Genomic DNA, 72,089 nt, shown 5'->3' with positions numbered 1-72,089 from the left:
TGGCTCTGTCAGGAGGTCCCTGAAAGGCTGGGGCTCTGGGCCAGAGCCCACTTTGACCATGCCTCAAAACATCTCTGGAAGGTTTGGCAATCTGTTGAGAAGACGCTGCTCTCTGCATGTTTTTTTTTTTCACTGTGCCGCCTAATTTCCCTTTGTTGTAGAAGCTTGGCTGAGGCCTTGATATTCCCGGCAGTGATGCTCCGAAAGCTGAGTGAGCGTTTGACATTTCAGCTGACCTACACTATCTGTGCCCCCGGACTCCCTCCCCTGGCCCCAGGCATTTGCATTTGAATCGGCCCATAGTCCCAGATGAGATTGTAAAGGCAGCAGGAGGCAGGGGCCCCCTTGAAAGTAACCCGAAAAACAAAAGTTAGTTGTTAGCCGCTTTTCTTCTCTACCTTCCTGCCACCCAACCTCCCCCACCCCTTCATCTCCCTCTCTCTCCCCCCAAGTAAGGCTCGGCTCCCTACAGTAAACAAAAGAAAGGAGTATGTACAGTGCACTGTGTGCTGACCCGTGCATCTGCTCCAGATAGGCGCGAGATGAAAGGCGGTGCAGATGTCCAGCATTTACTGCGGCTTTCACGAGCTGTTTCAAAATGGAGCGAATTATTAGACCTTTAAGTCTTGCTGCTTGTCTGTTTTGCATGACTTTTTTTTTCTTTACCGAGTACGTTCTTCCTGTGTGTGATGTGGGCTTTTGATTTAGGATATATATTTTTTTTTCCCGTTTTTTCCCCTCAAGAATATACATTTGTTTTTACGTGGGGCTATTATTTTAAGGCATATAAACATAACAACTGGGAGGCAGAAACAATTTAAGAAGACCCCATTTACTGGAAACTACAAAGAGCAGCACTTCTCAGTACAACCAGCCGCGTGCACCGCCTGACCCACGGCCTCACCGACTGTCTGTCACCAGTACGCCCGCCCCCGCCCCCTCCCCCAATCCAGAACTCCACCTTCAACCCAGATAGATAGAAACATTCCAGAGAAGCGTTTCAGTCAGGGAACACCGATTGGGTTCACTTTTAGACGTGCAGATCACTGATGTCCTATTTCAAAAGGTTACATAGTATGGCGTGCTATGGCTATTTATATAGTGCCTACTACCCCTTATGAAGGGCTGAAGTGGTTAGCGGACGGGTAGCATGCCACTCCCTCTGCGCCCACAGGCAGGGATTAGTCGAGTAAAAGGGAAGTTGTTGGTCACGTTTTTTTTTCATCTGGTGCCATGGAATTTGGTAATATTAGTTTCATACAGATTATTCAAAGATGCCATTTAGTATGAAATGTAAAGCTGTAATATAGCATTTTACTTGTTGGACCACAAAAACACAATATTCAGGAAAAACCCAGCCCCCCCCCCCCCCCCCCGCATATTTTATAGTACTAGCATATTCGAAGGAATCTTCGTTTTTCAGCTGACATGCTGGGGTCATGCAGGATGTGAAATATGCAATAATATTTAACAATTTTTCAAATAGCTGTAAGACATTTTTAGTGAAATTAGGTAGCAGCGTGCTCCGGATCGAAAATTATACCCTTTTGTTTAGTTAGTTAACATTGTTCTGCTCTGGGCAGTGTGGCCGTCTCTTCCCTCTTGTCTGTTGGATACCGGGGGCTGCCCTGTGGCCTCAGCTATGGGTGGGATGGATTGGCCTTGCACTGAATAGGATTCTGTGGTTTCTGTCTTGCTCATGATGCATCAGAGCAATCACTGGTCCATTGTTTCCACTCGGGCGAGGAAAGGACAGATCGTCACCATCCTCCTGATTTCTAGGTGATTACCAATCACTCATATCCTTGCTGTGAGTTCCATAATGTATCATCTTATACTTCAAAGGACATGCCGCCAATCAGGGGCGCAACTAGACCCTACCATGGGGGTGGGGAAGCTAGCACTACCAGCCAGGGCTGGCCCTAGCACTGGTCGCACGCGGTGCAAGTCTTTTTGTGCGCCCCCTCCCCCATTTCCTCCTTCTCTATGAAGTCCCTCACTACCACTCACCAACAATGCACCTCATCTTTCTATAGCACCTTTCCGGCAAGCATTTAATTTTTTAATAGTGCTACTCATAGTTTACTCACACTCAGTTCTGTGATCTGCATGGTACACGTTCTTTGTAGCAGGCTCATTAACCCTCTGCGCTGTGTGGGTGGCAGGAGTGCCCATGTGAGTGCACGGTGAGCGATGGAACAGTGTGAGAGTAGCGTAAGATGAGTGACTGCAGGGTGAGTGAGGTGAAATATGAATTTGAGTGCAGATTTAAGTGCAGAGTGGGACGAATGAATGCATGGTTAGTGATGGGCTTGTTTGAGTGAGATTGCATATTGAGCAGTGAGGGGGACAGGTGAGTGAAGTGTCAAATGAGTGCAGGGTGAGTAGTGTGCTCGTGTGACGTGATCGCTGTGAGTGCAGGGCAAGGCTTTAAGTGGGATGAAAGAACTAGAGGGTCTCTCAAAGAGGTGTGGCAGGTATAATTAAGGGTGTGGTTTAAAAACACGTATACTAAAAATCTGTGCTTAGTATAGTGTGCCACCCGACTTGTATTTTGCCGTTTATGGCATTGCATCCAGATATATGATACAACAAGTAACATCATACCTACAACAAATCAGGACTATCGGCTTTGTCAATGGTTGTTAGCTGCATAAGATAAATGAGCAGCAACTATGGCTTGCATATAATATTGAAAAAGCTTCCATTTAAAGCCCTGGTTACACCACGACAATGTTGCTGCTCCTGTGGTTCAAAAACAGAAGGGAAATCCAGAGAGAAAATTACTCTCTTTAAAGGATTTCAATTCCCCTACAACACTCACCTGGCATGACATCATGCTGCAACGTCTCCACAAGTGAGAAGTGAGCAGTGTGAGCATGTGTACATCGATGTGCCTGCTGTCACTGCAGTCCGTCAAAAAAATAAAGCGCCTGTGCCAGGGCACAAAACAGAGCCCGATAGAGACCCGTTTCGAGGCCCCCTTTAAAAAACTGCTGGTGCTGAGTACCGGTGAGATCCGGCCCACTTAAAGCACTTGTGCAAGGTGAGTGTGAAAGTGAAGTACGAGAATGAGGATTGTGTTGTTTGAATGCAGGGAGGATGCCCAGACACTTGAAGTAACTTAGTTTGTTATTGACAGCGGCGTAGGGTTTCAGATATAAGTTAAACTATTGCTATTATGGCATTAATCAGGGATCGAGGGTGGAGGAAATAAATAATGTGCTGTTCCTGCCGCAAACATCCAGTCTTATGATTAGGGTTGCCAGCTTATTATTTTGATGTCCCAGACAGTACAAAAATAAGCAGTCACTTAAAGCCCTATTTTCAGCACTTATCTGTGCATGCTTCGAAATATAAATACAAGACACTTTTAATTGTGTTGTAAGGCTGCCTGAATGATCCATGACTGATAATTAAAGGGAACAAGGACAGAAAAGTCACATTACAAATGAATACATACTTAAAAAAAAAATATAACCCTATTTTGTGTTAAGACAAGGTCTTTGCAAGCTCTTTACACAACATATGGCTGGCATTTTTCTTTTGGTAACTCTACTTTAGATTTATTTTTCATTAAATACATTCTCACACTATGGAAGTAAATGTAAAATACAAATGTAAGGAATAGGCAGATTGGGGGCCCAGGGGGTAAAGGAACGAGAAAAAAAACGAAGCCCCGGTAAAGTAACCTGTTAACAAAGGTATGTAAATATGCAAGTAGTCTTTAAAGACCTGTGAAAAACTCGGGCGTGCCGGAGATAATACTCCAGGCCAGCTGAGCCCACAGCAGCTCGAGCTGCAGCAGTCCGGGCTGAGACCCACGACGGGGAGCGGCGGGGGGGAGGGAATGGGGGTGGGGCTGAAACCCCTTTAGCCCCAAGGGCGTTGCACGCCTGACAATTGTTTGTTTTCTTGACAGGATGTAATATTAATTGGGGTTCTAATCGGGCAATGTCTGTTTCTGAGGGTATTTATTAAACATCATCTGCAGGAAATCTGGTACCTTTGGGCCCGCTTCACAAAAGTAATCTGAGACAAAATCCTAACTTTACGACTTTCAGTATTCCCAGAAGGCATTTAGGAGTACTAAAGTTAGGATTTTGTCTCAGTCAAACTTAAGTTTTGGTCTTAAGTTAAATTTAAGACAAACTTAACTTTAACTGAGACAAAATCCTAGTCGTAAAGTTAGGATTTTGTCTCAATTAAACTTAAGTTTTTCTTAAATTTAACTTAAGACCAAAATTTAAGATTAACTGAGACAAAATCCTAACTTTAGTACTCCTAAATGCCTTCTGTGAATACCGAAAGTCATAAAGTTAGGATTCTGTCTCAGATTACTTTTGTGAATCGGGCCCTGAGTTTTTACAGCCTTTAGTGTGAAGCAGACTATTCTTAAAGGAGAGGTTTTATTGAGGTGGGGCAGTTGAAGGCGCATCAGCACAGGGGAGATGTGGTCTTGTTCCCTTACTTTATCCTGCTTCTGCATTCTGGATGCTTTGTAGGAGTCGTATAACTGAAGCTGATAGGTCATGGGACAATCCATTGGAATAATCCAGTCCAGAGATGACAAGGGAAAAGTTTGGCAGCATCTTCTGAGGGAATCCCACATACGGGAAATACATTGGAACATCCATTTGGTTTGAACTGTGGATTTTGTTACTTGGTCAACTTAAGGTTTCATGGAGAGGGGTGACTCTATGATATTTCTTAGGTTTCCTGAAGCTAGATTATAAAATGATCTCATTTGCTCTAGTCTCCATATTTTAGAATTTGAGTTTTGGATGCATTAAGTTTAAGGTGTTTTTTATCATACTTTGCTCAAGGGAGTCAATCATCTAGTTTGGAAAATTCAAGGAAATTAGTTTTGTTCCAAATTAAGGGTCATGTGTGTATCATCATCATAGAGCAAGTGAAGTGAAAAGGTTTGATGAGTTCTGGGAGCGGAGTAATGTAAAGGTTTAAAAAGACTGGTGAGATGAGTCAGCACTTGTAGTGCACCTTCCTTCATGCAGAGCAGTGCAAAGGTAAACTTAGCTCTGGATATGATGCTTGGTCTGTTCATAAAGCAGGAAGAGATCCACACCAAGATGTCCCCAGAATGAGGTGTACTTCACTACAAATTTTCTTGTAATCTATTGGTTTTTCATGTCCCACAATGTCAAAAACCTCCTGTAACGTGAAGGGTAGAGGTGCTGCTAGGCTGTTTCTGTTCACCAATGTTTATAGCTAGGTCAATCCAAGATGGCTGTATTTTGTTGACACAAATGGCACCCACATTAATTAGCAATAGCGTGGGGTTTGCATTTGAGCAAGTGCACGCACAGCAATAACATCAAATATTTCCTAATACTGCATATTCAAACAGCGCATTCATGCAATTTACATGAACAATTTGTGTCAAGACTTCCCTGATGCATATCATGGGTGGCCGCATAGTATTCTGTTTGGCCACATTCAGGGCATCGGTCACCAAGTGAATAGTGTTAAATTTTTCTGAAAACATGACCCCAACAAGTCTGTCATAAGGTGAGCTAGAAGAATCATTGTGCTTTATACATTGTTTAATACATTCATGGGCCATTTCAGATGTAAGTGCCTTGCCTTAGTTTTGGAGTGCAGTCTGCTGCTAAGGTTTTTCAGTAAGAGATTCGAGGAATTGTCAGAGGCATTCCCAACTGTTTACCTGATAGTGATGATATCCGTATCCACAAAGATCCCAGAGGAACATGAGGTGTCTCGTGTACAGATGGGCAGCGTACTTCCGTAAGATGAATCCAATGCTAAGAAAAGGCCAGTATGAGGCTTCTCAAATTCTCTGGAGACATGTTTTTTGAGAGGGCATGCATTCTGATCCAGAGATATGGAAGCCCTCCCTTTAGCAACAATTCCTGACAATGTTTCAGTTCTCATATTGTTCCTGGGAATTGCCAAGTCCCCCACAAGAGCTATATCCAAGACAATGCCTCAATCAGTGCCAAACGAGAGACCTCAGAGAGAAAGGCCAGCTTTGTCAGAGCATTGTCAAGCCGCTTTTGAAGCAATCGAGCTATGAATTACAGAAGTGGATGTCAAGGCATACAGTTATCCTGTTCTGTATAAACAAATTGAAGTACTTTGATGGCCTGTTTGCCCAGATGCAACACTGGCACAGAGAGGAACCTGATGAACATTGATGCTTAATTGTTTATGCCAGCAGTAGTTTGAGAAGACACAGGATTACTTACTCAGAAGCGGAGAATTATAACTTGTTAATGATGAGGTTGTTCAAACTTTTCACTTATTCGTATATCTAAGCACATTTACTTCTGTAACTGACCATTGTGAAGGTGTTTGTACTTTTAAGGCACCAATTTGTCCATAATGCAAATATTAGGCATGCCCAAAGTGTAAACGTCAGTTTCATTTCAAATGTAACAGTTTCAGACTGCAAGATTATCACTTCAAAATCATTCATAAGCCTTGCTAGGACTAGAACCCAGGCAATTCCCTTTCCTGCTTTCATCTGACAAACCAAACCCTTGATTGCTGAGCTCATCAGACAACTCATCAAGCAGTCTCCAGCATGGTTCTGGATAAAGTAGACATTGTGATAGCTTCAGAAAAGGACTCCTCATTTCAGGCCAGAGCTTAACTAAAATGGTACAAAGATCTAAAAGGATAAAGGCTGTGCATCATCCATGCCATCTTTAGGATTTCCGAGCATATCATATGTCAAGGGTTAACATTTATGATTCAAGAAGATCTTATGCCTATAGTCACTTGTTTAGTGATGTCTCAGGCACTTAAAAAGCAAGGCATTGACTTATCCTATGAAGGTCTGAGTGGCAGGAGAACCGGATGCAGAAAGTTTGGTTCTGTCGCTTGATAAACCTGTGGAGAAGACCCTTGGCCAAGTCATGTATGCTAGAGCCTGGAAAAAACACAACCCCCTGTAATAATCCGAGCAACCCAAAAATTGTAGGAGGAGGTGGCTCTTTATTTAAATGGACAACATCATCTGATTGTGATGGATGACATTTCCCAGTTCCCAGGCATTACGGCTGTCCCCACAACATCAGAAGTAGTAATACAGTAATTTAAAAAAGACTTTCTCCACATTAGACATCACAAGTAATGTAATGGACCACCTTTTAAAAGAAAGCCTCCAAGGAACCTGTAGAAATTCTGGAGTCCCGTCATTGCAAGATCACCTTGTTGTTGCTTGAGGCAAATGTATTCATAGAATACTTAAGGCCACACTGAAGAAAACCATGCAGATTGCCAAAGCCACAAACAGCACAACTGGGAAGCCACTGACATAACTACTGCTTGATTAGAAATTCCAGACACAGATTTCAGACAGCACCTGAGCATCGCCCCGATCATCATGATGTGAGAAAACGCGACACTACATTAAATGGAGGATTGAAGAATAGGCAGACTTGAGGAGACAAGAAGAGTGAAAGAGACAAAGTGGTGATCCAGTCTCACAAGGATTATCACTCTTTTAATCCTTGGCAATAAGTGTTCATTGACCTCAAGTGGAATATTCTTAGCATATGGAGGGACAGACATAGCATGCTCACCTGTAATTAATTTATTTCCCTATAATGGAATACAACCCATGTAGAGGTTTATTGGCAGATAAACTGTCAGGATTTTGTTCCAAGCTTGGCTTTAGAACAGTTCTGTAAGCGATTATCCTTTGTTCTTCACCTTCTTTCTCACTCCCGAGATCTCCACCTCATTCTCCCAAATTTGAATTCGAATGATCCCCACTCCTCCGTAACATTTGCCCAGTGTGAGTGTCATTACTATGATGGACTAAAACCTGCAAATTGTTTAATTGAGGGAAGATGTAATGTCACCACGGCCATGTGTTATGCCCATGCACACCTGACAACACCTCTAGTATGTATCTCTAGTGGATGCACAAACAGCTTGTCAGCAGACGGGGAGCTGGAAGTATGTTAGTGGTGGCAGGTGAAGACAGTCAGTTCTCCATTTCAGATTCTGCCTGCAGCTAAGGAACCCTTAGGACGACAAAATGAATGACATAAAGCAAATATATATTTTTTTGTTTTTAGCTGCTATTCCTGTATGAAGTGTAATGAAAATGTTCCCTGCATTTCTGATGACAGTAGTTGTTGGATCAATACAAGTGATGTTTCTTGCCAGGAAATGTGAGGGACAGTGAGGACTATAAGGGACCAATAGCAGCGAATGAGCACTTTAACAGAGTGACAGCCAACATTGGTGATTTACTTACAGAAAACCAAGGGAGCACTGCAAGATTACCTTTATTCTGTTTAAGACAACAAGCTTAGCATCTCAGAGGTATGCAGAGCATGTAACAATGGGACACTTCAACACTAAACCTCAAGTCAATATCTTTTTCAAGGTGGACTTAATTTCTCTACTATGAATCAGTATAGCAAGAGCGAATTTCATTCGTAAACAAAAACGCTTTTTATTATAAATGTGCAAAAACCTATGTTTAAATGGCAGATGTACTAAATACAACACTTTGGAGTGGGTTAACATACCTAAATGTTATAAGTTTGCAAGAAAAGTAAATAAGTACTGATTTATGTTAGTCTACCTGTCGATGCAATGTTAACTGAAATGAATGCATTAATATTGAACTGTCTGTTTTCTACATTGAACCATTATTTTCAACAAGATGTTTTCTTCTCTTTTGCTGCAGATGTAACTTTCCATAAGCCTTTTATGTTTGTTAGTAAATAGGCATTTGCTTTGTATTAGATCACTGATAATGAGGTTCTCACCGGGATGAGAGGAGGCAACAGGATGGATGATTCATGGGAAGAAAGTCTGGACAGCAGAATGTAGATGATGTATCTTTTCAAGGTCTAAAATCTATAGACCATTGTATGAACAAGAGAAAATGGGGAGTTTGCTCAGTCCCAGGAGTTTACTGAAATCCTATTTGGAGGATGAAGAAGATGAGTGAAAACATTTTGCCACATAGAATATTGTGTGTTTATATTAATGTGTGTTCCTAGAGCAAAGCAGGACTTTTTCCTTCAAGCTTTTTACTCAGAAAGTTTTTTTTCCTAGAGCTGCTCTCACGCACACTGGCTGGGGACTCAACACTGAGTTCCTTATTTCTCTCTACATGAGAGGTTGCTTAGCCAAATTCTTGGATGTCTGCCGAGCAATAGCTCTAGATAATTTCCAGCTTGACATACAAAGGCTTTATGTGTATGCATTGATTCTCTCATCAGAACTCTTTACTGAGTATCTGAACTGACAAATTATTCTCTCTTAATCCAATGTAATTTTGTTTAGAGAACTTCCTTTATGGAACATGCTTGCTGCATTATTACATTTTTTACTGTTGTCCTACCTAAAATTGTATTCTTTCCTATACTGAAATATCGATTATTGGATTACATTAACTTTTGATGCTGATACTTAAAAGATTAATTCTTGCTGAATCAAAAGTGAAATCTTAAAAAGAATAAAAAATAATACTCTTTAACTCATACAAATTATCTTTATAGACTGTATTAAAAGCTATTCATGATTTATCATGACCAGTGGCGTAGCTGGGAGGATGGAGGGGGGGGGGGGGGGGGTGCGGGGGCGGTCCGCCCCAGGTGTCACTTTTCTGGGGGCGGCGATGAGCCACAAGCACAAGGTAAGTTTAGTTTTATTTTTTTATTTATTCTCCTTCGCCATCATTCGGCTCTGCTAAACGACCACACACCCCACCCCCACTCGGCGTGGTCATCAATGAGCACCTCCCAACTCTTACTGGCACTGGACAGCGGCAAATTGATGTATCGCCCGATCATCAAAAGCCCTAGCTACGCCACTGATCAGGACATTGGATTCATGTAGATGTTTGCTCCTGCTCATTTCTCCTTGTCAATTAAAAAAGGTCTATATGACCAATAGTTATTTCATGATTACACCCGAAGATTAAGACAAAGAAAACCCGCTCCAGCAAGTGGTAGCCAGAGGATGTTTTTTGTCACAGGAGAAAAAGAGCTGAAATAATTTGCCTAAGGTTAGAATTGCCCATGTCTCTTAAGTCCAAAGCTCAAACTTGAAGGCTAAAGGAGTCCGCAGTTTCAACCGTGGTTGCAGTAGTGGAGGTGTGAGTATTAATAGGGTTATGCATTGCAATTGTTTAATTAAGAGTTTGTCATTGAGCTGAAGTTATGTGTTTGGTATTTTGGTAGCGAATGATAGATTTGTCATGTTTAAGCATTTGATGTTGAGCAGTTGAAGTTGTTATCAAACTCAGAGTAGTCCAAGAATCCGGTATAAAGTTAAGAAATAATAAATTGTGGTGCTATATATCTGCTAAGGTTTTGTGGTGCAGATTCATGAGGTACCATCAACTGCACAATTGAGATAGAAACTGTAACCAACTGTTGCGATTGTACTAATATTGAATGGTGTTTGTAGATCCTATTGCGCAACAGGTAATTATATCAGGGTGATTTCCCACTGGTCGAGATTACATTTATTTGTGTGTGTATGTGTAAGGAAGTTGGAGGGTGTTAAAAACTTGTTTCTTGTGTGAATGGCCTATTTTGAATCCTTTAGCAAAACAGACAAAAGTTATTTGTTTATTGAGCTTACTTAAAGTTGTAGAATTTTGTGTACGAGAAAATTGTAAAGGAGGGTTCACTGCTTCAAGTAGTGAAGAATTATGTCAGTGTGCTTCTAGACTGGGATAGGTCAACTAGTGAAGTGCTACGCTGGGTTTGGTTGACAAGTCAACAAGTACTAAGTTGCAATAGGTTTATAAAAAGAAAATTGTGACAGGATTGGAAAAAGATATTGACGTATACGGAATTGCAAACTGAACAAAAACATTGTAAATTTTTGAATTGATCACTGCTCAGTTATTGATGAATCTTTGCAATCATGAAATGTTTTAAAGCTCTTAGAGATTTGATGAGAGGTGATGTATGAGTACCAGTTTTGGAGGGTGAATGGACTCCACCGGAAGGTATGCCAGGTCATTATATGGTGACAAATGGAGGGCTTCATACAGGATTGTAGCTTTGTCAATGGTACAAGATCACTGAAAATTAATGACCATTTAGATTGCCACAATATGGTACTTTAGAATGAAAAATTATTGAACATTTCAGGGAAAAAAAGTCTATGAAACGAAGCCGCCTCCTAGACCTACACAGTATAAAGCATAACATGCTTGGGAGCGAGAAGCTCATGCCAAAAAGAAAGAAAGGTACCAGAATAAAGCAAAGAGAGCAATGTGAAGTTACACAGATGCTCAGTGGGATGAAGGACAGCAGCGGTAGAGAAAATGTATAGTTGAGGTAGCTAGAATGTATCCAACATTAGCAACAGAAAGGACTAAAAAGAACCGAAAGCACAGAAATGATAATGAGGAAGCTGCAAGTAAAACTGACAATGCTAGCTATGCAGGGGAAGACATTTTAGATGTCTTGCTATCCTCATGTCCACTGCCATATGTGGCTCCAACGACAAGTACAGAGGGTGTTACACCCACTAGTGTTAGAGTGGCTATAGCCCCTGCTGATCAGAATGTACCTCAGACTGAAATACTGCTTCCAGTACTTCTGATTGCAACTGCACCGGTTAAAGCATCCCCTATGGTAGCAGCTCCAGGTGTTGCTGCTTCTGTTGTACTGTTCCGGCACCAATATCACAGGTTGTATCAGCTCAGACATTGGCAGTGCCTGTTGGAACGGCACCAATAAATATTGTTCCAGACCCTACTGTTCAAGGGGCTGTTGGAGAAGTAGCCGCGACAGGGTTTACTCCTTCATTAGGAAAACTCACAAATTGTTGCCTGAACCCTACCACAAAATGATCAATCATTTGGACAAGGGAGATGGATTGTTTTTAGTACACCTATTGCACAGGGAGAGGCAGGACCAATAGATGATGGGATTTTTTCCTCCATGGTATGAAGAAACACTGGAAAATAAAAGGATGGCAGAAACCGGGAGACCATCTAATAGCCTAGCCAGAAAAGGATACGGCCTCTCCCCATGCCAAACTTGAAGGTGGATTTGGAAGATATTATTAGGGGATGTCTCAAAATTTCACATTTGAATCAATATCAGGAAAATGAATAGATATATTTGAGTACAGAAATCACTAAACGAGCAGCTGTCACTCACAAAAAATAATTGAGTTGACAGGAAATTGTGAGGTAAATCTCACTAAGAGTGTTCCCTTTCAGAAACGTTTCAGGGCACAGTTAGATGATGAAAGTATTGTGACAATGCGGTCTTCGGGAACGAGATATTACACATTGCAGAGTTGCTGAAGTGCTTCTACAATTGGAGTGATTTTGATAGGTTAGAGGGTAAGGGTCAAAGAAACAGGGAAAGAAAAAGAAGCAATCAGATGCTACAGAAGCGAATGGCAAACCCCTACCTAGAGCCGCAGATGAAGAGATGACTTTAACTTTCTCTTTGGGGAGATACCAGGTGAAGGCTTTGTTCATGTACAGTGGAGTACAGGGCCTGCTCTAGGGTGGTGCAATCAGTGCCACCGTACTGGGCGCTAACTTTGGGGGAAGGGGCGGCGCCACCTTTTCAAGTGCACTATGGTTTTAAAAGTACCTGCTGCTGCGTTCCTTGCCCTTAGCAATTTTCAGGCAACAATAAAAATGTCAAGATAACTTTGGTGATTGATGGACCTGCTGCAGAGAGATCAGATTTTTATCTAGTGGCTGTTTTGACTCAAAGCACGTGTACCATGCAGATCACAGAGTGTATACAAAGTAAATAGGTCAGTGCGTTACTGCTTCTGTCAGAGAGACCATTCTGTTACTTGCAATGTATAAGTTTGAATCCTAATATAGAACAGTGAACTATTAACTATCATCAAAGAGCGGCATGCAAATTGCAAGGTACAGATTAGAGAGTTATGATTTTCCCCCAGTCTTTCATTATCCTAATGTTGGATAAAGGGTTCACATGGGTAAAAATCTATTCTTTTTAGTAAAGCTAACCCCACAACCATGGTATTACGTTTTAAATTCTGAGTTTGTGTTTCTACAGACCAAGCACTCTTAAACTATACTGTCTACAAGTAGGGATGACTTGTGACTCCTACATCTTGTAGTCCTCTGTCTGAAGTAACAGTTCTTATACACTGATTTCACACTTATGATTAATTGAATGTATGTGATGTAAAGTGATCTAACACCTTACACAGGTATGAGTGGTGCTGTAAAACAAAAGACATATATGAGAGAGTGGTTATGGATATGTGAGGGGTACTTTTAAAGGGAGGAAGACCATGGAGAAGGTCATTGGAGGGTGCCAAACATTGTTGCACCAGCCCTGGTAGAGTATGGGTGATCTTGCGACATTCACAAACAGCTTTCCTAAACTAAGAGAGAATACCACTCAGTGGTTTACACAGGTTGACAGATTTGTAGAAATTTCAAACCTTTGGTGGACAGACTTGAATACTTTCTTTGATATTGTAATACTAAGTGATCTATGGCCTAAATGTAAGCTAGCTATGCAACGGCCACGTACTGAGCATCCAAGAGATGTGCATACTCATGCACCTTCACCTGTAGTGATGACAAAATATGGTGAGGTGATTACCTTTTTGTGAGTAAAGGTTCTGGCAAGGGACATTCATGGCTTAAAGATCAATAGAACTACTTAAGAAGCTGAAGAATCAGTGCTTGCTTATTATGAACAATTGTTACAGGTGTTAGAACATCATAGCGGGCTAGGAGATCCCGAAAAGGGAGATATGGGGTGTTTTGTATCACAGTTCGTTCTTGGGTTGCAATCAGAGTTCAGCATGCACCTATAAAAGAATATGCTTTATTGTCAGAGGAATCCTTTAGATGACATTCTCAGGTATGCAAAATGTTGTGATGAGCAAGAAATGAATCAGACAAGACTAAAAGAAAAATGTATGTTGGCTCAGACTAAGCAGGCTCAAAAGAGATTCCAGAATCAGTTGCATAGATGAAATGTTAGTGGGATGAAAGGTGTTGGTTTTCAGGTTGAAGGTCAAACTGCACAGGGTGGAGCTGGTGTTCCAGAAGGTAGGGGGTCAAGATGTTTCACTTGATCAAAATTCTGGAGTAGACATTCCAATGCTGAAGAAATCCACTCCTTGTCACTATTGTACCAGGCTTGGGCATTGGAAGAGAGTGTACACAGAATCCAATTTGAGTGAGAGTTGATGGAAAAATGCAAGGGGTAAATCACGTCAAATGCAAAGTTTTCTGGTTCAGGTTCCAGTCCAACGAATGCAGATGCCAATGCAGTCACAAGTTCCTATGATGCAGGTCCCACACGCCCCCATGGCCCGCAGATTATGGGTAATCCCAGATTCAATATGAATCAAGTACAAAGAGAAAATTGAAATCCATTACAAAATTAGAACCCATTTTAACATATCTAACTTCTGGGTGTCACAAATAAACAAATAACTAATCCTGTTTCAAAGAATGTTCATTTGAGGAGGGTCACCAATTTGTGGTGTCTGATTTAAGTCCTGTAAATCCGTTAGGAAGGGATCTTTTGTGCAAATCAGATTGCACCATTTAGTGCACACTGGATGGGGTTGAATTTCAAACACACAATGTTGAATTTAAAATGTCCCGACAAGGAAAAGCTGTTGAATTGTATCCTGTAAGCGCTGTAGAGGAGTTAGTTCCTGATTTACAATACACTGTGAAATTTGAAGTGTGGACTTTTGCTGGGAAAGATATTGTACTAATCAAAGGTGTAGAACCAGTCGGAATCCCAATAAAGCCAAACACAGTTTTTCAAAGAACACCACCATATAATTTAACACCTGAGACAGTGGTTGGAATAACTCCAGTAATTAAAATCATGCTAAAACAAGGAGTTTTGAAAGAAACTGTTGTAAGTCCTTGCAATTCGCCTGTCATGGGTATACAGAAGCCCAATGGAAAAAACTGAATTGTACAGGATCTTCAAAAAAATCAATATAGTTGTCCCATGTTGCCCCGTGGTACCAAATCCAGCAACAATACTATTTCATATTCCTTGCACTACAGAGTGGCTTACTGTTGTGGATCTCTGCCAGACCTTTTTCTCTATCCTGTTGCATGAGGACAGTCAATTTTTGTTCTCGTTTGTATTTAGAGATAGAGTTTTGGCATGGTGCCGAGTCCCACAAGGGTATACAGATGGTCCTTCGATCTTAAATTAGTTCTTGAAACAGAATCTTGAGACTCTACAGATGCCTCACAATTAGGTTCTTGTGCAGTACATTGATGACTTGCTTGTGGCATTAAGTACGCAAGAAGTTTGTACACAGGACATAATTGTTCTTTTAAATCATTTGGCCTACAAAGGACAGAAAGGTGTCACCAAGCAAATTACAATATTGTCAGGAAAAGTCGTATGTTTGGGACATCTCATTTAAGAGGGAATGTGAAAAGTATCACAAGAGAATTAAGACATTCCTAACTGAAGATGAATTCACCCAGAACTCATAGAGCAGTCAGGATGTTCCTGGGAATGGTTGGCATGTAGGCAGTGATTCACAAACGTGTCTCTAGTTGCTACACCTTTACTGAGGCTGATGCACAAAGATGTGCCTAATCTGCTTCCATGGGACAACAATTGCTTGAAAGCATTCCTAGAGCTGAGAGAAAGTCTCTGTTGTGCCCCAGCACTGGGAATGCCCGATTGCAGTAAAATGTTCACATTGCTTTGTAGCGGGAGTGCTCATTCGATTACACGGATATTCTCGAAGACCTGTGGCATACTTTTCTACTGCTCTTGACCCTGTTGCTGCAAGACTTTCCAGCTGCATTAAAGCAGTTGCTGCAGTTGGTGTCAGTATTGAGAGATTTGAGAGCATAGTGATGGGATACCCTCCTACAGTGATGGGCCTGTGGAAATTCTGCTCACAAGGACTAAAACACAGTATTTAACAAACAGCAGACTTAGAAAATATGAACAACAAATTCTTGCTGCAGACAATGTCATTCTCAAGAGGTGCCAAACACTCAATCCAGAGATACATTGAACCTGTTACATAAAAATTAAATTGAAGGAGATGAGGTTGAACATGACTGCTTGGATGTTAAAGATTTATGCACCAAACCAAGACCATGCATTAAAGAGGAACCTCTCGATAAGCCTGACTGTGTCATTTTTGTGGATTGCTCAAGTTTGCGAGACAATGAGGGAACTTTGAGAGCAGGTAACGCTGTTTGCACAATTCAGGAAGTGGCAGAAGCCTCCTGGATTCGAGGTATTACCTCTGCACAAGTGGTAGAATCGATTACCCTTACAGGAGCATGCACTCTTTCAGCTCAATTGAGAGTGACAATAGTTATCGATAGTCTGTATGGCTTTGGTGTGGTCCATGACTTTGTGATGCAGTTGTGGTCACAGAGGGAATAAATTATGATGTCATCTGGTTCTCTCATATGTAATGGAACATATGTGATGAAACTGTTAGAAGCTTTGCATCTACCACAAGAGATTGCTGTAGTTAAATGTGAAGCCCACAGTAGTGGCAATAATTATGGCACAGTTGAAAATAGATAAGCTGACCAAATTGCATGATATTGAGCAATTGTGGCATGCAGATTTAACGGAGAATATACAAATGAATCTGATGAGGCCACTACCTTTTCAATGTTGATGTCAGTAGCTGATACATGGGAAGAAAGGAAAAGATTGCTCGAAGAGGTTTCAGGGGCAGAACAGCAAGGGTTGATCAGTGCAGGATGTGTTAAAAATACAAATTACATTTTAGTTTCAGCTGATGGAAGACCAGTGTTGTCAGATAGCCTGTTGTTTCTCATGACATAACATTTTCATGGTTCTACACAGATTGGAAGGGGCTCTATGGTTAGCTTGTTTAGGCAGAACTGATTTAATCCTCAAGTTAGATATCTACCTGAAGAGCTATGCCATAGTAATGTGACATTTTAGTATTAGAACAGTGGTCCTTAAACAGAACAGTTTAGTCAGTAGAATAGATATAGAATTGAATCAGTGCTATATTGTGAGTGTCCAGCCAGACAATCAATTTAATAAATCAAAAATGGCAAAAAACACAAATACAAACACATCAATAACGTGGGACACAATCCTGCATCCTACATGAACAAATGACAAGTACATTTAAGACAAAAACATCCCAGCATTCGAACCTCGGATCCCACAGCATTACGTGCATCGCCACATGCTGCTCCATTGAAATTTCTACCACGTATTCCATAAACGCTAGAATTTCTTAACCAATATATATCCACAGAACCATCCCAATTGTGGCTCATCTTCTTCTGAGTCCGCGTGCGGCCAAACCTTTCCTGCAAGCCTAATCAAGGCAATTTTCATAAATTCAGGCTTGTACTTTAACTGTCCTGATGATGATCCTACTATTGTTCTAAAAGGATCAAAACGTCGTCGACTAATGTAAACAGTTTGCTCGTTAATCGAATATGATAAAAGAAGTGCAGTTACTGTTTCTATAAGCGTGTCAGAAATTGTGTTCAATATTCCACAAGCTACCCCGTCTTGCCTGATATGTTTTTGTCTTAAATGTACTTGTTATGTGTTCATGTAGGATGAAGGATTGTGTCCTACGTTATTGATGTGTTTGTATTTGTGTTCTTTGACATTTTTGATTTATTAAATTGATTGTCCGGCTGGACACTCGCAATACAGCACTGATTCAAGTCTATGACTCTCCTACAGACTAAACTGTTCTGTTTAAGGACCACTGCTCTAATACTAAACTGTTACCCAAGGTCCTTAACTACCTTTTGGGTTACCTTGTGTTTGTAAAAATATAGCAATGTGACATGTCAGTAGATTATTGTAGGGAGGAGAATCTCTGTGGCATTGAGTCACATAGCAAAATCAGGAGGATCCTTCAATAGGATGCAGTTGGAATTCATCCAGACACCTTTTTGTACTGGGCTGAGGTATGTCCTGGTGACAATGTGCATGTTCTCCTGATGAGTGAAACCCTACTCAACACGGAGGAATGACAGTCTTCCTGTAGTTAAAATGCTGTCACTTGAACTTATTCCATGGTTCATATTTCCAGTTTCTCCGGAGTCATATTAAGGGACCCATTTTATTAATGAGGTCCTTGGAATGCTCTGTGTGGAACTTCAAGTGGAACAGAGATTACATTGTAGCTGTTGTTCTGAGGCTTTGGGCATAGCTGACTATTTGAGAAAAGCACTCCAAAATCACGATTGGCCAAAGTCTGTGCATCTATTACTCGGAAATGGCCAGATGCTTTACAACTGTTATAGATGAGTCTTTGGCGTGCCCCTGACAAGAGAACTAGATTATCCCCACATGAGAGTCTCATGAGACATGCTGTGCAACTGACTGCTGTGTCTGAGAATGAGCTTGTAAGCATCACAGACGACATATCACTTGATTACTGCAAAGGATTAGCTGATGTGGTGTGTTCTGTTTCTCACTTTGTAAGGAAAAAGCCCTTCTCCCATTCAGAAAAAAATTGAAGACCCTCCTCTTTACAGAGGCCTGGGCACAACACACGCTTTGACCGGGGACTAATAGTCAGTCACTTGGGGGGGGGGGGTCCATAGCTATTCCTTCTTAGCGCTAAGAGATTATGCGCTCTACAAATCCCAATTAACATTAACATTAACACCAGGTTTGAGTTGTTACTGCCAGTCCACAATAGGAGCAATGCCATGACCTTACCCTTGGTGACTGGGTTTTGGTGAAAACGCATGTGTGAAAATTCTGTCTGGAGTCAAGGTGGAAATGCCCCAACCAGGTTATCCTGATTACCAACACTGCTGTCAAGTGTGTTGGGATACCTAATTGGGTGTATGCTTCACACACCCAGAGTGAGGTGCCTGTATGAAGAAGAAGTGTTCTTTGAGCTAATTCTGAGATTTCCTGTACCTGTAGTCCTGAAGGGCCAAAGGAGGGTGAAGTACATCAAAATCTCTCACTGGTACCAGTTACTGTGAATGCTTTTGTGAATCATCACAAAAGCAACCAAAGGATCCAGATGAAGGGACAAGTGTGAGAAGAGAAAGACCACTATGGAGATTGGAATGACCAAATGGTAGAAGGCAATTGAGATATACCACAAACCATCATCGAAGAGACAGAATCTGGTGATATAAGCTAGACAGAAGAAGATCAACAGACAGCAAGGAAATCCAAGAGAGCAAGAGTACCTTGTCACAGGTATTCTGCATACGAATGGACTTACTCAGAGAATGTGCATAACAAACTGTCCTAACAAACTGAGATCAGACTCATTTGAACTTCCATGATATGCAACACTAAAACAGCATTGATTAAATTACATTCCTGGAACAAATATTGCAACCAAGAACTTGACAAGCACTATTCAGTAAGGTAAATAAAAGAATTAAGAAGAATCCCTAGGGTCAAGGGTGTAGCAGATGAGTAGGGATAACACATTTAAAAAAAGATGGAGTAGGGCTAGGCATGTCTCACAAAGATTTTTGTACATAAGACAAATGAAATAACTGCAAGCAAATCATTGTTTGCACAAGTAGAAGACAACAAAAAAAATTGAATCTGACGGCTGCTAAATTCTACTTAAGTCTGACTGTAGACAAACTTGTGTCCTTACCTGGGCTAAGTGTAGAATAGTGATTGTTGTAGTGATCTCATTTATAGTCATTTTAATTGGAATGTGTTTTACCCTAGAGATATAAATACTTATATAAATACTTATATCTACACCTGCACCCACTTCATCTACACACACAGACAAGGAGTAGAAATTAAAACCTTCATTTATAGATGTTTCAAAGGAAGATTTATCGACTCATGTTTATTCTAAATTAGTTAAAAAATACACTCAAGCTTTAGACACTAAGGATTGTTATGTTTACGCACATTTACCCTCTTCAGCTGCAGATGTGACCTATCATCATATCCCACATTCATTAGCAATTACATGTAGTATTTTACTTTATTCTAAAGACAGGAATGTTTTGAATAATATTTTTCCAATTATGATATGATTCTTTTTAAGGTTCCCCTTCAGAAAGAACGAATCCTCATCCACTCAAAAAATGCATGTTATTTCTTTAGCTCTTCTACAGTTATAGACACGGTCAAGGCATGTGGTCCTCCAGTCTGGATCTTTGAGTCCACACTTTTTTTCCTGAATTTTAGCCTCCCTGTTTAATTAGACCCACAAGAAAAGAAGTTCATTTTAATATTAGAGGAAAGGAAACATCACATTTTTCATACGACAAACAAGTAGGGGTAGGCGATAAACTATGCTCCTCCGGCAGAGTTCGCGGAGTATTGACTACTCCACTAGGAGCGTGAAGTTCAGGAAAAACTCAGAAAACCGCGACGTAGTGGAGTTTTTTTCTCACGAGCGGCTCGTCAATGTTAAGTTAGAAAGAAGCAGTGCCCTCTAGCATGCTGTGTTGTGCTATTTGTACTGATTTTACAGCACAGGACAAGCTCCCGGTGCTAAAAGTCAGCACGAGCAGCGCAGCATACCGAATTCCGTTGCTCGTGTTTCTTGCAGAGTTTTTATGTAACTCAGCGGAATTCCACGGAGTTAAGCTCCATGAGTTCCGCTCACCCATACAAATGAGGAGGATATTTTAAAGAATGTTTGGAAGAAAGAGGAAGACGAGTACAAGAAGAAAATGATATATCCTAAATTAAAATTAGATAGACAACAAAAAGGGAAATTATGTGTTTAAAAGACAAAACCAATTTAGAAAGAGGCACATTTGAATAAGTAGCTGTGGTCACATATTTGAAGTTTTAGAAGGCCCTGTTGAAATATTAACTGGGGAAGAGGCAGTTAGTCCTGGAGTCTATTTTGTTTGAAGACAGGATGCTTATTTTCAGTTGCCTGCTGACTGGGATGGTGTTTGCTATTTAGCTTTATTAGTCCCTAAAATGTATCATGCAAATTGATGCTTTAACCATGACACCACACCATAGACACACCCGTATTACTAGTGATGGGACACAATTAGTGGTATACAATTTTGGAGCACTCATACCGCCAGTAGGAGTAGTTATAAATGACTAGCAAATTAGAACGTTATCTGCAGTAGTAGACAAACTGCCTACTTATACATATGATGCTTTGGTGGCAGTTAGCAATGAATTAATGGCTATTAGACCAATAGTTTTGCAAGATTTATTAGCTTTAGATATTTAGTTGGCAGAGAAAAGCAGAGTTTGTAGGATGTTGAAGGTTCATTGCTGCTCCTACATACCCGACAGGAGTAGAAAGTCAGAAGAATTTGCAAAAACATTTGTGGTCCCAAGTACCTTTAGAAACCACTAGTGTATTAGGGACACTAGGCAAAGGAACTGCTGTACTAAGCAATTGGTTTGAATCAGTAGGGGAAGGACTTTTCAGAATCATACTAAAACCTGTATTAATTTTAGATATTTGTTTGATATGCTTTATATGAAGGATTTATATGCTATTTGACAAGGAAAATTAATAAAGAATGAGAAAGGCATATGAGAGGCGAAATAGAAATGGAAGAGAGAAGAAACAGAGAATACAAAAAGTTGAGACAATTTAAAGATTCATTTCTGAAATAGAATTGTGATGGTTTTTCAATCATCAAAGGGGAGTAAACGGCAAGAGCGAATTTCATTTGCAATCAAAAACTCTTTTTATTATAAATGTGCAAGAGCCTATGTTTAAATAGCACATGATACAAATACAAAAATTAATTGTAGATAATCATACTTAAATGTTATAAGTCTGCAAGTGAAGTACATAAGTACTGATTTAAGTTGGCCAAATTGTCTCTGCCATGTTAACTGAAATGAAGGCATTAATATTGAAAGGACTGTTTTCCACATTGAACTGTTATTTTCCACAAGACGCTTTCTTTTTTTTTTGCTGCAGATTTTATACCTTTCCAGAAGCCTTTTTGTTAGTTAGTGAATAGGCATCTGTTTTGTATTAGACAACCGATAGCGAGGTTCTCACCGGGAGGAGAAGAAGCAAAAGCAAAGATGAATCACAGGAAGAACAGTCTGGACCACAGAATGTGGAGGATGTATTTTTTCAATGTCTAACATCTATATACAATTGTACGAACATGAGAAAATGGGGCATTTGCTTATTCCAAGAGTTTACTGAAATCCTATTGGAGAATGAAGAAGACGAAAGAAAACATGATGCCACCTAGAATATTGTGTGTTTATATTAGTGTATGTTCCTAGAGCAGTACTTTTCCTTTCAGCTTATTTTCCCCTTGAGCTTCTTTCACTTTCACTGGTTGGGGACTCATCTCTAAGTTTCTTATATCTCTCTACATCAAAGGTTGCATAGCCAAATTCTTTGATGTTTGCTGATTTATACCGGCGAGTACTTTCCAGCCAGACATGCAAAGGCATTATGCTTATACATTCATTCTCTCACCAGAACTTTGAGTATCTGAACTTGCACTTTATTCTATCTTATTCCAATTTAATTTAGATTAGGGAACTGCCTATATGAAACACGCTTGCTGCATTAATACAATTTTTACTGTTATTCTAACTAATGTATTTTTTCTTATTTTGAAATATCGATTATTGGATTTCTTTAACTTTTAAAGCGGATACTTAAAAGATTAATGCTAGCAGAATAAAATGTGAAATCTTAAAAATAATCGAAAATAAAACCCTTTAACTCACACACATTCTCTTTATTGACTATATTTAAAGTCAATAATGGTTTATCATGTCATAGGATTGATGTAAATGTGTGCTCCTTTTTATTTCTCCTTTTCGACAAACAAAGGTCCATACCACCAGTGGCAGTGGTTATTTAATGATTACAACGGAGGATGGAGATATAGAAAACCACACTTTGGCAGTACAAATAGCTAACAGGTGTTTCACATGAAGACTACGATCTGCTCTTAAGGGATTACTCAGAGGACTCATCCACCAGTGCCAAAGGAGGACTGGTATGAATGCTTCCCACTGATCACACATGAGTACTCACAAACTCATGCAGCAGGAGTAGTGATGATGGAGGGTGGTATAGGGAGTGGGCAATTAGCAAGAATTATGTGGAGTATTCATTGGCCCACAAACCGAGTGTCAGTAACTGTGCAGCAGTAGGGACGTTTGACCAGAAATGCCAAGAGATCGTCCGGCACCTAGGCAATGCTTGTAGTGCAGTGTTATGTCTTGTAATTTGAAACGGCACCAGATACACAAACATCAGGCAGTCTCTTAAGCCACATTTTTGTCATGTGCACTGTAAGAGGCCATTAGATTAATATTTAAGGCATGTGTGCCAGTAACTCAACCTATCCCGAATATCACAGTCATGTTGAAGTACAAGGCTAAAAAGTTGCTATGTTGGTGTGCTGTCAAGCGGAGCAGCGCTCTCCGGCAGCCAGCTTCAGCAACATAGCTGTAGAGGCAGCTGATCAGGGCTAAAATGTAGTATTTTGCTTCATGGAACTGATTGGTGAGTGTGTGGATGTTGGCATATCAGAGATATTGTACCCTCCTACTTATTTCTTGGAGGCGCGCCACATTTATGCTTCACCATACCACAGAAATGTTTATCCTGGTTTATTCAGGCATTTGGTGAGGGATTTTGCAATGGTTGCTCTTTGCTCATTGGCTTGTTGGGGAAACTACGCCTCTTCTCGCTATTTTGTTTGTTTGGTTATTACGTACACGCATTTACCATTATATTTGCTATTGCTATGCAAAATAATATGGCTCCAGCTTTATTTCTGCAGAAGTATAAGCAACCTGTACAAAAGTTGAAGCAATGGTACAGATCGCTTGAAAATTATCTGATTGCCATAGAGGGAAATACATTTGGCCTTTAGTGCAAGAAACAACTCTTGCTCAATTCGTTGTGTTCTGAAGGAGAAGCTATATTTGAACAATCTACCAAAGTTAATGCCTGATGTTACAAACTCTGGGTGGTGGGATGAACCATTAAGGCAGAGAATAGGTTGAAAAGACATTTCCAAGAAAGAATTTGAATTGTGGTGGAATCGCACACCTTTTTCTTACTTGTTTGTAAGGCATACACGACTACATAAAAGAATATGTGACAGCCACACACTTTCTTGCTGTGGCAGTATAATTGTGACCAACTCATAATACATTTCTATGAAGAAAGACACAAAATACTTGTTAGTTTGGTGTAATTCTACTTTCAAATAAACCACTGCTGTGGCAACAGGGGTTGGGTGGTCCATTGTTTCTTCAAAGACTCTGTTCAGGAGTGAGAATGTTAATACTGCGGAGCAGGTGAATGCCATTGAGGAAAATCTTTTTTTTATTTTAAAGATGGTTTTTATATATTGAAGAACATTTCAGTCACAAATATATTAGCATTTAACACATCACATCAGTTATTCCCCACATTACATATTTAAAAACATTTCACTTCAGTTCAGCCATCTATATTTTATCTGTTCCATCGTTTCTCTTTCATTTCCATTTCACTAGTAGGCGAAATACACAGTTCACCCCGGTACATGTTCCATTTGCCCCATTTTTTATCCTATTTTTTGGGACACCCTCTGGATTTGAATACCTCCTTTTCTACAATCATGCATTTATCTAATTCCTTTGCCCAACTCCCCGAAGATGGCACCTCAGCTGCTCCCCAATGCATTGCTATTGTGCGTTTCACCAACGTATAGCCCAGGGTGACCCATTGTTGTTCCATCCCGTAAGGTCTGTCTTCTCCCATACGTTGAGGAGCCCCAATTGTGGTGTCATTTTAATCTCATTACCTATGGCTCTTTGCATGTGTTCTGTAGCCCCTTCCCATAACGCATGTATGGAGGGGCATTCCCACATAACATGATAAAAGGTTGCCTCATCATGGCATTGACGGAGACACAGAGCATCCTGTCTGCGCCCTATCTTTGCAAGAATAACCTCATTGAGATAGGTTCTGTGTAGAACTTTTAGTTGGATGAGACGGAACTTGAGAGGGATGGCTGCCTCCCTTGGGGACATCTATGCCATTTGCCAATCGTTGTCCTCAATTGGTCCTATATCGTTTTGCCACTTTTCTCGGAGGGTCTGGAACAGATCAGGTAGATTATAACATAGCTTCCGATATGTTAGTGACACCGATTTTTTTAACAGGAGTTCAGAAAGTAGCCTGTCCTCCAGGCGGGATGATTCCAGGAATATCCTTATTGCCCGGAAGTACCGCTTTGAGGGTGTGGCGGATTTGTAAATATCGGAAGACCTCTCCCTGAGCCAGATCATACTCCTCCCTTAATTCTGCAAATTTTAATATCTTCCCCTTTTTCCATAAATGGCCTTCCATAGAAATACCTATAGTGTCCCAACTACCAAACCCGGGTTGGTGACATAGTGTTCCTAGTTTTTGAGCTGATCTCAACGGGGTGGCCTGAGTCAGCACATCCAGCCAGCCAAGTCTCCTATTGGCCTGATGCCAGACATCCAGAGTATGGGCCGTTGGGCCCATGTAACAACCCCTCCTAACTTTAGAAGAGAGGGCCCTCAGGTAACCCTCCCTTCCAATTTGATATTTATCTAGGGGGTAAGCAGGGTCTGATGGGGAGCGGTATATCCATTGGTTCACCACCACCAGCTGTGAAACCCAGTAATATTGACGCATATCTGGGAATGCAATACCCCATCATACCATCCTCTGGTTAATTTATGTAAAGCGATGCGAGGCGCCTTTCCATCCCACAGTAGAGTCCTGACCTCACTCTCAATATTCCTGAAGTAAGATTCTGGGACCTTGATCGGGCAGTTCTGACGGTTGTATAAATATTGGGGGGAGAGGCAGCATCTTAAAAAGAGCAGCTCGACCCAGTAAGGAGAGGGGCAAAGTTCTCCAGTGTTTGACATCATTGCACAATCTATCTAGAGGCACAGCTAGATTTTTGGTATAACAAATATTGGGGTCAGGGGTATATATAGCCCGAGATATCGGAATCCATCCACAGCTACCTCCACTTTGCATCCTTATGGGAGTTTTAGGATCGGTCCTTGATTAGCAAAAATCATTGATTTGGACCAGTTGATGAAATATCCAGAATATTTACCGAAATTAGTGAAAATGCTTAAATTTCTATGCACTGATTTTGTCGACTATGCAAGATAAAGCAGAATAGCATCAGCATAGAGAGAGATCCTATCTTCCTGCCCCTTCGCCCATTTCAGATCTCTCAATAGTGGATCTCCTCTGACCCATGTTGCCAGTGGCTCTAGCATCAGTGAAAGAATCAATGGGGATAGGGGGCATCCCTGTCTTGTGCCCCTCTTTAAAGAAAATACTCTGGACAAGCAATTGTTGACCTTAACCTGGCCTTTGAGATCTGTATAAAGCAGCTTGACCCATCCCAGTAACTTTGGGCCAAATCCTAGACGCCGGAGCACCTCAAATAGATAGGGCCACTCTATTGAATCAAACGCCATACTGGCATCCAGGGATAAAACAACAGCATCCTCCTCTATGACTTGTTTGCGGCCTAAGACATTGTGGAGGTGGTGGATATTTAGCACCGTGTTTCGGCCCGGTACAAAGCCAGACTGATCTACATGAACCAGCGAGGTGATAACAGGAGCTAGGCGAGAGGCCAAGATTTTCGCAAAGATTTTTGCTTCAACGTTAATTAATTAGATCGGACTAAAGGATCTGCAACTGTCGACGGGTTTCCCTTGTTTATGGATAACAACAATCAAGGCCAATCTTTGGTATTCTGGTAGATCCCTTTCTCATAGCTTTCGATGTACATTTCTCTCAGGTAGGGCATGATTTGTGAAACAGTTGATTTTAGGAATTCAATGGGGACCCCATTAGGCCCCATTGCCTTCCCAGACTGTATTTTATTTATTGCAGTGCGAATCTCATCGTCTGTGAGATCTTCCTCCATTGCGTCCCTATCCTTGGAGGACAGGGTAGGCAGAGGCATATCTGCCAGTAGTTGGCGAGAGTCCTCTGCTGTAGTATTCGAGGGTGTATAGATCCACGCCAAGTGATCCGCAAATACATCCGCAATTGCTTGCAGGTCTGAGAGAGTCTGCATGCTATTGACTTTTAATCTGGGGACCCAACGTTGTGCTTGTTCCCTCTTTTCCAACCATGCGAGCAATTTGCCAGCTCTATCTCCCAATTCATAGAGCCTATGACGTGTGGTCAGTAAGTTGGCTCCAGCCTGCTCTCGAGCTAGGATTTTATATCCAAGTTGCTTAATGGTCAATTGATGCTTGATAGTTTCGCTAGGTGACCGTGAGTACTCTGATTCAAGCTGCTGAAGTTCGCTTCAAGCTGTTCTATTTGCTCTTGCTGCTTTTTAATATATTCAACCTTGAAGGCCAATGCCTGTCCCTTCACCACTGTTTTAAAGGCCTCCCATATTTTCTGTGCCGTTTCCACCGACCTGACGTTTTCTTTAAAGTCATTTTCAGAGTGTGATATCAAACTCTCTTTTATATCTGGGATCTTGAGCAGCCAGGGATTACTAACAATTGTATTTCGTTGTCTCTGATTGTGATGCATGATTTCCACCCACACCGGGGAGTGCCAGAGATACCACGTGGTAAACAGCATGGTTTCTGAAAGGTACCAATGTTTGCCGATTGGGTCAAAACATAATCTATGCAGGAGAGACTTCTATGGGCACTCGAGTAATCCGTAAAGTGAGTCACATCTTGACGAAAATAACGCCATACATCAGTGACTCCCATGGCAGTAATAAACTCTGGCGTGTGTGTTGGGGCATGTCTGAGGGCGTGCTGGTTGCCTATCTATTCGGTCATTTAGGGTCATGTTGAAGTCTCCCCCTAGAATTAGCCTACCTAATGGGAGATCCAGCAAGATCTTCCCCAAGTCGATCAGCACCTCTTTCCCTAGTGCTGGTGGGATGTATATTGAAATAACATTAAGTGGCTTTCCCTCCCAACTTGCCTCTAGAACCGCATATCTACCTTTGGGGTCTGCCCATGTACATATCGGAGTAAGTGCGAGACTTCTTCTTACCAAAATACCCGTGCCTCTGGATCCCGAGGTGTATCCCACATGGACAAGAAGCTTATATCCCCCTCAGTTCAAAGGCTTTACACTTGTTCCCCACGAGGTGTGTTTCTTGTAGCAGGACTAGATCCGGGGCCTGTCGTTTGAGGTACTGCAGCACAATTCCCCTTTTTATTTTATCCCCCAACCAATTGACGTTCCACGTTAGAACGGAGAGTGACGTCTCCACAAAGTTCAAAGCCATTTTACCTTTGGAAGGGATATATATGAGCTCTGGTGCAAATATTCCGGGGCAGCCATTACGGAAGCCAGCCCCCTTCTTACAGTGCTAGGCATTGGGTGCTGTATAGGAATAGAAATCATAGGTGACGACAGGGACCTACTCGGTTTGTGAGTGAAGATATAGTGTGTGGCTTATTCAATTGATTCATAGAAAGTGACTTGAATACAAAAGACATACCAAATCCCCCATCCCTTCAGCTGCCCACCCTGCCTCCCTGCCAGTGGCTTTAGAACTACCCACCCCCAACAAGGCAGAGTGCCTGTCGCTCCCCCCGCCCCTATTTGGAAAGGTACCTGGTACGCAGCCTCTCACCCCCGCTCAAATCTGAACATTTCGATAGATAAACTGCATGGTATCATTTGACCCCAGCCTGAGATGGATCTTTTGACATTTGTATTGTGCTTAGGAGTCCCCCCCCATCTCTTGGAATATTTAGTTGAGTTTAGTTAGCGAAGCTCTCCAAGTGGAGACCCCGTGCAATCCACTATAGTTACTTCTCAATACAACCAGATCTACTTAGCTGTAGTTTATACTCTCCATCGTTAGGCAGAGTTCAATGTCTTTTTAGCTCCTGGATAAAGAGTCTACTTCTTATGCAGCTGAATCTCCACGCGTCCCACTGGGGGGCCCTGTTCTACTTCTTCTTAGCCCAGCATGTCTCTCTTTGTTAGGCTTCCCCACTCATCGCCATCCTTCCAGCCAGTCCCATGCTGCCTATGGGGAGGAGAAAAACCATGTCTTGCCATCCACTTCAATACGTAGTTTAGCTGGGAATATCATTGCGTGTTTTATGTCCATATCGCTGAGAGCCTTTTTGACCGCAAGGAAGCTGCGCCTTTGATATTGAACTATCGTGGTGAAATCTGGAAAAAAGAATATCTCACTGTTTTCCTGTTTGGCTGGTGGGTTGTTGCATGCGGCCTGGAGTATTGCATCCCGATCTCGAAAATTAAAGACTCTGGCAATTATCGGTCGGGGGGGGGGAGCTCCTGGCTTTGGCTGCCCCCCAGGGACTGGATGAGCCCATACGATGGAGAAATAGTTTGAGTCTCTTTGGCTGCAAGCGTTCAGAGACTAGATCTTTGACAAAAAGGTCTGCATTCTGGCCCTCTACATGTTCCGGGACCCCCAGGATGCGCACATTGTTTCGCCGCGCCCTTCCTTCGTATTCGTCTACTTGCGCTTCCATTTTGACCTGGTTTTCATGTAGTTGTTGAACTTGTTTTTTAAGCTGGGAGGTATCCTTTGCGAGCTCTGTGGTGACATCTTCCACCTCCTTAACTCTGTTGTCCATCTTCTGGAGGTCCGCCCGTATGAGCGAGACTTCGACATTCACCACATCAAGTCGAGACTCCAGGGAAGTCCGCACCCCGTTGATGGCAGCCATAATATCTTGGAGTGTTAAATCCTGTTTAGTAGGGGGGGCACTGTGTCTTGTCCTGGACTGCCAGTTGGGTGGCTTCTTGGTCATCTCCGTTTTTATTCCATGTGTATTTGTCAAGTTTGGTTTGCAGTGTCGTCTTAGTTCCTTTCTCTCCTGCCATTCTCCAGCCGTCACTTGTTAGATGATAAGTGGTTTGCTGAGGATCTGACCCGGTAATCCCCGCTGCCTGCCTAGGGGACATTCGTCTCCAGCGGCCTGTCGGATTTCCCGATATGAGGGCCACCCGGTTGTTCGGTGTATTAGGAGATATGTACTAGGTGGGGGCCCAATCACTGCAATCATCTGTACGGGCCGTATTTCAGCTCCTTGGTGGCCCCTCCCCCTCCCTTCCTGTTGGCTTGGGGAATCACTGTCCTCTGGCAAGTGTGGCATGACAAAAAGTCCTTTCTTTGCTGTGATTTTGCAGGTACCTCCTCTTTCCTTGTTATACCTCCAGTCGCGGGGCTCAACTTCCAATGTTCTGTCCTGGGGGGGTCACAATCTACTGCCCATAGGCCAAATCTTTATTTCAAATGTAAGTATCAGGCTGGTGAGCTGATCCGCTTTTACAGTGTGGGCAGACACAGGGTCCATCTTCCCTCTCCGACACGCAAGCGAGCAATCCCGGCAGTTTTGACCCCCCTCCAATGAGGGCCACTGCGACTCACTGGGCCCAGGATAAGCCGTTCCTCTCTGCCTTATGTGTACGCTTCGGCAGCCCGCATGTAGTGTTATTCCTGATGACTCCACCCAGGGTCCGTCAGCACCGCTCCTCACTCACCGCTACAGTATTGCAGGTTGCAGTGTGTCACCTCTCGGCTGCCGGGGAATTCTCCTACAGAGGGGTTACCGCCCGGATCGTTGTGATGGTGCCTTCCTCCTCCGGGCCTGCACGATGATTTTAGGTCGTCGGATAGCTGCGCACCTCTCCTGCTCGTGTTTCTGCGGGCCACACACCACCGGCAGTCAGGCTTCTATTAGCGGCAGTACCTCGGGCCCCCGCGCGGCTCCGAGCTCTGTTGTGGGTAGCTGGGATTAATGTGCGACACTGTCGTCTCCTGACGCACTTACTTCTCCAAGGATCACTTCGGCTGCACCGCCACCATTTTGTGTCGCCTCGCAGCCGTCCGTGCCCGCAGTCCATTCTTCGTCTGGCCCCCCCTCCAGTTACGGAGTTGGTGAGTTACAGATGCCCGCTGCTACAGGGGCTGGGGTCCACCATTAGCTGGGTTTCTTGCTGCAGATTAATTGCAGAATTTATCCCGGATAGCGAGCGAGGGCTCCAGAGCCGCGCTAATGTGCCGCCATTCCCGTCGGCTGATGGCCACGCCTCCATTGAGTCAAATCTTGAGTTAAAAAAAAGAAGGAAACAATTTCATGCTAAAGATGTGTTTTTTGAGCCCATTTTTGTAATAGTAGTACATGCCCTACAGTCATTAGGCAATACAACAAATGCAAAAGGATGGTGCATTTGATAAAGGTCTGGGGACCTGGGAGTTCAGCTGTTGAAGATAATAGTGGGAATTGGAATTGTAGTACTTACTGTAGGACTGTTGACATCAAAGGTGCTCTTATGTGCACCATTTTAATAGGTGATTTGGAGGTAGGAGTGATGGCAGATTCAGAATCTTCAGTTCTTGTAATTTCAGAAAAGTTATAAGCATCAAAATGGCCAAATATTAAGATGAATAGTTTATGGTTAGTGTAGTAGAGACAATGTTGGGTGTTCTGAAGGTTATATCATGTTTAAAGAGAGAACATTCTTTGTTGCGACAAAGGGCAGACATATTTTGGTGTGGAAGTATAAGAGCGAGCTGGGCATTGCCATAAGGCTGGGCACAGATATGCGCATAATTGTGATTAGTGAAATATATATATTGATCAGAACAATACACTGGTGATAGCTAGTGTATAGTTCTAATTATATCACAGTTTCCATTGAAAAGCAGTTTTTATTTTCTTAATATCTTTGGCATCGTTTGGGTAATCTGCACGAAGATTTTCCCCCCAAAAGAAACAAAACAAACAAAAAGAATTTCTGATTTGTGTTCAGCATGGCAAGTTTTGGCATTTCCCATTTTAGCTTCTTCTGGGACTCTTTGCTCTGCAGAAAAAAGCTAAAAGGAATTATACCAAATGGCATGAAAGCTGAACTTTGCTCAAGGAAGTGACTGATTGGTGTTGTGTCAGTGCTTCATTTGCAAAAAACTGAGTACCAGGGCCTTCGTCAGGAGGTCACTGCAGCTTGCACCACCCATTGCCACTGCCAGTGCTGCCAATGACAGTACCTTCACAACTAATAACCATCACACTGCTACAAGTCTGGCAATGCAGACTGGTCAAGGCCCCCAAAGCTATATGAATGGTGTGGGCAACAGGTATTAGTTGTTTTTAATGCATATTTAATGAATAAACAAGTGTTGTTCTATTTGTCTCTAAATTATACAAACAGCACCACCATGTGGCAGCTGTCACAAGTGCCGGTGCTGAGAAATAAGTGCTGGTGCGAAGCACCGGAAACCACCAGCTCAAATTAAGCACTATGTGGTGTACATCCATTCAATATTTTTTGAGAAATTAATTTTTAAAAAGTATTTCGAGATGGACATGAAGCAGTTAAATTATAGAAATGATTGGATCATTAATCCCCAAATCCTACGTTGATGTGCAAATCCAAAGAAGATTTGTGAATACAAAAAAAAAAAAAAAAGGCCATCACTGGACTACAAAGCTGTATCTCCCATTTTCCATAAAGGATTTGCATATCTGACTATGGATTTACAAATCTTCTGCGTTTTGTTTGGCACAAAAAAAAGATGTTGAGGTTATGATTGCCCAACATGGTGCACTGAATACAGTGTTGGGTAAAATGAAAACAAAAGGGCACAACTATCCTGACACCCAGGTCCATGTGGAGGATCCCAAAGGGATCCACACATAAAAATTGATATTAAAAACAATTTTTAATGTGGGATTTGCAAATCCTGAAAAATGTTATAGAGACTTCTGTGCATTACAGCTGTGCTTGGCCAATATTGGTGGGTTTGGTAGATTAGGTGCAGGGACCTGTATGCCAGACTCAGGACCAAACCCCTGCTGCATTTGATTTAGGCATTGCGCACCAGGCTTTGGCTGCCTGTAGTGGGTTGGCAACAGGTAACTGTTGGATGGTGTGGATGATCACAAAATGCACTGCAAAAATCAAAGGTTAAAGTGAAGTTATGGTTAGCTTTTTTTATACGACCTTAACATAGTTGTAGTTATGACTTAAAAAAACAGAAATACACTTAAAAACACACAGTTAAAGCCCGGTTATGGACACAAACAAAAACCATATCTCATACACCAAATGTAATGCTTATGACTTCACAATATTTATACAACTAAAACAACACCTACAAGCAACATGTAATCAAATAACAACACACACTCAAATCAACAAATAATAGTACATTCATAGTGATCTCATTCAAAGTAGGAAGGCAAAAACTTGGAGTTGTGATTATTCACCACATACTATTTATTTATTTCTACTTAGAAAAGTGGTTTTTGTTTTATCAAAAGTGCTGCCCACTTGAAGACAGCACAAAACAAGACAAACAACAGTACCATCAGTATGGAATCAGATTTGAGAGTAAATATTGTCGATATGATCTTTCAGCAGCTTCTAAAATGTCATTAAATTGAATCCAATCTCACAGATAAAAGCTGCTCATTCCAAAACTTGGAGGTCAGAATAGTAACGCGGGGAAATTGAGATGAAGCACAGACTGGGATGGGGGGCATAAGGAGGCAAGGCAAGGGCTTGTCATTAAACAGAAAGAAGCCGAGTGTAGTGTCCAAGGAAGAGTATATATTGAAATAAAGGAATACAGGTAGAAGGCTGCAAGGAATTTTAGGCATTAAAAATGAAATTTACATTGCAGTAGTAAGGTGGCCAGTTGCAAGAGAAGGGTAAATTGAGCAAGAACTGCAGAAGTAAGAAAGGAAGTAAACACAAGCATTCTGGATGGATGTGTGTGGACTAGTCAATTTTTTACATAGACCAGTATAAAGTAAGCATTAGTGAAAGATTTAGGGCCCAATTTGTATGCTAGTGGAAAGGGTACTGTATCGCAATGGCGAGAGAGTACCCTTTCCGCCAAAATAACGACCCACCTGTCAAATTTAAATGTGAGGCAAAGTTACAATACATTGGCAGGAACTGCCTTGATGATGGTTCCAGTCAATGGTTGAAATGTCCGTTGGTCCGTCGGATATTGCAAATTTGGGACTTTCGCCAGAGCGACAGAGTAATTTACTCTGTCATCCTGGCGGAGAAGGGCCTGACCGCCAAATATTAAATTGAGCCCTTAGTCTTCTGAATATTAAAGAAATCAAAATTCCAAGATGTGGCCACCTAAACAATTAGCGATATAAAATCAAGAGATTGATTAAACACAATGCTCATATTGCATGCTTTGGTGGAAAAAGGAAGCTGAGTTTGAAAGAGAGAATTGGTGGTGAGGAAAAAGAAGAATGGGCTGGAGAGAGGAAAACCTCTTGTCATTCAAGCCTGCACTACCAACAGAGAAGTAAAGATTCGATCATGGAGAGTGAAAGTGAAGAAAGAAAATGAAACAAAAACGTTGTGAGTATGAATGTCATTCAAGCCTGCACTACCAACAGAGAAGTGAAGATTCGATCATAGAGAGTTGAAGTGAACAAAGAAAATGAAACAAAAAAGTTGTGAGTCCTCAGCATAAAAATGAGATTCAGACACATTGCCATGCCTCTCTTGACATTAGAAAGCTTTGACTTGCTTATGTCCAAGCCCAAACATCAGCCCTCTGTAGAACTGTAGGCTGACCATGGTCCAGGTTCCCTCAACAAAAAGAGTAATGAATCAAGGCGGTTCCCTAACCATACCCCAACCACCCTTGTTGAGCCCATTTGGGGCCCCATATATTAGTGACAGATTGGGAGCTGCCCATCCTTTGGAAAACACCAAATACATTCAGGTTCAAGATTATTTCAAGTTGAATTAATTGTCAAATTTTGCTAGAAAGTTTTTATTGAAATTTCAGTGCTCTAGCACAGAGTCAAAATAGAACAATGCAAACTACTGCATGGAGGGAAGAGGGTAATACTGGAACGTGAGAATTATGAAGCAAATGTAGAAGGTTCAAGAGTATTGGAAAAGACTGCGTAATAGTACTGATGGATCAGCCAGCCACTGAGATAACGACTAATCTAATAAAAGACTACAGTTATGTCACAGTAGCTCAATAAACACTCGTGGCCTAAATACACTGAGCAAAAAATAGGCTGGGCAGAAATGACTACACAACAGGAAGAGCATAGCTTTACTACAGCCATCCCACTTACTGAGGTAAGGCGCACAGGTATTGCAATCCTGTTGGTTCGCACACAACCTCAAAGAGAATAGAAGTTCCGATTTTTTGAGGAAAGACCTAACATTTATATTAGACGAGATGGGTAGGATGGTGGGAGTAAGGTGTAGACTGAACACCAGTGGAGGAGAGCTACAAGTTTACGAGTGTCCTTATTTCTGACCATGGCTGCATCATATTGGGAGCCCATATGCTGAGGTCTGCGTTTTTACAATAACCACGGAATTGGTCTCTGTGCTCTGGCGTGGATTTACATTTAGAATTCCCTTTGTTTAGCAGGAGCATACACCACCTGGCATGGGCTTCTTTCACTATGGATTTCACATTTAGAAATCTCTCTGATTAGCAGCAGCATACACTGCCTGGCCTAGGGCACCTTTTCAGCTGGGTGACAACAGGAGTGTCACACTGAGTTAGCACACTGTTTTTACTTGAATTCAACAAAGTGTGGCGCTCCTCCCCTCTCCTTTCACAAGCGCTTACATGATTCCTGGATTGAAAGGGCAGTTTCTGCTCTCTCCCTTTCTCCTGTCAACCTAAACAAGATTCCTCTCACACACTAGGCCAACTGGCGGGTTTGAGTGCGTAGGTTAGGTTTACCCATGCAGATTCCACTACTACATGCCCTAGAAAGACTTGTTGGTCTTACTTTGTCTTGTCTGGTACTTTATATGTGTGGAATGCCTAGAAGAGCACTGGGTGATGTAGGACGGTGAGTCCCCCGGAGTCACATGCCAGGGTGAGGTGAGGTGAGGCATATTTCCTGACATCAGCGGGTTAGCCCCACTTTACAATCTATTGTGCCAGGACCTGGCCTTCTGTTGTGTTTTACAATTCTATGTCAGGACCGGAGGCTCGGATAATGCTTTGTCTTTCTTTGCTTTAGTGACAAAGATTCAACAGCAGCCATCAAGAAAAAAAACTCAGAAGAAACACACTCCCATGAACCATAGGGAGAACCATAACAGTCTATAGTCCTTTCGCAGTGTCGATGACGTCAAGTCACAAAGTCCCTCTTCACTGGCTGCACCACCTCTTTCTTCGCTGCTTCACAGCCAATTTTAGTGTGATTTTCATTTAGCTCCTTGTGTTGTAAAATTTACTGTTGCTTGTTTCTCCGATATTACGCGCGCAAGCAACGTCGCTTTCTCTGGTAGTTTATTGCTCAGATTGATTTCCTTTTCCAGATCGCCAGACCAGCCACGGGACTGCTAACGTGCTCCTTACGTGGCTGATGTCCACATGAGAGGCAGTGCTCATCGCACCCGCTAGGTGGCACAGCTTGGCGCGTCTTGCTGGCTCATGTCAGGCGCGTCTTGTTACCTCAGGAGACCACACTACAGGAGCCGCCAAGATTTGTCCCGCTGATGCCCGGGCCTCCCTGGTCAGTATTCCCTGCATTTTTCACCTGAATGCCCCGGCAGGGGTCTGTATTGGTGGGCATTACCCGCGTTGACGCCTGAGGGCAAGATTGTGTGTACTATTATAAAACACCTCTACTGAAGAGAACCGCACAGCCGGAAAGCGGAGCCCTGTCAGGTTCCTGAGGGTGATCTGTGTGTTGGGAGGTGTGCATCCCTATTGTGGGCCTCTGGCTCACCCATACCTTGTCTGGGTCTCCCACACACCTCTAATTCGCGCAGCACTGCGCCTTCCCAGTTTGTCCCTATGTTGTTGTAATTCCTGCCTGTAGCCCCCATGGAAGCCCATGATGGCACCAATGAGGAGGAGGACTCCCTTGCGTACCTGCAATGGGATGAGGATTTTTATGAGTCGGTGGATTCTTCCATTTACAGAGTGGTGAACGAGGTAGTTGGCCATATGGAACAGCGCCTGTCGGATAAGATTGTGCAGGACGGCGCTAAGTTTGCCCAAGTCTGGGGGGCGCCCTCTACCGCTCCTGTTCCAACCGAGCCTGAGGGGGACAACCCTCCACCCCCTAAAAACAAATGTGAGGAGGAGGTGGATAGGGACGCGTTCACGCGCCTTAAGAGCACCTTCCTCGCCAAGTCGGCCCCCCAAGCCCCTGCCTCCCCTGTTCCCATGGACCCTCCTGAGACTGATGATGACTCCCCAGGAGATTCGGAGAATGAGGTGGGCTCCTTGTGCCCATGGCTCCCGGCTGTGACTCTGTCCCCCACTCCAGGGGAGGACTCAGGCCTGCTGGACCCCAATGATATCGTTCACCCAAGGTCTGCCGCTTGGCGCCAAGGTAGCCAAATTCATTGCCGGCCGCCTCCGCAAACCTCTAGAGAAGGAGGCACGGGCTGTCTCAAAGCGGATTGTCCACGTCCCACACTAAAGGGCAAGGTTGCCTTTATCCCCGAAATTTATTCCAAAATGGCCACTTTCCTGGCCAAGTACATAAAAGATCCTCGCAAGGGCATTGACAGATCTTGGCGGTCATTCCAAAACAAGCTCCTCAATGCAATAGGCGCCATTACCAAAATATTAAGCAAAAACCAAAGGAAATGATGGACGGAGTGTTGAACATTGCAAGCACTCACCCCCAGTCAACTGATCTGGGTTTAATCCATCACCGTTCTTTAGCCCACTCTGCCACCCCAGTTCAGACATGGCCATATGCAAATCAGTCTGACCCTGTGCCTCATGGGAACAGTCCAGCCCGAACTGCCAAGCCATGTCTTCCCTGGACCGGAAACAAGCTTCCTAGGACCGGTTTCTGGCATTTCAGCCGTCTTCAGCCAGGCTTGCTTGAATCCAGTGGCAAAGTGAGCAAGGGACTCACATCTGAGCATACCCTGCCAACTTATGGCGAACAAAGCAAAAACCAAAGGAAATGATGGACGGAGTACCAAAATATTAGACATGGCTGAGGAGGCAAAGGCCTCAGGATCTCTGATTTCCTCGAAGTTGTCTCCAAGTGGGCCCAGTGCACCATTATTTTTCTGGGGAAAGATCTCAATGGAGCATCGCCGCTCCTTACTCATCAACCTGGACCCCAAGCTTGGTGACTTGGCTTCCTCAGAGGCAGGCGCAGTGGCACAGGGGGGCCTCTTCGGGGACCCTTTTATCAAAGAACTGGGCAAGTTTGTGGCGACCTTTACCTCTTTGGATAAGGCGCAGTCCAACATCAAGAGAGTTTTTACCCTGCTGGTTTTCCATGGGGCCGGCAGAGGCAGGGGCCTCTTGGTCAGCCGAGGTTCTTACCAGAATCCTCCCAAGGTACAAGGCTACGGACGCGGCCAGTACCATACAAGCGCAAACTACACCAACTTCTACCCCACAAGAGGCCAATGCTTCAGAGGTCGTGGAGGCTTCAAAGGCAAAGCCGGAGGCGGCAATGCAAATGGTGTATGTATTACTTTCCGCTCAGATCCGCATTGGGGGTCGACTGGCAGAGTTTCTGAACGCCTGGGCTTCCCTCACATCAGATGCGTGGGTTCTGCAGACTGTGCAGGGTTTCCACATAGAATTTTACGACTGTCCTCGTTAGGCGTCACACCCTCGGCCCATTTGTTTTTAAGTCCGCGATGCAGAGCTTATCGACAAGGAGGTCTCCGTGCTCATGCCCCAAGGAGCCATCTGTCAATCAGCGCTGCATCGGGTCTGTTTCCTCTGCAATATGTTTCTCTTAGACAAATCCGACTGTGGCCGGCGCCCGATTATCAATCTCCGGGATTTCAACGAGTGGCTGGTATACCGCCACTTCAAGATGGAGGGAATTAACCTCTTTCAGGACGTCCTGCTCCCATTGGACTGAATGGTGCGGTTGGACTTGAAGGACGCTTATCTGGTTGTCCCGATATTTCCTCCTCATTGTCGGTTCCTGCAGTTTTGTTGGAGGGAGTGTGTTTACGAGTTCACCACGCTTCCCTTCGGCCTGCCCTCAGCACTGTGGTGCTTCACGAAGGTGATCCACCCGGAGGTGGAATTACTCAGGGCCCAGGATATCCGCATGATCATGTACCTGGACAATATTCTGCACATGGAGCAGTGCCCAAGGAGTCTGGTCAATCAGCTCCACCAAGAGGTAGACCTCCTGCAGGGGCTGGGGTTCATCATCAACAAACCCAAATCGGTCCTCTCCCCAACTCAGAAGATGACCTTCCTCGGGTTCGTTGTGGACTCGGTTCAATCCTCCTTAAGCCTCCCATCATGGAAGATGGCCAAGATCCGCCATGAGCTGCACCAGACCATTTCCAAGCCCTGTACATTGCTCAGGCAGATTGCCCACCTGGGCCTTCTCTCTTCGTCCATCTAGGTCATTTTTCCAGGCCCCCTCCACTATCGGGCCCACCAGCTCCTGAAGGCACACAACCTGCGGAGGGGCTTGTCATCCGCCCAATCAGTGCCACTTACCACAGAAGCGAAGGAAGAAATTTCTTGGTGGCTAACCCATATGGAGGTGTGGAACGGCCAAGCAATTTTCAGTTCTGTTCCCGACTAGGTCATCGAATCCGACACCAGCAGGTCCGATTGGGGGCGCCTGTTGTGGGGAGTTCTCCAACGGAAGAAGCTGGTCATTGGACAAACAAGGTCTTCACATCAATTGCCTGGAACTCCTGGTGGGGTCGTTAGCAGTCCGCTGTTGGACCAGAGACAAGGTCCAGTCCTGTGTGCTCCTCAAAATGAACAACGTCTGCAGACTGATATATCAATTATATGGGAGGCTCCCGTTCCGGAGCCCTTGCAGATCTGGCTCAGCACTTCTGGAACTTCTGCCTGGACCACCACATCTCGGTTACGGCAGAATGTCATCCGGGCCAGGCCAACCAGGTGGCAGACTGGCACTCGAGACACCTTTGCGATTTAAGCTTATGGAAGCTGGACCCGCAGGTTTTCCAATGGCACTTGGACCTGTGGTTTCCCTTTTTGTTCAATCTGTTTGCGTCACATCTCAACCACCAAGTTCCCTGATTTTTCAGCTGGAGGCCGGAACCGCTGGCGACAGCCACATACGGGTTTCTCCAGGACTGGAGTTAGGAGAGCGGTTACGCCTTCCCCCCATTCTCAATGATCACAAGATCAGCAGCCCAATTCCGCCGTCAGGCGGTGGAGGTGTTAATGGTGACTCTGCTGTGGAGATCGCAAGTTTGCTTTCCGGTTCTTCTGGAACTTTCTTGGGATTCTCCAATCCGACTACCCCTGTTTCCTCACCAGCTACTGAGTCCGGATCAGGTTCCGCATCACCTCACTGCTCAGGGCTCCCTGCAGCTGATGTCGTGGCTATTTTCAGGCAGCGCTGGTTGCTCCCAGGCCATTCGTGACCGGCTGAACGCTTCTTGTCGAATGCGTGGGCAGACAGCACTACCAAACGTTATTGTTCCTTCTGGACAAGATGTGTTCGTTGGTGTCTACAAAGGAACCTGGATCCCGTGGTTGCGTACATCATACAGATTTTTAATTTCCTGGCCGATCTGGCCGCAGAGGGCTTGGCCTACCACTCCATCAATGCAGGCAGATCTGTGATCTCAGCAGGGCACGCCCCCATGGAGGGGGCCCCGGTGGAGGAACACCTCTTCATTTGCAGGCTGTTGCATGGAATTCGTCTCTCATTACCCCCGGAAACATGCTATTCGGCCTTGTGGGATGTCAATTTGGTCTTGAACCTGTTCTTGTCCTGGCAACCGAATCAATACCTCTCTCTAAAAGAGCTCTCGGAGAAGTTGGTGATGCTGTTATGTTATGTCTCCTGTAGGAGGGTTTCTGATGTGCAGGCCCTGGACATTACTGCAAGAGTTTTCTCCCCGGATGGGGTGGTTTTCACTGTGGGTCGCAGCACCAAGTCACTCACCCGCACGGTCTCATACCTGGCATTCCCAGACTCCCCTAAATTATGCATTGTAAGCTGATGAAGGCTTATGAGGACCTGACTCGAGAATTCCGCCCTCCGGGCGAGCGTGAGTTGCTTATTGCTCTGAAAAAGCTCAACAAAGCAGTTTCATCCCCCACCATAGCCAGTTGGGTGCGGTGGGTCATGCAAGAGGCTGGCATTGACACAAAGAAATTTGGGGCCCATTTGACCAGGAGTGCCATGACATCTATGGCTTTCTGCTTGGGGGCGCATCTGGTGGACCTGATGCAAGCAGCAGACTCATCCTCAGACTCGACCTTCAAGAGGTTCTACTTCAAGCCGGTGATAGAGGTCCCTCAGTTGGTGGTAAGTAAGCTTTAAACTAGCATAATCCAAGCCCCCGGTCCTGACATAGAATGAAAATTTGCCTAACAACATAAAGGTAAGTTTCAATTCTATTAAGGACACAGAGGCGAGGATTACCCCACCCGACGCACTTTCTAGGGCAAACCCCCCCAGTATTGTGGTAAGCAAACCGTTTGTGATGTTCAAATGTATTGGATATGGATTTTGAAGTGTCATGTTCAGGTCTCTCAGTTTCTGTTGACAGAACGCTTTTTTAGCTTTTGTTGTTCAAACAGTGTTTGTTTGGACCCTTACGCTGACGCTGCCTCTCTTTTCAGGGAACAGTGAGACATACCTGTTGCCGTGACTCGCGTTAAGAAAGAGGATGTGCAGCCAGTAAAGAGGGACTTTGTGGCTTGACATCATCGACACTGTGAAAGGACTATAGACTGATATGGTTCTCCCTATGGGTCATGGGAGTGTGTTTCTTCTGAGTTTTTTTGATTGATGGCTGCTGTTGAATTTTTGTCAATAAAGCGAAGAAAGACAAAGCATAATCCTCGCCTCCGTGCCCTTAATAGAATTTAAACTTACCTTTACGTTGTTAGGAAAATTTTCATTCTCTCTATCATGTGCACCAAAGATTAAGGTTACTAAGTACGTGGTAGATAGATATGGCACAGTGAGATTCTTCTGTCTGTTGCCTACAACTATTTAGCTTCACAGGTTGAAGCACGCGCAACTGTTCTATGCTTGACTTAGCTTTTCAATTTATCTAAAAAAAAATTGGTATGTATTTCTCGAAGTACCACCAGTGAATCCACCACTTTAGGATGACCGTACAGGATCACTGGATGGTTTTGTATATTTTGTTGTCTTTACACACACACCTTTATTTCACTATTGTTTTGATTACACACTCTGAGAAGCAGCACTAACAAGTAAGTAGGTACTGAAGAAAGCTGCTTCTCCGCTATGTGAGGTTGGCTAGGCTGAAACATGTCAACCACATACTGACACTACGTGCGAGTATGTTTGTTTTCCGCAATCGCCCTGTTTTTCATCCTGGCCAAAGGACGCATCAATAATGAGTTATTGCGTACCTTGGAACTAGTTTTATCTTCACTTCCACTTGCTCTGCTACCCTCACTACCTTGAGATCATCACTGTGGTATTTAGCAAATACTCCTTTACAAAAAACATCCCTGAGCTCCTCTCTCTCAGAGAGGGGGTAGTAGCCCGTGCCGTGACTAGGCATCATGGCAGGAGGAGATTCCCAATGATGAAGCATGCCACCTTTAGTGGGTGATCCCTTTATGTCTAGGTCTGTGTTTATGACAGTTGCTTATATTTGAGATATAAGGGTTTCTTGATTGTGGTTTATATCTAGTAAAATAGCATTGCTTTTGTTTAAGTTTGTTATTGTTTAGAACTATGTAGCGCTGTTCATCTATGAAAATCTGTGATACTAGGTGAAAGCTTGGTCAGTTGGGCTCTTGTCTTCTCTGCAAATGGATTCTTTGTGTGTGGACCCCATTCAGGATAGTAAAATAACATGTTCTACACCTACCAGTTCTGAGTATGGTTTATGATGCGACAATTGCTCTTCCGAATCCAACCCATGCTTTTTCAAATTCTGCTAGTCTTCCTGCTTCCTCAAACCCCATTTAGGTAAATCTTGAAATAGGTTATGTTTTAGGTTATAGTGCAGCCTTCCTTAGTGGCTGTTGAAGGGTGGCTTTCAATAACATTACAACGAGGGGGTGGGAGTAGTTGGATACATAAACTTCACTCTAGGATGACATTCCTTTATCAAAATAAAATTATTTTGTTCAATGGGTGCTGAGAGGGCATAGTACCAATGAGGGCCCTTCACCACCATTACCATTAGGTGTGAGAAAATATTTTTTTTTAGACTGAGGCATACCACCTAGTGTCTCAGATAAATGCAGGTCAACATGTGGTGCCAAGAAGCACACAATAATGGTGCGAGTGACTTTCATGTTCAACGCTATGGAGGAGTTCTAATTCAGGGGGTAGTACTGCAATAGTCAAATCATTTTTTTTGTTGTGAAATGCATTTTTTGCCCAGAGAGATGAGCACAGAATTGCCCTTATCCCTTTGTTGCTCATTGATGTCCTTTCTTCCTTGGTGTATTTTCATGCCTTGGAAATCGATCCGCAATGTATTTTGAAGATGCAATTCAGCATTGGTATAAATCTATATATTTTTTAATATTACGACGTCTATGCGTGCGTAGGCGTGTACACATCATGAAGCTAGGGTGGCCTAGCACCAAGACATAGGCGCTGGCACACATGCATGTGACGACATGGTACATCTAATATTTTGTCTATTTTTTATCTTCAGTTTTAAGAAGGCAGATTCATTTTGGAACAGGAAATTTCAAAAACTTGAATTTAAATGTGTACAAATAAGCTTTTCGAATGCAGAGTGGCTCGGCAGCAAATTGCAGCTGCCACTCCAAAATAAATAAATACAATAAAATGCTTATTTAAGGACCGCAATTTGAGTGAGGGGAGCAAAGTAGGAGCACTGGGAAAGCCACTGAGGGAGAAGTCAGCAGGGAGAGCAATGGAGACTTAGCAGCAGAAAAGTGGAGGAACTAGAGGCAGGGGGAGAATACAAATAATAAGTACAAAACAAAAAATGATGGGCCTGGAAAGGAAATGACGAACTAGGCATTGAGGGAGAGGGAAGCAATAGGACACACATGGGGGTGGTATTTGAGGAGGAAGCAACACGGAAGGGAGAGGTCAATAAAACAAATATACTTGCAAGGAGTGTTGAAAGAAAAATAAAGTAGTTCCCTGAATGCAAGCTGTGGAAGGATACAAGTCACCAAAAAACTGTATGGTAAAAAAAGTATGCTGCAGGGAAGGACAAAAACAAGAAGAGAATGGGAAGCTATACAATAAGAAGCATGTAAAGGCAAGTGGAGTAGTGCAATTTAGACTCCATCCTTTACATGTTATCATTGCACAATTTCGCATTTATATTTTGACATTATATTTACTGTGTGTCTTAATAATATTAACATGTGTGAACATTTAAATGCATTCATGAAATTTAACTATTGGGAAATTGAAGCTTTATAAACGGGTTCACTAACGTTAATTTAAAATGCTTACGTGTATTCATTATTCACGTCTTGTATTTCATGTTATGTTTGTATAAGTAAACTTGCATTCTTTATTTCACATTTGCATTTATTCTGACAGTTATATGTGTGCATGTATAATTATATATTTGAAATGCACCTTAGGTGCCAATTAGGATCCTGGAAAAAATTTCCCCAACCGAATTGAATCTGGACTTTTTTCCGTACAAATGGTAAAAGCGCCGTACAAACTGCCAAGTACGATTCGTATAGGAAAAAGTCCATACAAATCGCATTGGGAAAATTCCCCCACACGTCCTCGGGTCTGGAAAAGTCTCCAGCACGTCCCCGGACATTTTTACGTACAAATGGGAAAACTGAAGTCCAAATGCGCAAGTACGATTCGTCCCATCCATCCGATTGTACAACTGTATGGAAAAAAGACCGTCCGGAGCGAACTCCCATAGCAACCATGGAGATGTCCAAACAAGTGCCCGGTACGCGCCGTACCCCCCCCGCCCCCCGTATGTTCGCGCCGTACCCCCAGCCCCCCCGCGGATGGGCGCGCCGTACCCCCAGCCCCCCCGCGGATGGGCGCGCCGTACCCCCCAGCCCCCGTATGTACGGAGCGTACCCCCCAGCCCCCCGTATGTACGGAGCGTACCTCCGTACCCCCCAGCCCCCCATATGTACGGAGCATACCCCCACCCCCGTATGTACGGTGCGGACCCCCAACGCGTACAAATGGGAAAACTGAAGTCCAAATGCGCAAGTACGATCCGTCCCATCCATCCGATTGTACAACTGTATGGAAAAAAGACCGTCCGGAGCGAACTCCCATAGCAACCATGGAGATGTCCAAACAAGTGCCCGGTACGCGCCGTACCCCCTCCCGCCCCCCGTATGTTCATGCCGTACCCCCAGCCCCCCCGCGGATGGGCGTGCCGTACCCCCAGCCCCCCCGCGGATGGGCGCGCCGTACCCCCCAGCCCCCCGTATGTACGGAGCGTACCCCCCAGCCCTACGCGCTGGGGGTCCGCACCGTACATACGGGGGTGGGGGTACGCTCCGTACATACGGGGGGCTGGGGGGTACGGGGGTACGCTCCGCACATACGGGGCGCTGGGGGGTATGCTCCGTACATACGGGGGGCTGGGGGTACGGGGGTACGCTCCGTACATACGGGGGGCTGGGGGGTATGCTCCGTACATACGGGGGGCTGGGGGTACGGGGGTACGCTCCGTACATACGGGGGGCTGGGGGGTACGCTCCGTACATACGGGGGTGGGGGTACGCTCCATACATACGGGGGGCTGGGGTTATGGGGGTATGCTCCGTACATACGGGGGGCTGGGGGGTACGCTCCGTACATACGGGGGACTGGGGGGTACGGGGGTACGCTCTGCACATACGGGGGCTGGGGGGTACGCTCCGTACATACGGGGGGCTGGGGGGTACGGGGGTACGCTCCGTACATACGGGGGGCTGGGGGGTACGCTCCGTACATACGGGGGTGGGGGTACGCTCCATACATACGGGGGGCTGGGGGGTACGGGGGTACGGGGGTACGCTCCGTACATACGGGGGGCTGGGGGGTACGCTCCGTACATACGGGGGGCTGGGGGGTACGGGGGTACGCTCCGTACATACGGGGGCCGGGGGGGGGAGTACGGCGCGTACCGGGCCCCCTAATCAGCTCGCATCGCTGCGTACTTAGCTTTTCTGGCACTATTTAGGTGCCGTAAAAATTTTCCCATCCGGACTGCAGTCGGTGCGAATCGTGATTGCTGGTACGTAAAAACATGCCTAACTCCGTCCAGACGTCACGTCCGCGGTGTCCCGGATCACATTTGTATGTATTTTTCTGTCGGTTGGTCTTTTTTCCGATTCGTACGGAAATGGTGTTTCCGTACGAATCGTAATTGCATGTTTGTAAAGTTTTACAACCCGGTACGAGTCGGACGGAGAAAAAGCTCCGACCCACGGTTTGTACCGGGTTTTTCCAGGATCGTAATCGGCCCCTAAATGTTTAGTTAAAGTTACCCTAACTAAAGGCCTTGATTTTGAAATGTACTTTGCTTCATCAGTTTGTTCTTTCTTTTGCAGGTGCGTTCAAGGTTTCATTAGCTAGAGAAAGGAGTTTTGTTGTATGTACTAGTTTATTGATAGTAAGGTCTGAGAAGAGAAATCATGGCAAGAAATGTGAAGACCTAATGAGTAGATGAAGCCTCCCATTCCTTGCGTATCAGGAACAGGGGGATGCTCAAGGTTGCCGTAACTGTCCAGGTTCTGTGTGATGGGAAACTCAGATTTTGCAAATGCACACCATAAGAAGTGAAAGGATTGGTTCCTGGTGGGGTGGGAAGAGATACGAATGTTGCTGAAGTTTCTGTTTGTTTTAATTAAAGTTTACACTGTTAGAAGTGAGAGAAGAGTTTCTAATACTTTAAGGAGTACAGACCTCTCTCCTGTGTGAATCTTCATGCTAAAAACGTATTCCAATTTTGGAAGACTTCTACTGAAATTTTCACCATGCTGACAGCTTCACGCATTTCCGAATTTCTTTGAGTCCCAACTCTATAAACCATCCTCATTCTAAACTTGGAACCTTGATTATATGATTTTAGAACGTATTCATGTTTAGGAGAGAGAATAACAGTTTCCTTAAGGAACATCTATTTTTAATTCTTAGTTTTTGTATTGCTGTGATTATTTTGTATCTTATCCTACAGAGTGGTCCATTTGCAAAAGGTGATGTGAATGGTCACCCCGTATCATTCTTGAGCGATACTGGTGCTACCCGTTCTACTGTTAGAACAGTGAAAGTTCCAAACCTACCCCTCTCGAGGAAAAAGAATCCAACATGTAGGAGTCTCAAATAAGGAAATGACAAGCACCGCAACAGAAAAAGTACATGTTAAAATAGGGCCCTTTGAAGAGAATCATAATTTTGCTGTGTGTGAGTCTAGTCCTGTGAGCTTACTAGGACATGATTTATTGTGCAAATTATACTGCACTATCTATTGTACCCCAAAAGGAGTAGAATTCCAGACCCATGATAAACATGTAGGCTTTAAACTGATGAGTAAAGGGCCAGAGGTTGGGTTGTATCCCATAATGACATCCAAGGATTTACCACTGGACGTTAAGGATACGGTGAAACTTGAGATCTGCGACGTTCAGGAAAATATATTGGTCTCATAAAGGGAGATGAGCCCTGTTCCCATAAAAGTAAAATACAATGTCAAGTACCCCAAAACCTCACAATATAATTTGACCCCTGAAACAATTGCTGAAATTACTCCAGTGATTGAGTCAAAGATACAATGAGGCATTTTGAAGGAGATAATGGAGAGTCCATGTAATTCACTCATTATAGGTTTGCAGAAGCCTAGCGGTAAGTACCACATAGTGTAGGACCTGGGAAAGATTAACAGTATCATTGTTCCCTGTTGTCCCATAGTACCGAATCGAGCTGTGATTTTGTTTCAAATTTCATGTGAGACTGAGTGGTTCACTGTCATGGATTTGTGTCAGGTATTTTTCTCTGTTCCCTTGCATGAAGTCAGTCAGCACCTATTTGCCTTCCAGTTCTAGAAATATGTTTTGCCATGGTTCCGAGTCCCGCAAGGGTATACAGAGAGTCCCTCAATTTTTACTCAGATCCTCAAAAAGAATCTTGATGCTATAATGATGCCCTGTAACTCTGTCCTAATTCAGGATAATGACAACTTGGTAGTGGTGTCAAATTCTCAAGACGCTTGTAAACGAGACACCATTACATTGTGAACCACTTCGATGAGAATGGACATAAAGTGCCCCAGAGTAAGTTGCAGTATTGCCAGAAAAAAGTCTTGTATCTCAGGTATCACATTGAGAAAGGAGCGGGGAAGAATCTTGGCGATTCTTAAAATTATTCCACCATCCATCCAGAGAGAAGTCAGGATATTTTTGGTAATTGCAGGCTACTGTTGCCAATGGATACCCTACTTTTCCCTAGTGTCCAAGACTTTACAGAGGTTGACACAGAAGGATGTGTCTGATCCGATACAATGGGATTTGATTGCCTTCTTAGAGCTGAGAGACAGTCTCTGTGGTGCCCTGGCATTAGGGATGCCTGATTACAATAAAGCTTTTACTCTTTTCTGCAGTGAGAGGGAGGGATGCGCTCTCTCAGTGCTAACACAAATGAACAGAAATGCAAGTCGACCTGTGGCTTACTTTTGTCCTACTCTCGGTCATGTAGCCACAGGACTGCCCGGGTGCGACAGCAGTTGGTGTCAGCACAGAACTGTGTGAAATTATTGTGATGAGACATCCTTTAACTGTTCTTGTGCCACATTGAGTTGAAATATTGGTGGCACGTACCCGCAGACAGCACTTAACCAACAGTCGCTTGATAAAAAATTAACAGCTTATACTTGCTAGGGAAAATGTCACCCTTAAGAGATGTACTACTTTGAATCCTGCCACCTTAATGCCTCTCCCGGTGTATGAAAATGATGAGGGGGAGGTTGAGCATGATTGTCTCGATATCAGTGAACTATGCACCAAGTCAAGACCAGCTATATGAGATGAGCGACTGGTAGAGTCTGATTACATACTGTTTGTGGAAGGGTCATGTTTAAGAGACAATGAAGGAAACTTGAGATCTGCTTACGCAGTATGCACAGTCTCACGAGTAGTCAAAGCCTCTGGCTTTGAAGGGTGTTCTCTGTACAAGTGGCTGAATTGATAGCTATTACTAGGGTGTACTGCATCTCTGAACAGCTGAGAGTGAGTATATTTACAGATTGTCAGTATGGCTTTGGTGTAGTTCATGACTTCGGACAGTTACGGTCACAAAGAGGATTTATGACATTATCTATATCCCTGATCCTTAATAGGGAACATGTCATGAGATTGCTTGAAGCACTGCAGCTGCCTGCACAAATTGCAGTTGTGAAGTGTCCCACTCATCGCAGTCGTGATGATTATGTGACAGTGGGCAACTGTTATGCTGATGAGGTTGCAGAATACTGTGCTCATGGGTCACGAACATTCAATGGTGAATATGTGAATGAACCTGAAGGTGAGACCAACTATAACCTTTTGTTGTCAACAACTGTTACCTTGGTGGAAGTGAAGAGATTGCAGGAGGAAGTGTCAGAAGCAGAACAGCAGGATTGAATCAGAGCAAGATATGTGGTGATGTTGATATTTGGGTTTCTGTGGATGGCAAACTAAAGTTGCCAGAGAGCATGTTGTCCCCAATGGCAAGATATTTCCACGGCCCCCCACATTTTGGGAGGGATGCCATAGCCAGGTTGTTTAGACAGAATTGTGCCACAGATGTATTGTGTTAACAGATGAATGTAGAGAAAAGAACTCCAGTGACACTGAGTTATATAGGAAGAGCGGGAGGTCATTCAACAGAATGCAGATGGATTTCATTGAAATGCCTGTGTACAACAGGATGAAATATTTCTTAGTGATTGTGTGCATCTTCTCGCATTTGGTGGAGGACTACCCGGCTAGGAGAAATGACAGTTGCACAGTAGCCAATGTGGGTGATTAAATTGATACATAGGTTTGGTTTCCTGACTTCGCTGGAGTCAGACCGGGGGACTTATTACAATAATGAGGTCCCGAAAATGTGGTGTTCAGCATTGAAAGTGGAGCAGAGATTGCATTTTAATTATTGTCCACAGCCTTCTGGCATTGAGGTGCAGGTGAATGGAATGTTGAAAGCGATTGGACAAAGTGTGTGCATCAACATCTCTAAAGTGGACAGACGCATTGCACTTCTTGTACTGAGGAATTTTCATAGTGTTCCTGATCAAAAAACAGAATTGTCCCCACATGAGATATCATGGGAAGAGCAATGAGACTGCTTGCTGTACCAATGAATGCACTTGTGAACATTACAGATGACATGGTTCTTGACTATTGCAAGGGACTAGCTGACGTGGTCCATTCTGAGTCTTGCCAAGTCGAAGCTGTTGCTGCATCTCGATGTCTGGAGCGGTGCCACGACCTCAGTCCAGGCAATTGGGTATTGGTGAAGAAACACGTTCGGAAAAAGTATCTGGAGCCTAGGTGGCGTGCACCCAACTAGGTTATCCTATTAACAAATACAGCTGTTAAGTGTGTGGGGTCTTCCCAACTGAATCCATGCGGCTCACACTCAGAATGGAGTGTCCTCTGAATGATGTGACAGTACCTCTCCCTGAAGAGCAACCCACAACTGAGAGACACAAGAAGAGGGTTCACATAGTACTGAGACTCGACAACAGCCTATAACAGCACATCCTCACCCTGAGGGGGGTCTTAATGTATTGACATTTGAGGAGTCTTGGCCAGAACCGCTACCTGAAATTATTTTTATTATTATTATTTGAAATGCACATGAAATGTTTAGTTAAGATTAGCCTTACTAAAGGCCTTGATTTCGAAATGTACTTTGTTTGGTCAACGTGTTTTTTTTTTTTGCAGGTGCATTATCAAGGTTTCATTAGCTGGAGGGAGGCGTGTTGTTGTGTGCATTAGATTATTGATTGCAAGCTCAGAGAAGAGAAATATTGGCAAGAAATGTGAAGACCTAATGAATAGATGAAGCCTCCTATTCCTTGTGTATCAAGAATGGGGGGGATGCTCAAGATTGCAGTAACTGTCCAAGTTCTGTGTGATGGGAAACTCAGGTGATTTTGCAAACAAGAGTGAAATGATTGGATCCTGGTGGGGTTGGAAGAGATCCAAATGTGGCTGAAGCTTCCGTTTGTTTTAATTAATGTTCATGCTGTAAGACGTCAGAGCAGATTCTTAGACTTTGAGGGGTACAGACCTCTTTGTTTCCTTTATTCTTGCAAATGTGAAGCTTTATGCTAAACACTTATTCCAAACCTGAAAGACTTCTACTGGAGCCTTCACTTTGCCTACACTATCTCGCATTTCTGAATTTCCTTGAGACTCCACTCTCTAAACCATCCTTATTCTAAACTTAGGACCTTGATTAGATGATTTTAGAACGCATTCATGTTTAGGAGAGAGAATCGGAGTTTCCTTAAGGAACATCTATTTCTAATTCTTAGTTTTTGTATTGCTGTGACTGTGATTATTTTGTATCGTATCCTACTGAGACTGTACAGATTGAAATATTTCAGCTTGCCAGCTTTAATCTTGCATCTTTTCAATATTCTCCTGACATGTACATATGTTGGACTAATTGGAAATAAACTCCCTTAACTTCAATCACAGATTCCGGGTCCTTATTGTGTGGTCAAATGGGCTTCATGAAGATAGAATTGTTTTCTTATTGCTAACTCCCTTGGCGTCTCAGTCAACATATAAAGATCCATCAGAGGAGAGATTGTAAATCACGTACCAGCGTACTCTCAAGAGTGACAAACAAAATCCAACCAATGGTAAGCAATGGACGGATTCTAAGTCCACTTTAAGTTTTGCTGCAGTCCAAAAGAAGTCTTTCGATAACACAAAACTACAAGTTGTCAGTAGATGAGAACTTATGAAGTGCACTACGCATTTCCAAACTCACAGCTGTGCAAATCCTTTGCAAATACAAAGAGGGCATTTACAAAGTACATATGTGAATTGTTATCAACGAATTCACATATTGTGAGCTATTTCGAGTTGTAAAGGGAAGAAGGCTTCAAAGGTAGAGGGCTTCAGAGGGCATTCCGGCTCCCTCTGACTGTCATGGGAATGTGCACATTATTTGCAACCATTTACATAGTTTCAAAACATACAAACTACAGGCATGAAGATAGCAGCAAGGGATTGCATGCTTCCCCAATGCCCTTTCAAAATGTATCTTTTTTTTGCGGGATTGAAAACCTTGTCTTTTGCAGTTCTCGTTCTCTTCTGTCGCTGCTGTGTGTAATGAGGTGACTGCTGTCTCTGCCTCATTAACAATAATGAGGTGGGCTGCATATGCTACCTTGCACGCAGCCCCTTTGCCTAGTGACCAATCAGTACACTGGTCCTAGGGCAAAAGACTGCATGGCACTTCTCTGCGAGGTGGCCAAAGTCATAGGACTGCAGCAAAGCCAACTACAGAACAACCGATCATTCACTACAAATCAAAAAGGGGCAATACACACAGGCCTGAACACCAAGGGTCCCGCTATGTGAAGGGCGCACTTTCTCTTTTTGCGCTCGGGCACCTTAAAACAAGTGCGCCAGGTGCAAATAGAGAAAGTGTGCACTACTACATGGAATGCGCTGCCCCCAGGACAGTGGCAAACTCGCACCGCCCTTGGGGCAGCGCATTCATGTGAAAAACAAAGCAGCTGCTTTGAAGCCGTTCCGTGTTTCACTGTGCAGGCTGCATCCAGCCTGCACTTTTAAGGGAGATTAGAGATCCCCTTGCACGTGGGTAAGGGGATGTCTGGGGGTCCATGGTTCCCCCTTCACCCCCTCCAGAGGGCTGCTATCATGGGGCGCATTGACAGTGCACCACCTTTTAGGTGATGCACTGTCAGTGCACCTTGTGACATCTTCTTTGCCTCAGCGTCTGCATCCTTAAAACGGCGCAGGTGCAGAGGCAAAGGGATTCCCTCATTTGCATGGGGCCAAGCCCTCATGCAAATTAGGGAATGCACTCTGAAGATAGCGCTGGTGCTTGGTGTGCACCATCGCTATCGGCATTACAGTAGGGGATGCGCAAGCGTCTGCAGCCTTTTCTGTAATACCTAAGGGCCCCAGGGGTGCGTACAGTGCACGCAAACACCAGTTGCACCTCCGGGGAATTTCCAGAATACGGTTCCTGGATTGTTAAAGAAGACAAAATACCTAAATGGTATAGGATGGGTCCAATAGAAACAAGTGTTGGCAAAGCCAATAGATCTCGCCTATGCAAGACCTATTGGCTTTGCCAGTGTGTTTTAGCCATGTTGTACACCAGTGTGGCTGCTGATCAGCATGGCTAAAAGATAGTGGCATAGAGGAGAGTTGTGTGGAGGGTCGTAGAGTTGAATAGTGAGAGTGGGATAGAATACTGTAGAGTGTGGAGGCAGAGAGTGTTGTGTATTGGAGTGGCATAGTGTGGAGTCGCATAGAGCGGCATACACTGTGGTGGCGTAGAGTAAACTGGTTTAGAGTACATTGGCGTAGAGTGTTGCAGATTTCAGCGACATACAATGCAATGCTGTAGAATGCAGTGGCGTAGATTAGAAGGATGCATAGTAGAGTGCAGAGGTGCATAGTGGAGTGGAGTAGAGTGGCACACAGTAGAGTTGTGCAGTCTAGAGTGGTGCAGTGTTGAGTGGCGTAGAGTGGCACAGAGTAGAGTGGCGCAGAGTAGAGTGGCGCAGAGTAGAGAAGCGTAGATTGGTGCAGAGTAGAGTGGCACAGAGTTGAGTGATGCACAGGGCAGTGGAGCAGTAGAGTCGAGTGGCATAGAGTTTTTCCCACTCTGTGTTCCGCGTAGAGCGCAGAGTTTTGAAAAACTCTGCAGAGCAGCACAGACCGGAGTTTTTCTTCTCTTGCAGCTTGCCTATGTTAAGTCGGCAATTGCAAGTGAGGAAAATCCAAGGCTGGACCACCCCCAGCAAGATTTCTCAATGCAGGGGGTTGCGGCAGGTCGCCACACCTCACGTTGTGAAACCTGCCGCTCCCTTTGAGGAAACTGCCACTGGAGTAGAACATTTACTCAAGCAGCAGAAAGAATCAGCTTCCTCTTGCCCTGCGCGTGGCGCCGTTGCGCTGTAAAATCTACTGCACTCCGCCACTTGAAGAACTACGAGGAGTGCTGCAGAGTTTTTTGTCACTTTGCCGAGTTCCGCTTGGCGAAACTCTGCCTAGGCCTAGTGCAGAGTAGAGTAGCATATAGTAGTGCAGAGTAGAGTATAGAATCATACAGTGTAGTGCCTTAGAGTGTAGTGGCTTAGAGTGGAGTAGCGTAGAGTGGAGTAGCGTAGAGTGGGGAGGGGTGTAGAGTTCAGTGGCAGAAAATTCAGTGTTGCAGAGTGCAGTGTGCAGTGGTGTGGAGTGTAGTAGAGTGGCATAGAGTACAGTGATGCAGAGCAGAGTGCAGTGACAGTGCAGGTTGGTAGAGTGCATTAGCGTAGATTGCAGTGGTTAAGGGTAGAGTGGTGTAGAGTTCAGTGGCATAGAGTAGATTGTTTCAGAGTAAAGTGTAGTGGTACAGGGTAGAGTGGAGTTGCACACAGTGGCATAGAGTGGAGTGGCGTTGAGTAAACTGGTGTAGAGTACAGTGGAATAAAGTGTAGTGGTGCAGAGTAGATTAGAGTGGCGTACAGTGGATTGGAGTAGAGTGCAGGGGCATAGAGTTCAGTGTTACAGAGTAAAGTGCATTGGTGTGGGGTGTCTTGGCATAGAATGTAGTGGCATAGAGTGCAGTATTGCAGAGTGGTAGAGTACAGTGACGTAGAGTGGAGTTGTGCAGAGTAGATTGGTGTGGCCTAGACTGGAGAGGTGTAAAGTGCAGTGGCGAAGAGTGCGGTGGTGTAGAGTAGAGTGAGAAAGAGTGCATTGGCATAGAGAAGAGTGATACAGGGTAGAGTAGAGAGGCATAGTGTGAAGTGCCATAAAGTGCATGCAGAGTACAGCACAGTGGTGTGGGGTGGTGCTGAGTAGTGGTGAGGGTCGTAGAGGGGAGTTAGCATGGAATGGTAGTTAGCGCACTGTCATTACAGACAACTCATTTTGACCTTAAATGATCATTATATTTGCACAGACATACAGTTTTACTAACCAAACTATACAGTGCACAAACAAACATGTTTTGAAATTGCTTAACCTTTTGTAATGATTTGTTTTGATCATATTAAAGTATTTGTTTCCAACAAACGTCCAACACACGTCAGAAATAACAACAATTTGCTTCATTTGTGTTCCTAATTCTGATATATTCCGAAATGCTTTCACAGTTCATTTAAATTTTGTGTGCTAGAAAAAGCCTCTTTACTACCCCCAGTATCCAGCAAGATTTTCAAATAAATCCTCTCACTTTGATGTCACAGTAAGAAAAGTAAACAAGCGCCCAGGGAAGACAGCGCCTGACACTTGACCTTGGTCTTTGAATGCACAGCAAAAGTGACAAGATAAGAACAAGTTTAAAAAACTGTTTACAGAAAGGGAGTTTGTAGAAGAATGCAGTAAACATGCTATAGGCAATGGGAGGGACAATATGAACCTGGAAAGCCTAAAGCAAATAAAGCCAACAAATTGAATGCCAGAAAATGTGAGTTACAAGCCACAAAGCCAATGGTAATCAACGGGCTAAAGGCATTGCTAGGTCAACTTTCTGAAAGTCTCCAAGATGTTTTTAGCAAAACAGACAGCAGTGCTGTCTGGTAGGTGTGACTTGAAAAGTAATAACCTTCCTTATGCACTGCCACGAATAGAAGGAAGACTTGAACTTCTTCTATAGTGACATCTCTTACATGATCATCAGCTTCACATAGGATGAATGATAGGTCTTCGCCCTTCTTGGAGAAGAAGAGAAATCCGAAAAAGCGGTGGAGAACCAGTCAGCTGGTGACATCAGCAACCACCGACTCATGTGTGCAAAGGATTACTAATGTATGAACCTGAAGAGAGAAAGCTAGCGAGATGAGGTAGAGAGAGGGAAGGTGAGACAGAGAGGGTGAGTGCGAGAAAGAGCGGGAGGGGGTAGAGAAGGCAACTATGGAACAGCAAGGGGAACGGGGAGAAGGAGCGAGAGAGAGACTGAGGAGTGTGAGAGAGAAAGAGGTGGTATAGAGCAAGAGGGAGAGAAAGAGCGAGAGAACGTGTGTGTGTGTGTGTGTGTGTGTGTGAGAGAGAGAGAGAGAGAGAGAGAGAGAGAGAGAGAGAGAGAGAAAAGGGGCAGGCAGAAAGAGGGGTTAGTGAGAGAGTATGTGAATGTGAAAGAGAAAGAGGCAGGATAGGGAAAGATTAGGGGACAGGGAGAAGGAAAGTGAGATGAACAGGGCATGGGAGAGGGAGAGAAAAACAGTTATACAGAAAGAGGGCAAAAGTTCTGATCCCTGAGGAGCACAAACTCAGAGTGGAAAAGAATAAGGGCGGGGAAAAAGAGCATCGCTCTGCATATTGCATCAGCCTAGGCAGGGTGAGAACCTGGCCCAGATCCCAATCTATGTCTCAGCGCGGCTATGCAAGCCAGCATTTGTAATTAGCATACAAGGTCACCTCAGGACACATGGAAGGTCTATCAGCACAGCAGACCAAGCAGCTATGAGAAAGCGGCTCCAACGAATAACCTTCAGGAGGCGCTATGAGAAGAGGAAGGGACAATAATAAAAGACAAATCACCTAATCTTTCTGTTTCCAACCATCTGCAATGATATTTGCCACATCGGGTGCTTTATGTCTTGTTCCTCTTCTCAACTTACATTTCATCTTATTATTGTGATTGTGTTGTATTTTGATTGCAAGCATTTTTGGTGCATAAAGTAATATAAAAGAAAAGGTACTCAGGGGGAGGGCAGGCCGTGGGCAGCCTTCCATGCTTCTCCCATGTAGTAGGAGGCAGTCATGCGAGGGTCCGAGGGTACCTGTGTGCAGGGCCCCAAAGCTGACACAGGGGCCCTAACTATCAGGCAGAGTAGTCCTATTTTAAAATGGTGCTTGACTTTGTTCCTCGGTTATTCATCCTTACCCTGTTGATTTGGTCGGCAGCAGTCCTACGAGAACAAATACAGTCCAGGCCTGATTTACTGACTGGCCCTATGTAGTCTGTCTGTCATCGTGGCGGGAGGGCAGTAAATCCACCACCCTGATGGACAGAGGACCGCCATATTTAGAGATCATGCCAGCTCATCAGTGATCTCTGTACCTTCAGAAAAAACACTGTCAGGGCGATTTCTCTGATGACACCAAATGTTTGGTGGACAGTTCTTGTCTTTTGTGATGGCCATTCCACCAAACGTTATATTTATCAAAAACAAATATCCAAATAGGAGGTTTAAAAAAAAAAAAAATTATGAATGAACACCACACCCAGGGAGTTTCTTTCCTGGATATGTGGGTCATTATTTTTTATTTTTCTGTTTAGAACGGTCAGGTTTTCCCTGGCTGGGACGAACAGGAAAAAAGGGACCGCAGACTGTCCGCTCTGAATAACACAGTCTGTGTGAGGCCCTTACTTTCCATCAACAAAGCTAGCGGTGCACCACCATTGGAAGGATGGAGGTCTGCCGGGTTCTAAATAGGGCAGGCAAACTTAGGGTTTAGCAGTTAAGGGACTCTTGTCACCTTCGTAATAGAGTACACTGTTCACCAAACTCTATCTTGCCCAGAGTTTGCACTTTTGTATTTTGGGGAAAATTTGGAGTTTGACAAGATTCACATTTTTAAAAGTGGCTTTAAAAATCTCTGTAATAATATTTCAAAGCAGGACGAGCAAATACAACATGTTCAATTGTCTGTGCATCAGTATAACATAAAGTGCATATTCTCTCCTCCCAGACTATATTCTGCCAAGCATCTGTGACAGTTTGTGACGGCAAACAATTCAATCTACATAGCATTATACATTTTCTCACTTTATCTTCCAAGTTCCAAGTCAGATACATTTGAGGGACTACTAGCTGACAGGATTGAATTAGGTTTTTAAATCAACGTTTCATTCTGCATATCTCTATATCTTTATCTATGTAGCAATTTTTCATGGTATGCTTTCATTAATTTTTAAGATGGGACATAACTCATAACATATCTCATATACTGAATATCTGATTTAGGGGTGAAGTGCAGTTAAAGTATTGGTTAAACATTATCCGGTTTCTTAAATAAATACAAAACATTCTGAAGCCATAATACTAATAAGGAATAATGTTGCCACTGTAAAATAGGAGCCAGCCCTCTTATAAAGTACTCAACAATCCTAGTTCCAACCTTAGGGCTTCTACAGAGGCCATTGAATTTAAGGTATAGATAGTATGAAGGATTTTCCCCTCCACCTTAAGCAGAAAATGCAAGTGCTAAATAGTTATTGTCTCTATAGCATATAACAATGATGGGGGAATCTTCATTTTATATACTGTTAAAATGTGGCTGTAGTGCCTAGGCCCTGTTGCTATGTGAAATGCATTTAGTGCATTTCCACGGGCCAGTGCCTTGTTTGATACATATGCAATATGCTCAGTGCCACTCAAGCTTGCCAACATTCTTCCAAGCTACGGGTAGGATTTTACTACTTCTAAGGTGGACTTATTAAGCACCCAAAATGATACTTTATGTCCGACACCCCTTTGGCCGAAACCTCCTGACCTTAGATTTATTTGTATTTACCTTCAAGATTTGAGCATCTGAATATGATAAGGCGTCGCTAAAGACCTTTAGAGGTCAGATCTTTTTCTTTTTTAAGCTCTTTTTATTGCAAACTTGCTCATCACAGAAGAATTTACATCATGGCTTATTGAATCATAGGACACATACATGACATTTGTATTACAGAGAGCTGAGCTCCAAGCAGTGACGATTGGATCCGCGTAGGCACTTTTAAGGCCCATCTGTAATATCTAACCTCACCACCTGCCCCTCTCTCACCCCTTAGCAGGACTGTCTCACTCCTACTAGGTCTTATCAGAACCCAATGCATGCCTGCCGTGCTCCCCAAATCTTCTCCCACTTCTTTGGACAGCCCCTGCTCTGGCAGACTGTTTTTTCTGCTCTCATACACCAGTTAAGGTCAGTTTCCCAGCCCTGGAGTCGGGGTGGGGGAGTAAAGGCAACCCCCCTGGTCCGTTTTATAGTCCTTTTTGCCACCCCGGCGGCCAGTGCCAGCCAGGTTTCTGGATATTTAGGATACGCCTTCTCCTCAGAGACCATCAATAAAAGACACTTTGCATCCATGGGGATCTCTAGATTCAACACCCCCACCATTGCCTGTGTGACCTCGATCCATTATTTTTGTATCTCTGGGAACCCCCAGAGAATATCAAAGAAGGCGCCCTCACCTCCACATCCCTACAAACATAAAGGCGTGGCTGACTGCCCTATTTTAGATAACTTGGTCCTGAAATACTATGAGTGGTGGAGGACCCCGAGCTGAACCAGGCGGAACCTAGACCGGATCGCTACCTTCCATGGGCTCTGTATGGCCTCCTACCAGTCTTCATCCTCCAGACCCCCGAGGTCCCCCGGCCATGGCTCCTGCAATGCCACCAACGGGACAGGCGAGTTATTAATCAGTTTGTGATTAATCATAGCTTTGTCTGGGATGTGCTCAGTAAGCAAATGATCCTCTAAGGGAAAAGCCTCTGCCAGTTGTTCTCCCTCTCGTCTATGACACGCCAGTGTATGCCTCAGCTGGAGATAGTTATACCTTTACCTTTCACGCACCTCAAATTCTTGGCTCAGAAGATCGAATGTAATGTAGGCCTGATCATGCCAGACGTCCTCCAGTATTTCCCACCCAGTATAGCCCCGCAATCCTCCCACCTCTGAGAGCGAGTTACTATACCACAAGGGTGTCATATTTGTGAGTCGTCCCCTCCATCCTATATATCCTGTGGCCTCCCTCCATGCCCTGATCACTGCTTGTGTGTGATGCAGCAGCCCCTTTTTGCTCTTCCTTTGGTAGAGGAGTGCCTAGTGGCTCCCACGTCCCATAACCTGACTGTCCATTTTGTATGCTAGCTCCCATATATCCGCTAAGACCAATTCATTTATTACTGACAATTGAGTCACCCAATAACATTTGGTTATGTCGGGGATCTCCAAATAGCCTTCATAGACCCCCCTGCTGTAACTTTGTAAGCGCTATGTGTGGCGCTCTTCCTTGCCACAGCAACATGCGCACCTCTCCCTCAATCTGTTGAAAGAAATCCCTGGGAATTGGATACTGTATATTCTGGAGCACTTATATTAACTTCGGTAGTACCATCATTTTGTACAATGGCATTCTACCTATCAGGGACAATGGAAGAGCACCCAAGTGCTTAACATCCCGTTTCCGGCGTTCCAGCTGCAGCAGAGATTTTTATTGAAGAATTAATGGGGGTTTCTAGTTACATGGATCCCAAGATACTTGAAATTGCCCTCACATACTGGTACCTGACATGCCCTGGGGGGTCTTACCTCACCCCCGGTAAGTGGGAAGATCAAAGACTTTGACCAATTAATATTATATCCAGAATAGCTAACAAAAAGCTCAAATATGTGCAGCAACCTCCCTGGATTAGTCAAATACAGCACTACATCATCCGCATACAGCGATATACGTTCCTCCCATTCGCCCATGCCGCTCACACCCCTTATCAAGGTGTCTTGTCGAATCCAAACTGCAAGAGGCTCAAGGGATACAGCAAAATCTTGGGTGATAGTGGACACACCTGCTTTGTTCCCTTCTGTAGGGGAAACACCTGTGAAACCCCACCGTTAACCCGTACTCGCGCTAGAGGTTCCTGATATTGGAGTCGGACCCAGCAAAACAATTTCGGTCCAAAGCCACACCTCAATAGAGTGGCAAACAGGTTGTTCCATTTAATGCTGTTGAAAGTCATTTTGGCATCCAACAACATGCCCACTGTTGCATCAGCGCAGTGGCTGCTGGTCACATGCAATACCCCAAATAGATGGTGCAGATTCTGTTGAGTGGTGTTCTGTTGTATAAAACTGACTGGTCTGGGTGTCTTAACTCTGTGATCACCAAGCACAGGCCGGATGCTAAGATCTTGGCCAGCACCTTAACTTACACATTAAGTAATGAGATAGGTCTGTACGACTCACTCCGTGGGCAACTTGCCCTTATTATGTATGACTATTATCAGGGCAGTCCTCAGATATTGTGGGATCCTCCCCCCCTCCCAAACCCCATTAAACATGGCCAGCATATGTGGTGCCACCTTGACCATCCCCATGGGTCCAGGTGCCTTCCCAGACTGAAGTTCCCTTATTGCTAGTTTTTCTACCATGAGTTCAGCCTACAGAGATTCTCTATGTTCAGTGGTTAGCCTGAGCAGGGGCAGATCCATCAAAAACTCCCCGCAGTTGGTGAAGGAGCTGGAGTTGGTACATGTATATAATTCCTCATAGTACTCTGCAAAGGCATTGGCAATGTCCAAACTAGTGGTCCTAGCCAGTGCTAGAAATGGAAAAATAGATGTGCAGGTACACTGTACCAGAGCACCTGCTTGTTTCTGAGAAGTGCCGGTACTCTCCAATTAAACGTATTGACTTTCTCTTGAGACGTGCCGGTACTCTTCCTCTCAAAATAAAAACGTGCCGGTACTGCGTACCGGACAGTACCGGCCCATTTAAAGCAATGTTCCTAGCCCTGTCCGACTTGTCCCAAACTTCCGGCATTCAAGAGTACTCCTTGCTTCGCTTCTCTAGCCGATTTAATAGCCTGCCCATCTTAATCCAACATCATACGGTCGGCGCTGCGATGCTAGGAAAATTTAAAGGGTCTTTTTTATGTAAGAGGAGGATAACGCTACCCTTCCAAGAGCTAGGAATCGTGCCTTTGTTGTAGCAGTACAAAAGAGTGCCACTAAATAGAAAGCCCATAGGTCCAGATCTATTTTTATAATAGTAATAGGTAATTGATCTGGGCATCTTGCACCTGTGTTCCTGGCAGCCTTAAGATAATGCAACACCGCCTGCCTAGTCAGAGGAGAAAGGGGAGGAAACATCTCCAATTTGCTAAATGGGCTGGAAACTCTGTGTCAGTCTCATAAACCTTCTGATTATTTGGGGCACACACAGCAGTTACATGTTTTTGCCATTCCATACTGGTAATATTATTGATCTTAGGTTTAGAGAAAAAATACTGCCATTCCCTATAATTTTACAGGACGTTTTATGATTTTTACACTTTACTCCTGTTAATTTTACCCAAATATTATCAGAAATTGATCTTTTTTGAATTCTCACCCACTTTCTTTTAAAGCATGAAATCCACTTTTTTTGCTCTTCGGAGTAGAACATATATTGGCTTATTTGGAGGTGATTAATAAGCTTATTATAAAAGACTGCTTTATAGATTTTTTTGGAAAGGTTACCTGCCAAAGATGGGGTTACCCTTGCACGTTTTCCCATATGCTCCTCATATATATCAACAGGTAGCCAACCTGAAGGAGGAAGGGTTTCAACAATTTTCCTTAATTCTCCTGAAAGCGACTGCTTATCTTTCTCAGTCTATAAAACCTTCCTTTTCACAGAATTAAATAACACATCATCACTATCAGGGATCTGACATGGTTGTGCATCGCCAACTTTCCCATTGATCGTAAGGATTAAAATATTACTGTCACTCCACATATTATTTATTACCTTTAATTCCAAAAGATGGAGAAAGACCCAATATGAGCTAATAGTGTAATCAAATATTATAGCGGATGTTACTATAACATGGGTGGGATGCACTGGTTTATCACCCTACAATCTCCCATTAAGAATAATTAAATCATGTTTCCTGCTTGCCTCACGAAGAAGCGACCCTCTTTTGTTAGTCTGCGAGTGGGTATTAAAAACGAAGGCTGGGATATTAACAGCCTCCTCCCGTTCTTTTTCTGCAAATAAAGCAAGTAAATGGTTCGACACAGTAACATTAAAACCCCCCCCCCCCCCCAATTAGGACCTTTAAGATAGGCCCTCTCTGCATGATCATGTTGATACAATAAAAAAAATTGCTTAACATGCAGTTACTTTCTTGGCCAGATAGAATATAAATATTAACAAAAATAAAAGGACAAATAGGGCGGTAACTTGATTTCTGCTCTGGACATACAGTATACTGTAGTAAATGTGATTGATGAAGACCAACCTGAAACTTCCAAGTGAAATTTGTAGACAATAATGTTGCTATACCACCACTAGAATGACCTCTCTGACTTAATAGCAGGACAGCTAATTACACAGTAATTTTCAACCTCAAAAGAAGTAGAGACCCACGTTCACATTAGAATTCACAAAGAGAAAAAAGGTTAAAATCCAAAATATAATGTATCAAAATATCATTAAAATAATTAAAAATATATATTTATTTGAAATTAACATCTTTTATAAAATCAACGTTTCTAAGAATTTTGTTTTACAGGTTTAAAATAAATGATGTAATTAGACTTCAAAAACAAATTTAGGATATTTAACATACACAATTATTAAAAATAATGTAAAATAACTTGTAATTCAATTCAAGTTTATTGATTTAGACCTCTACAAATATCAACAATTATAAAACAGTAAAAGATTCTTTATTCATTTCCATACACTGACTAGAAAAGTATCTAAAAAGTTTCAGAAATGCACTAAAAAATGTAAAAACATTATAACAATTTGTTAGCTAAGAGGACACATTATTAAAGTGATCAAATTGTCAACTCTTGTTATACTAAATGTAAAATATAAGGGGGATAAATAATCGCTATGTGGTACAGCAACTGCAGGACATACATAAAATGCATGCCTTAAATCTTGAGACCCTTTGTTGCATAAATAGCATAGATTAGATTCATTTTCAAACTGAACCAGTGACTTTTGAATGTATTTCCCTCCTAACTTCATGATCTAAAGAAAAAGATAAATACTTTTGTAGGCAATTCTATTCTATAGTATCTAAATAGGATTTAGACAGTTTCAGTTTCTTACAGTGAATACTGTCCTCAAAATAACTGAGTATTGGGACCACATTTTTTTTAAAGTGTCTTATTTGTCCAGGAGACCATGATTTCAAATATTCAATCTTGCAGTCTAATTTTTGTAATGCACATGTGAAATTACCAATAAAAGCATAGCTTTTCTTGGATGCTGCAAACATTTCCTTCTTTAATAAATCTCTATGGGTGCCTTCTGCTGCGCGAAATAGACAGTAAGATCAACTTAATATATTTGTCATTGCAGCAGCAAAAGAACTAATTAGTGCAAGTTCTAATCGCAATGCCTGAACTGTAATTGCTTGGCTTACTGTTGTTAATGTTCACAGATAGATTTAAAGGTGTCCATTCACTCAATGGGATATGCTCAAGTGCATATGTGAGTATTGGAGGGATTTTAACTTTGCAAATTCATAATAAATAGTCAAAATGTTTCCTACCAAAATGTATTTAAAATACCGGCATGCGCAAAAGCCTTCTTCCCTTGATGTGAGAGATGCAGTTAACCATCCAGGTTCTGGGAGAAAACTCTACCTAGATATGTATACGTTTTTGCCACTTGTAGGGAGTTTCCACCTAGCTTCCACGAAAAGGAAAGGGGGAACCATATTTTCTTCTATTGAAAGCAAATACTTAAGTTTTAGATATGTTGACAAATAAGGAATTCTCCTTTGCAGAACTATTTCGGGCGCCTACATTTCGATGAAGGCCAATTGCGGTTAGGTTGAACAAAACTACATCATCTGCATACATTAAGTACATGCAAATCAAAGGATGTGATACTTGTTGGACAGTTTCAGGTATTTGCAAATTGTACAGGCAAATCATGTAAATAAATAGACAAAAGAAGATGAGCCATCAGGCAAACCTGTTTCATTTGTTGATGATTTCTGGGGTTAGGCCTTTATTTCTGCCCAATGGAACTCTGCACCATGTAGATGAGTGAAGAACTATTATCCATCTTGAGAGGTTTATCGGCTCAACACCTCAAATAACTTTGGTAAACGTTTAACTATCAAAAACATAATTTAATATCTTCATATAGAAATTCATTTTTTATCTATCACTTCTTTTTAGAAATCTGTACATTTGTAAAAAAACAGATATTTTGTAATATATTTACATTTTTAAGAAATCAAGATATGTCCATAGACAAATACACTAATTTAACAAAAGGTAAATTGATATTGATTTTTTAATCAAAATAAATAATAAATTAAAGGAATAACTACATGTAAAACAACATGTAATACATAATCATTCACAAAAATTGTAAAAACATTTCTAACAAAAATAAGCTTTACTTTTAGTAGTCACAGGTAATCTTCTAACTTCTACAAACATTGAAATAAGTATATGTTATTTGAGTTCGCGCATATTTGCCATTCTGACGCTAGACCAACAAACATAAGTGCAAATAATTAAGGGAATTGAGGCACTTTTATTATTATATCTCCAGTCCAACAAACACTGAGGCAATTGCATATAATTTGGTGGGGACATATTTACTATATTAACTACAGTCCGACAAACAATGTCATTAGTGCATACAATTGGGGGGCGGGGAGAATTTACTATTCTAACTATAGTACAAAGTTACTCCACGTAAGGAAGGCATATTTAGTATTCTAACTACAGTCAAACAATGGGATAAGTGAATATAATTGGGGGGACATTTATTGTTCTAAGTTTAATTCAACGAACATTGTTGTAAGTACATATAATTGGGATGGTCATATTTACTATACTAACTCCAATCCTGCAAACCTTGTGTTAGTGTATAGAACTGAGTGGAAATACTTACTCTTTTAACCCCAGGCCAAAAGATCTTTGAGGTAATTGCTTATAGTTGGAGGGAGCAACTTTATTTATTCTAACTCCAGTCCTATACATATTGGCAAATAATTGGGGGCAAATGATTGGGGGTGGGGAGAGTGAGGTCACATTTACTGTTCTAACTCCAGTTCAACAAATATTGGTGCAACTGAACAGCAGGTGTCCTATTTACTCCTCTAATTATAGTCCCAAACTCATTCAAGTAAGTGCATATATTTGGAGTGGGGGAAAAGAAGTCATTTACTATTTAAATCCCATCTAAAAAAAATAATGTGAGTACATATAACAGGGTCAGCCTATTTTCTCATCTAACTCTAGTCCAACAAATATTGTTTTAAGTGCATCTAATTTTGTCGAATGGGCATATTTAGTACTCTAACTTTAGTCAAAGATAAGGTTAAGTACATATATTTGAACGAGGGGAGTGGCAATTTGCTATTCTAATTACAGTCCAACATACATTGGATAAGGGCATTTGTAAATGGAGCTGTCACAATACTAAAACTAGTGTTTCCAAAATATTATTCGTATAAAAAATATTTTGAAACCTTCAAATTATAAACTCAAAATCCTCACTTATAAAATGTAAAATAATCAGAAAATATAACCCATTTATTTAAAAATGTATTACATATCACGAATGATCTAAAAAATAGGCATTTTTAAATAACATTTTGAATATAAATAATGTATTCAATTAAAAATAAAATTACCAAAAAAACAAAAACTAACATTTAATTAAAATAGATTGATAATTTTAAAACTAATATAAAATATTTTTATTTCTAAAAGCAATCTGTTTAAAATGTTTTTAAGTATTTTACCATGAAATCAAATATTTTTAAGAAATCATTTAAATATTTAAATAAACAAAGAATTATGATTTTGTTTTCATTTTAAAGCACTACCCACCCTATTCCTCAATAAAACCCGCAACTCTGTTAAAAGAAATGTTAATAAATGTGAATCAAATACAAGTAAAGAAACATTTTGCAAAACACTACCCACCCAATACCCCCAAAAGAACCCAGCAACCCGAAAAAATAAACACTTAAAAGTTACATTTTAATAATATATTTTACATGATTACTAATAATCTAATTTTATTAGATACTATACAAAAAAGATAATAAATTCCACCATATGCGAGTAATCGTATTTCAAACTCTATATTAATGTTGGAAACAAAATATGCTTCCCACCAATATTTTTATATTCACAGTATTTTGACATTTAGTACTTTTGATATTCCAGAGCCAATACTCAGGATTGCACCTGTTGCCCTGCACACATTTCATCAGGTACACCCTGGAGGTTTTTAGGCAGGGAAAAACTGTGAGTTGATAAAAAATTGCTGTTTGGCCCGTAGGTCCAGATTAACTAAAGTCTTGGCAAAACAGTGCAAAGTGATGCAAACAGCAGTGACAATCAACTGCTTTGCACAGAAGTTATTTTGCACCAAACATCCCTTGTGCAGCACCAAACAGCTGCCCATCAACCACCTCTTAATTTATGGAAAGAATAGGGTGCCGATCACGATCCGGTAAAAAATTCCCCCGTGCGACTCGTATCGGGTCTTTTTACCGTACGAATCGTACAAGTGCCGTACGAACTGGCAATCACGATTCGCATGGTAAAAAGTCCATACGAACCGCACTGGGAATCATTCCCCACACGTCCTCGGGTCGGAAAATGTGTCCGACACGTCCTCGGACGATTTACCTTACAAACGTGAAAATCCAAGTCCGACCGAGGAATCACGATCCATCCCGTGCGTCCGAGGTTACAACCGTATGGAAAAAACACCGTCCGCACCGAACTCCTACAGCAACCATGGAGACATGTGCCCGCATACGTGCCCAACACTCCCCCCAGCCCCCGTACGTCCGACACGTACCCCCCGTATATGTATACCCCCACCCGTCTAGGTACACCCCAGTACGTTCCAGTCGAACCCCCACCCCAGTACGTGTCATAGCCCCGTCTACCTACACCCCAGTACGTTCCAGTCGTACCCCCACCCCAGTACGTGTCGTACCCCCCGTGTACCTACACCCCAGTACGTTCGAGCCACACCCCCACCCCAGTACGTGTCATAGCCCCGTCTACCCACACCCCAGTACGTTCCAGTCGTACCCCCACCCCAGTACGTGTCGTACCCCCCGTGTACCTACACCCCAGTACGTTCGAGCCACACCCCCACCCCAGTACGTGTCATAGCCCCGTCTACCCACACCCCAGTACGTTCCAGTCATACCCCCACCCCAGTACGTGTCGTACCACCGTCAATGTACACCCCCCCACCCCAGTACGTGTCGTACCACCGTCCATGTACACCCCCCACCCCTGTACGTGTCGTACCACCGTCCATGTACACCCCAGTACGTTCCAGTCGTACCCCCACCCCAGTACGTGTCGTACCACCGTCAATGTACACCCCCCCACCCCTGTACGTGTCGTACCACCGTCCATGTACACCCCAGTACGTTCCAGTCGTACCCCCACCCCAGTACGTGTCGTACCACCGTCAATGTACACCCCCCCACCCCAGTACGTGTCGTACCACTGTCCATGTACACCCCCCCACCCCTGTACGTGTCGTACCACCGTCCATGTACACCCCAGTACGTTCCAGTCGTACCCCCACCCCAGTACGTGTCGTACCACCGTCAATGTACACCCCCCCACCCCTGTACGTGTCGTACCACCGTCAATGTACACCCCCCCCACCCCTGTACGTGTCGTACCACCGTCCATGTACACCCCAGTACGTTCCAGTCGTACCCCCACCCCAGTACGTGTCGTACCACCGTCAATGTACACCCCCCCACCCCAGTACGTGTCGTACCACCGTCAATGTACACCCCCCCACCCCTGTACGTGTCGTACCACCGTCCATGTACACCCCAGTACGTTCCAGTCGTACCCCCACCCCAGTACGTGCCGTACCCCCCGTGTACCTACACCCCAGTACGTTCGAGCCACACCCCCACCCCAGTACGTGTCATAGCCCCGTCTACCCACACCCCAGTACGTTCCAGTCGTACCCCCACCCCAGTACGTGTCGTACCACCGTCAATGTACACCCCCCCACCCCTGTACGTGTCGTACCACCGTCCATGTACACCCCAGTACGTTCCAGTCGTACCCCCACCCCAGTACGTGTCGTACCGCCGTCAATGTACACCCCCCCACCCCAGTACGTGTCGTACCACCGTCCATGTACACCCCCCCACCCCTGTACGTGTCGTACCACCGTCCATGTACACCCCAGTACGTTCCAGTCGTACCCCCACCCCAGTACGTGTCGTACCACCGTCAATGTACACCCCCCCACCCCTGTACGTGTCGTACCACCGTCAATGTACACCCCCCCACCCCTGTACGTGTCGTACCACCGTCCATGTACACCCCAGTACGTTCCAGTCGTACCCCCACCCCAGTACGTGCCGTACCCCCCGTGTACCTACACCCCAGTACGTTCGAGCCACACCCCCACCCCAGTACGTGTCATAGCCCCGTCTACCCACACCCCAGTACGTTCCAGTCGTACCCCCACCCCAGTACGTGTCGTACCACCGTCAATGTACACCCCCCCACCCCAGTACGTGTCGTACCACCGTCAATGTACACCCCCCCACCCCTGTACGTGTCGTACCACCGTCCATGTACACCCCAGTACGTTCCAGTCGTACCCCCACCCCAGTACGTGTCGTACCCCCCCGTGTACCTACACCCCAGTACGTTCGAGCCACACCCCCACCCCAGTACGTGTCATAGCCCCGTCTACCCACACCCCAGTACGTTCCAGTCGTACCCCCACCCCAGTACGTGTCGTACCCCCCGTGTACCTACACCCCAGTACGTGCGAGCCACACCCCCACCCCAGTACGTGTCATAGCCCCGTCTACCCACACCCCAGTACGTTCCAGTCGTACCCCCACCCCAGTACGTGTCGTACCACCGTCAATGTACACCCCCCCACCCCAGTACGTGTCGTACCACCGTCAATGTACACCCCCCCTGTACGTGTCGTACCACCGTCAATGTACACCCCCCCACCCCTGTACGTGTCGTACCACCGTCCATGTACACCCCAGTACGTTCCTGGCGCACCCCCAACACAACCTCCTAAGTACGGAGCGCACCCCATGCCCCAACATCACAACCGCATGTACGAGTCGTACAAAGCCACACACAAGGACATAATCGTACAACCAAATGGCCCATGTACACACCGTACACACGCTCAAAACGCACGTACACAACAAGGACAAAACAAAACAACACAAGAATACACCATTCGAAAGGCACACAGCCACTAAACATGGCCAACAACCACTAAAATAACACAATCACTGACCTGCAACTGTCAAAAACAAACAGAGGCCCAATACACCACCACTCCTTATAACACACCCACCCAAAATTCAAACACTGCCACACCCACCCATGGACCAATGAAAAGGGCCCACACACACAAACCATGAGCCTTTGCAACAGACTCACTGCTGCCAGACACCACAGAACCAGACTACAAGCTACACCACATCTTACACTTGCACACCTTCACACGACCACCCTCACAAACACCCTCTCATCACATTCACACACACACACAACCATCCACACCCCCCCCAACATCCACACACCCCCCACACCCACACCATCCCCACCCACACCCCTCACCATGCCCACTACCAAGAATCCAAAGTTCAGTCACCGAGAGTTGGAGGTCCTTGTTGATCAAATCCTCAGAGTCGAGCCACAGATCTTTGGAACATTGGTCAGAAGCACCAGCCAGGCAGCCAAAACAGCCATGTGGCAGACCATCGTCGATGCTGTGAATGCTGTTGCGGACACCAGGAGGACCAAGCAGGATTGCCAGAACAGGTGGTACGATCTGCGGAGGAGGGTCAGAGCCAAGAGGCAGGAGGAACACGACCAGGCCAACGCCACCGGAGGAGGGCCCTCCCGCAGAGCCGTACAGTACCATCCCTGGGAGGAGAGGGTGATGGCCATACTGCCGGTGGAGGCAGTTGAAGGAGTCGAAGGACTCCGAGACCCGGGTGAGTACACAAACAACGCACCTCACATGGGGGGAACTGCAACCACAACCAAAATTAATAACAGGCACGCAACCACCACAAGCCATCGCATTACTCAACCACACTCCATGAGCAGGCACATGCCACTGCTGCCACCATGCCCCATGCACCCAGCTGGACAATGTCAAGTCACAGGCCACAGAAGACAACAACACATGACACGGTAACCCGGATGGCGGGAGGCTGGGCACCAAGAATCACATAGTGCGACTCCAAAGCAGACAACAATGCCCTCTGCCCATATGGCCTAGGTCACAGCCAGACAAACACTGTGTCCCAACACAGGAATGACTTGCCAGCAAATGGCGGACATCTTGCATCAACACATGGGGGTGAAGGCACTGTTTTGCACATGACAGCAGCTAATGAACAGCCAACATTGTGAAAGAGTGGCAGCACACACCACCACAGCAGCAGCGCACAGACACACAGCAGACAAAATGGGTGCCTGGAGATCAGAAACAAACTCACATCAACAGGCCAAGGGCCACTCAAAGATCTGCTAACAGTGTGTGCCCAGGAAGCTGGGCCAAGGTGACAGAGGGTGACACACGGAGGGAGGGAGAGGGGGACACAGAGGGAGGGAGAGGGGGACTGAGAGGGAGGGAGACGGACAGAGGGAGGAGGCTGACACACAGAGGGAGGGAGAGGGGGACAGAGAGGGAGGGAGAGGGGGACAGAGAGGGAGGGAGACACAGGAAGATGGACAGAGGGAGGAGGCTGACACACAGAGGGAGGGAGAGGGGGACAGAGAGGGAGGGAGAGGGGGACAGAGAAGGAGGGAGACACAGGGAGAGCAAATCAGTCCTTTGGTGTGTGGGAATGTCTGCTCGTCAGCAGGTGGACTGCGTGCATGTAGACAAGGGTGGCCAGTGCCAGAACCCCCCCTCTTCATCATGGCAAAACGCAGGGCCATGTCACAACCTGTACACGAGCACAAGGACAGCCACCTGCATCATATAAGTGTGTGGATCCACTCCATGTGCACATGTACAGTGCTACAAGGAAGGCGCAAATGCATGGCTCGCCACACATGCACACTCCACTGCTGACTGCAGTCACACTTGACGCAGCAAGTAAGACTGTGCCACACATAGTTAATGGGGCCAAATTGGTGCCCAAGGGACACACACATGCACAAGTGCACTGTGAGTGGAATGCAAGACAGATCCTAATTCCAAGAGGAAATGTGCCAACTTTGTAACGGATGAAACATGGATGTTGCATGGATCAAAATTAACATTTTCTCTCTCACACACAGGTCAACGTCGTGCTGCACCCCCCAACACTGGGGGGGAACAC

Source organism: Triturus cristatus, chromosome 5_1 (assembly GCF_964204655.1).
Source record: "Triturus cristatus chromosome 5_1, aTriCri1.1, whole genome shotgun sequence".
Lineage (NCBI taxonomy): Eukaryota > Metazoa > Chordata > Amphibia > Caudata > Salamandridae > Triturus > Triturus cristatus.
Note: the sequence above shows the minus strand (reverse complement) of the source record.